The sequence below is a fragment of the Rattus norvegicus genome, chromosome 7 (genome assembly GCF_021556685.1).
Source record: "Rattus norvegicus strain SHRSP/BbbUtx chromosome 7, alternate assembly SHRSP_T2T, whole genome shotgun sequence".
In the NCBI taxonomy this organism is placed as follows: domain Eukaryota; kingdom Metazoa; phylum Chordata; class Mammalia; order Rodentia; family Muridae; genus Rattus; species Rattus norvegicus.
In genome coordinates this window covers 56,901,047-56,973,135 of record NC_141540.1, presented here as the reverse complement: position 1 = coordinate 56,973,135, position 72,089 = coordinate 56,901,047, and the positions used below count along the sequence as shown (strand labels likewise).

General features: G+C 42.4%; 1 long non-coding RNA gene across 1 annotated transcript; it reads right to left on the bottom strand.

Moving 5' to 3' along the window:
- Positions 1-51,570: 51,570 nt before the first annotated feature.
- Positions 51,571-61,150, bottom strand: LOC102548561 (uncharacterized). The gene is made up of 3 exons (XR_015625321.1): positions 60,991-61,150; positions 55,169-55,236; positions 51,571-52,970 (listed from the first exon to the last, which is right to left on the bottom strand). It is a non-coding gene; the product is annotated as an uncharacterized LOC102548561 (long non-coding RNA).
- Between the last annotated feature and the right edge of the window lie 10,939 nt (positions 61,151-72,089).

Genomic DNA, 72,089 nt, shown 5'->3' with positions numbered 1-72,089 from the left:
ACAAAGAATGGTTGGTTTGCCCAGTGAGACTCCATTGGAGAAAACAGAATTTCCATCTGAGTTAAGAATGGTGCATGTGTTCACTCCTCTCTTATCACTGGGTCCTCAACTGGTCCAGACCTGTACAGGCTCTGCATGCTGCCACGGCCTTGTGGGTTCATGCCCTCCCTGCTGTGTTTAGAAAGCCTGGTTCCTTGGTGTTCTTCATTTTCTCTGGCTCTTTTCATCTTTCCTCCTCCTCTTTTTCCTGGTTCCCTGAACCCCACCCGAGAGGGAAGGACATGCTGGAGACATTCAGTTACAACCGAGGGTTCCAAGGGCTCTCATTCCGTGCACATTGCCCAGGCTGTGTGTGTTCCCATCCACTTCAGAAGGAAGCATCTCTGGTGATGCTGGAGCAATACATAGATATTTAAGGGTAGCAGAGTGTCATCGGGAGTCATTTTATTGTTGTATTTCTCTAGCAAATTTGGTGGTATTTGGTTTTTCTCTAGGTCTCTGGCCTATTGAATCTCAGGCCAATTGAGTAGTGTTGAAGATGTGTTCCATTTTATGGAGTAGACCTTAAGTCAAATCAGACATTAGTTTGTTACTTCGACAGGCAGCAGCATCTGTCTGCATATCTAGCTCTACAGAAGGCTCTGGAAGGAAACTTCAGCCTGAAGATATTAACCACACCCAACAAAGCACAAGCAATATATCATCTCAGACCAACTAATCAAAGAAGGGGAAAATCAAAATAACAGGAATCAACGAATACTGCTTATTGATAACTCTTAGCATTGCTGGTCTGATTCCCCCAAATAAAAAAAGACACAAACTAACTGAATGATGTGAAAACAGGATCCATCTTTTTGCTTCATCCAGGAAAAACACCTTGGTATCAAGGAGAGATACCAAGACTAGCAAAAAGAAACTCCAAGCAATGGACCCAAGAAGCAAACACAAATAGCCATTTTAATATCTGATAAAATCGACTTCAGACCAAAACTAATCAGAAACAATAGTGAATGATACTGCATACTCATAAGAGGAAAAATATCTACCAATAAGATATTGCAATTCTAAACATCTATAGAACAAAGACAAGAGAACCCAAGTTCATAAAAAAGTGCAACTAACATTTAAATCACATGTTGACTCTCACACACTGATATTGGGAGATTCAATACTCTACTTCTCTCCAATAGATGGATCATCCATGTCACCCAGACAAAAACTTAACAGAGAAACACTGAAGCTAATTGACATCATAAATCAAATGGACCTACCAGATGTTTACAGAACACATCACCCAAACTCAAAAGAATATATTTTCTCATCATCTCATGGAACTTTCTCCAAAATTAATCACATACTTGAATCATGTCTATTTTTGTCTTGTTTTGGTAAAGAAACTGACAACATAAAGTACAATTGGTCTCTGTAGTTTTAATCATGTTACTACAAGAACAATGAAGAGTTTCAGCTGATTGAAATCATTCCGTAGATCACCGATGCCCTATTTACTCAGGGTTTTATTTATTTATTTACTTATTTTGTCTGTTTCATGTTGAACGTTTTCTATTCTGATGTCTTCCAGTTCTCACTGAGTTGGTTTCTGCCTTGGTGTTAGCTTTTCTGTTTGCACATTATCATACCTGTACATAATGCATTTTAATCACGTTCATATCTCATTACTTCCTCCCTTACTTCCTATCCTCGCTATGACCCTTCCCCTCTGCCAATCACTTCACAACTTTCTTGGTGGTTTTTGTGCTGCTTTATTAGGGTTTCTTATAGCACCCTGGACGAGGATATCTCAGTTAGGGTTAGTTATTGTTATGACGAAGCACCATAAACAAAAAGCATATTGGGGAAGGAAGGGTTATGTCAGCAGAAATTCATCCTTAACATAGAGTTCATCACAGAACAGAGTCAAGGCAGAAACATACGCATGGCAGGAACATGCAGACAGGAGTTGACACCGAAGCCATGGAGGTGTGCTGCTTACTGGCTTGTTCTTTATTGCCTCTTCAGCCAGCCTCCTTATAGGTCCTAGCAACTAAAGGACCACCAACCCAGGGGTGGCACCATCCCCATGGGCTGGGCTCTCCCAAATCAACCACTAATTAAGAATGTACCCTACAGACTTGCCTGTAGCCTGTTCTTACAGAGGCATTTTCTCAGTTGAGGCTCACTCCTCTGATTAGTTTAGCCTATGTCAAGTTGACATAAACCTAGTCAACAGAGAGATTATTTGCAAACACACAGGCTATTTACTAGTGGTTATACAACTAAAGAAAATGCCTTCCCCTGCTCCAGCAACTGTTAACTGCTGATAGAGACTATGGGAGGGGTGATAGATTCTGTGGGAGGCCTGGTGGTTGTGTCCTCTCTGAAAGCAGTATCTGCCTTTAAATAGCAAGACATGGAAGAGGTTTCACACCCCCAGTGCACACACCATAGCAGAATATCGACAATCCTACTATTTTTTTTGTTTGTTCCAACATCACTTACCATGTGTGTGACTTTATGTGTGTGGGCACGAGAGTCCCAACGTCCATTTGTGAAGGCCATAGGACAACTAGGGAAGTCAGTTCTCTCATTCCACATTATGGGTTCCACAGATCAAAACTCAGGTCGTCTGACTTTGCCACAATTGCCTTCACCCAATGGGTCATCTCAGTGGCAGTCTTAGGGTGTTAATTACAACTGCTTTGATAACAAGAATGAACCAGTTATGTCACTTGTCACTCTCAGAAGATAGCATTCTAACTCAACCTTCATATGTGTTCCTCTAACTCTTCATGTATGTGTGTGTGTATGTGTGTGTGTGTGTGTGTGTCTGTGTCTGTGTGTGTGTGTGTGTGTGAATAGTGTGCAGATGTGTATCCATGTGTGTCTGGCGTGGCTGGTATGTGAACATGTGTTTACATAAGCATGTCTGTGCATATGAGTAGAGGCCAAAGAGGACATCAGAATCAGGAGTTAAGCTGATAGCAAGAAAGCCCTTAGTAATATTCCTTTGTCTCCTTCTTAACAGAGGCAGAATCACTGGGGTGGAATGGCCATCTGAACGCAGGTCTTATGCCTTTACAGCAGACGCTTTCATCCTCAGAGCCAGCTTTCTAGCCTTCCACGCTGGCATTCTTTCCATCCCTTCTTCTACATAGTCCCTGAGCCTTAGAGGAGATGATATGGAGGTCCTGTGTATGCCAAGGCATTCCACGGGCCCTCCTTCTCTCTACTTCAACCAGTTATGAGTCTGCAGTTACTAGCGCTCACTTCTATGACCAAGACTGACAGCCGCACTAAACTGTAGTCAAAACACAACTATTCAGGAGTTATTCTGCTGAGTGCATCTTGTCCATTTAGTGAGACAAGAGCAGGAGATTCCCCACTAGAAACTATGACTTCCCCAGCCATGGGCCTTTGACCAGGTTTACAATGGCAGGTATGGATTTCTTCCCATGCAGCAGGCCTGAGATCTTATTAGTAAATAGTGACCAAACCCACCCCACTATTGACTTGCATCATGGCACCAGGAGGGTTCCTCACTTGGCTCATGTGCAACATAGCACACAAAGTCCACAGCTATGCAGATGGTGATTCTGTTCCACTTACCTGTAGAGCATCCTTCAGCTAACATCTTCCTATGTAAGCTGGCCAGCAGGGACCTACAGCCTCCTGTATGCTAGGCAAAGGCTCTACCACTGAGCCATATCTACTAATCTTTTCCTTAACACTGTCTAAGATGATGCTCATCTCTTATATATTTTTTAATCTAAGCTATTGTAATTTTTGGGTCTGAAAGTTCAATGTATCTCTTTTTTTAAAGATTTATTTATTTTATGTATATGAGAACACTGTCACTTGTCTTCAGACACACCAGAAGAGGGCATTCGATTCCATTACAGATGGTTGTGAACCACCATGTGGTTGCTGGGATTTGAACTCAGGACCTCTGGAAGAGCAGTCAGTGCTCTTAACCAATGAGCCATCTCTCCAGCCCCTGTATCTTTTTATAGTTTTTATTCTTCAGTTTTGACTACAGACTGTAAACACAGTAATTATTCAAAGGCATTTGCCTGCCAAGTTTACACTTGGGTTTGGTCATATTTTATTCTTCCTTATGTTTACTATCTTCATATTTCTTGGAATGACTAATAATCCTTCACCCAATGCCAGACATTGAGCCCCGTCATGGATCATGTTGAGTCCTTCTGAAAACCTACAGGTATCTCTCAGTCTTGCCCCAAGACACAGCTACATTGCTTAGAACTAGTCTCTCCCTCTGAGGTTCATTCTGTCATATCAGAGCAACACTGGGCGGAGGTAGCATCGCTCTCCTACACCTAAGTGAAGCCCTCTGGTACCTCTGGAGTACCTGGGGGATAAGGATAAGTTGGTAGTGTGGACCCATGGTACTCTTCCTTTTAATGTTCCCAGATAGTGTTTTAGAAAGGCAAAGGGTTCTTGCAGCCGTGTGCTAGTCAACATGCTCCTTAAGCATGATGAGGTCGTCAGCAGATGTTTCTACTCCTGTCGGCTGCTCCCTCCCCTCCAAAACATTGTCCAGCAAATACAGCTGGTGTCTGGCCCAAGTCAACATTCATCCTCTTCACTCCCTGAGTTCACTGGCCCCATCTGAGCCCCAATCCACCCACACTGCACAGCAACTGGAAACTCACTCAGTTCAAGCATAAGTCAGAGCCACAGTGGAGCTCATCTTGTCTGTTCCTCATCTCTGTATTTAGCCTTCATGGTCTGATCTCAGTGTAATCCCCCTTGGTTCATATGACTTTTTTTATTTTTTTTTTAGTGATTCCATTGGAAACCTAAACATGGTCTCAATCATTCCATCTTGCCCCAGGAAATCAATCCGTTCTTTTCAAAGTGTTTAGTTCAATGGTACATCCCATATCTAAAGAAGATAGATAAGGAAAAATAATGTTATTCTCACAGGAGCGTTCATGAACTAGGTGAGATCCACCCAAGCTGCCTCAATAATTCAAAGTATCAGTTGGGAATGTCCCTTGTCAATATTTAGGCCTAGAAATGCAAAGCTTTCTGGCACAGGACCAGTGGAAGAAAAGTCACTTCTTTGAAGATTCATGACCACACAGAGTGTTGACTCCATGGCAGTATGATGCCTTAGAAAGGATTTGCACACACTGTCACTCAAAGCGTTTGGCCTCCCCCTCCTGTGGTGTTGTGAGCCAGCCAGCCTGCTGACAAGCTTTTGCTCCTCTCAGCTCCCTCCCTTCCTTTCTCCCAGCCAATTCTCCCATCTCTTGCTACATTTCTCTTAGTTAAGGGGTTGACAGGAGTTGACCCAGCAAAGTTATCCTCCATCAGTCTAAGGACATTGACCTTAAGAGAGAAAACCAGGATGTGTGAATTGTTCCATGTTAGAGGTGAATGTGATCACTGAGGACGTTGTGAATAAATATTCTTAGCATTACTTTCCTATCAAAATGGATAGGAACACAGTTTAAACCTAAAAACAGCCATATATACGTTATTAATATGTGTAGAAAGAATCTGTTATAAGCATCACCTGTCAATAAAAAAGCCAAAGGCCAGTGATCTGAGGCAGGAAATAGGAAGTGGGACAGTGGCAGGAAGATAGAGGATTCTGGGAAGTAGGAGAGAATTCAAGAAAGAGTCATAAGAGACTGACGTAAACCAGCAGAGAGATGCTGGGGGAGACGTTGAGGAGATGTGAAGAAAGAAGCAGACCGGAAATGAAGAGAGGTAACTAACCACATGGTAGACATGGAATAGTTTAAATAGTTAAACAACAGCCTGTCAGGGAATGAGCCAAAGCTTATGGCCTAGGCATGTATTTATTAATAATTAGTCTCAGAGTCATCATTCTGGGAGCCATGGCTGGGAAAGGGAAAACGGATTTAAAATTTATATTAACAAATATTTTTTTTCATGATAGCAGTGGTTTCGGGAGGCCGTACATCTTGGCAGCACATCTTTGTATCACAACTGTGTGAGAATTGCCGCAGAGAGTTAAAAGAACTACAGGTAAAGAAACAAAACTAGATATTTTCAATGACTAATAAAGCAAACATTAGCTGTGACCCCCCCCATTTGGAACTATAAAAGAATACATCTTAGATCATAAAGAATCCAGTAACACAGGGACAAAGGGTCATCTCCTACTACAACTACCACAAGTTTATTCCTAAATGGGTCTGTCTAGCCTTTGAGTTAAACTGATTTACGTAGGAAAATAGAATAAATGTGATAAAATACAAAGATAGGTAATGGTAGTGATATGGATGATAGAATGATAGATAGGAATTAGTGATATAGACAGATGATAGATAGATAGATAGATAGATAGATAGATAGATAGATAGATAGATAGATAGATAGATAGATAGATAGATAGATGTATAGATTGGTAGATATGTAGATTGATAGATCACAGAGGATCAATAGAGAGAACACTCCAGAAAGCCATTGTTTCACATCATTTTCTTTGGCTTTAGTAGGACAGGCAGATTTCAATAGCCGTAAATGAACTTAATGACTCAGTATCTCTCAAAGGATGATCTAACATACCCACAGCACAAGGCTATGGGACAGTCATTAAGCCAGAGCCCTTGAGGGTGTGGCCTAGGATTTTGCTCCTTTATTTATGGCCTCGGTGCTCTTACTTCTCACTAAAGCTTACAAGTGAAAACTGTGGAGTCAAGCTCCCTGGGTTCACAACAACTCCATAAAATAGCTCTGTTCCCCCATCCCTCTGCATCTGGCTCTTCATCTCTAAACCAATAATGATGATAGCTACAGTTTGTGCCTTGTAGAATTATAGAACTAGTCAATGACTTCGGGAACTCTTTCTAGGAGGGAACCAAGTAGATGGCTCAGTGGGTTAAAGCACTGGCTACCAAGTCCAATGACCTGAGGCTTGATCTCCAGAACCCGCAAAGTGGAAAGGGAGAAATAAATAACTTTCGTGAGTTATCCTCTAATGGACACATGCGTCCCAAGGTGTGCATTGCAAGTCTCATTTGTTTGTTTCCCCTCTAGAGCTGTGATGTTCTTAAAGACTGTGTTTTGTTCATTCTTCTACCTAGTAGAATCCCGGCACTGCTCCCATATGTGATGCCCATTAGCGAGATGAACCGGTCAGCCTCTGACCTTGTGCCACATCTGTGTGGTTCAGAACAAAGTACAATCTTGGAATCAGGCAGATCTTGTCTTTAGACATAATTTTGTTACTTCTGGTCTCTGGTGTGTAGGTGACAGATTATATAACCTAATTTGACTATGCAGACTGGATATCTGCAAGTCATGATAATAATCTTTACCCTACAGAGATAGTCTCAGATTTATATAATAATAACTATCAAGAATTTTTATTATTGCATTAGGAGTGAGAGGTAAGATTTATTCCTATGCAATAAGATCAGAATCAATAACGGTTTCGTCAGTGTGATTCTGCAGTGTCTGTCAAATATCTGAAGAGAACTGAATGCATCTAAAAATGACTCTAAGGTCTCCAATTCCCTATGAAGGTGTTGCAAAAAAAAATATTTATAGAGGTCTCTTCAATATCAGGACCAATTTCTTCCTTCAGTCTAGCTTCCCAGTCTATGCCTTGGGGAAAATTCACAAATATGCTGAGAGCAGTATTATGGTCAGTACCACATGGACTCGATTTAATAATTAAAATTCACATTGATTGGGGGTAGTAAATGCTACCCACGCAGTTCTTACTTAATCATTAAAACCAACTGAGACAAGACTCACTGGGCTGGAACCAGGAGAGGCGAGGCAACTTTCCAAGGTAACACACCAACTAGTAGAACCTGCTCTTTCGTTTCAGAAGATGCAGATTCACTGTCGCCTTTTGATCTGGGTGAGAACGCCTGGTGAAAACCGGTGAACAACTTGGATTTCTCAGAAGGTTCTCATGTGGAAGTTTCAAATGTGGATACTTCTGTGATTCAAATAGACCACCTACTGCAGCTGTTAGTGCCCAGCTCTGGGATCTGCTGCTGATGGTGACTCTGGCCACAAGTCCCATTAGTGCCAGACTAGTCATCAGACAGCATCTCCAGATGGTACTTGAGAACCATGATGAAAGACATGAGCTGCAGGACCCTGTCTACTCTCATGACAGTAGTAAGATACTCTTTGTTAAGTTAGACTTTTTCTACTTCGGAATCAGCCTTGTTCTTTGGGGGGAAAAATCATCTGGTGCTCCCACATCAACCACCTCACTATTTTCTGATAGGAAACAAAGGCTTGAACTTTTATCTTTTGTTCATTAAGATTTTTATTTACTGACAGGGTTATTCTGTGTCTGGGCTGGCTTGGAACTCTCTATACAAGTCAAAGATGGCCTTGAACTCATGATCTTCCTGTGTCTATCCTCCAAGTGCTAGGCTTAAAGGTATTTGCCACCATACCTGGTTCAATGTGGTAATAGGGCTGGAACCCATAGCTTTGTGCTTGCTAAGCAGGATCCTACTAATTGAGCCACAACCCTATCCTAAGAATAGCTTATTCTTAATCATTAGCTCTGTAACTCACTAGTTATTTCATTAATTCATTGACAATTTCATTTGCTTATTTAAAAATTCGTTCAGCACTTGCTATGTAGATGCATACTGATACCACCCAATATTGTGGTGAAAATGTGATTTTTTTTGGGGGGGTCAAGTATACACAGCTTTTCTTCCTGCTTTTGCAATGTATTTGTTCATGGCAAGACTGACATAACGAAATGCTGCACGCATCAGAGGGACTTGGCTTTTAAAAGTCTTGCCCTGCCCCTCATTCAATCTGTGATGAAGACAAATTTCTTTGAATTTCTTTTGAATTAAAATAAGGTACGCTCTAAGGCACACGTCACGATAGCTGAGGGATAACAGCAACTCAAGAGATGTATAGCTCATGCCTGCATCCAGAGCCTGGGCACTCTTCAAGTAGATATATTTGGCACTTACAAAATAATCTAACTTCAAAAACCCGCTTTATTTCAACCCAGTTTTAGGCATGTGTATGCTAGCACTTAAATTTAAGTAATAGATACCTTCATCCATCCACTCACTCATTTACTCCATAAATGTTGATTTATCACCTCTGCACTAACAGCTGCTCTAGGCACTGGAGATTCAGCATCAACTAAGACGGACCAAACTCCAGACAGACTGGAGACAGTCACATGCTCCAACATTCTAGAGACAGAGTCACATGCTCTCTCTGCTCCTTGTCACACAAATATGAAGCTGTGCAATCTGTGACCTTGACTCAGAGGACTTCAGGGCCCAGAGCTTTCAGGAAGAGTTGAGGTGGCTAAAACAGGCTGACCCTGTTGCAGGATAGAAGAGCGTCAGGGAAGAAGCAGTGAGTTCGGTTTGGTCGTTGGGTCTGGTGGGCAAACGTAAGCAATGGAAGCCTCTTGGAAACATGTCTGAAAGTTGGGTGGTGGTGCTTGGGGGTGCAAAAGCAGGCTGATGCGTGTGAGCTTCCCTGCAGACCATTGAGAAACATTTGAGTGTTTTAAGTGGGAGTGGGAATAGTTTTATGGGTTTGCTTCACAAATATTAATTGGGCAACAGTGTAGAGAATGGACGGAAAGGAGACCAAGGAATTTGTGCACACCAAACATTCCACACATGTGTTAATGCAGAAATGTCCCTACAATGTTCGTCTTCAAAGCCTGGTGTCTTCTGAGCAAAACAATCAGACAGCAATGAAGTCAAAGCAGCTCACCCCAGAGGCCCAGGTCCTGGTGTTTCCTTAAAATCTGCAACCACAGAGTTTCAAAGTGGCTAGCCCCAGGTGGTCCAGCCTCCTAGACTGCCTCAGCCACTGGGTTCCTCAAAATCTGCAGCCATATTAACTGGGTGACAACATGTACAATGGATGAGAAGGAAAGACTAGTGGAGAAGATGGAGAAGTTGGCTGGTTAAACGTCACTGCTGTGATCAGGGCTCATTTCAGTCAAGGAGAGACTGCCTTCTAACAAATACAGGTGAGTTCTCTTTCTTCTGAGTTTGCAGTTAAAAATGCACTTAAGGAGAGAAAGGAAAACTCACTTCATCTGAGAAAGTTTTAATCTCATAAAAAGAGCAGATACTTTGCTATGTAAAAAAAATCCTTGGTGTTCTCAGCAGAATAAATTAAACAAATGTGTGAAGAAGCCCTTGAGAAGACACATGGCAGAACATTCAGTATAAGTTGACCCACAAGCATGAGACTTAAAATGGATTTGTGTAATGAATAATAGAGTGAGCGTTTGCACAAGAACATTTGAAAGGACTCTACCTGTGGAAGGGGCTCTTCCTATGGAAGGGGCGCTTATCTATGGAAGAGTGCTGCTGGGCCACCTGAGTCATGACAAGCAGATTCCCACACCTGGAACTCTTCCTCCCAGCTGGCAGTGCTGCTGACTCAAGTCTCCTTCTCTGTTGGTGACTCTTAGCCAAAAAGCCCTAAAGTTCACGTGTCTCTTACCTTCTCTTGGATTATACTGAATCAAACTCAAAATACCACAGATTAAGGTCATGATTGTCTCCCTTTTTATCTCCTTCCAGCCCAACTTCTCTTTCCTGATTTTCTATTTATTCAGCAAATGCCTCTTCAGCACCTCTGCATAGATCGCTAGGACCACTGTTAAAGACATTACTGACCAGCAAAGCCTTCTCCCTCATAGCCCTCATCTCCTTACAGCAACTAAGATCTGCTGTTGTGATTTGAACAAGAAACAGCCCCTACAGGCTCATGTATTTGAATACTTGGTCCCAAGATAATGAAATTGTCTAGAAACATCTGTTGGACATTTATGAGGTAGGATCTAGCTTGAAGATGTAGGTCACTAGGAGCAAGTTCTGGTGGAGAAAGGGGTGCAACTGTATTATTCCTGTCACCTTCATGTCACCCTCTCTGCTTCCTGGCCTCCAGCCATGACACAGAACAAGCCTACCTCCAGCCAGCCATGACACAGATAAGACTTCAATATAAGTGCTTGAGATCATTCTTTCCCTGTTACGGTAAACTGGAATATTTGAAACTAAAAGTAAACCCTTTCTTCCTTAAATTTCATTTGTCAAATATTACCACAGTGGTAAGAAAAAGTCACCACCCTGCTAAGCCCATATCCCCAAGTCTTCTGCAACCAACCTCTCCAAGCTTGACTTAGAAAGGCCTGCGTCAGTCTACTCCCGGATTGTCACAAAGCCTCTCTCCAAACTTAGCTATGGCACAGTTCTCCATTTCAGCCCAGTCCCTCTCAAATCCAGGATCTTCGTTGTGGATGAACCTGTGTGATGTTTGTAAACCTTGCTGCTCAAGGTGCGATGTGCAGGTCTCCAGCGGCTGTATCATCTGGTAACTTGCTAGACGTCTATGCACAATAGAATCTCCTTTCTGCCAAACCCAGGATCATTTACATATGCTTATGACTTGTGGTCTGAAAGTACCAGTCCAATGTATGGCTTCCCACTTAACATTCTACTGTGAAGGCTAGCAAAACTACATCCTGCTAGAGTATCTGGTTGGTTATCCATTTTAAAGTAGTCTATGAAATAAGAATAATGACACTGGTGGAGGAATCAAAAGTAGGGTCATTATTTCATAACACATGAAATTGCATGAAGTCTAGGAGGAGATATGGAGACAAAGTTTGGAGCAGAGACTGAAGGCATGACTATTCAGAGCCTGCCCCACCTGGGGATCCAGTGTATGTATATATATATATATATATATATGTGTGTGTGTGTGTGTGTGTGTGTGTGTGTGTGTGTATGTATGTATGTATGTATGTATATGTATATGTATATGTATATCCACCAAACTTAGACAGTATTGACGAAGTCAAGAAGTACATGCTGACAGGAGCCTGATATAGCTGTCTCTCCTGAGAGACTCAGCCAGAGCATGGCAAATACAGAGGTGAATGCTAGCAGCAGACCATGGAACTAAGAACAGGGTCCCAATTGGAGGGGTTAGAGAAAGGTTTGAAGGAGCTGAAGGGGCTTGCAACCCCATAAGAACAACAATACCAACCAACCAGAGCGCCCAGGAACTAAACCACTACCCAAAGAGTACACATGGACAGACCCATGGCTCCAGCTGCATAGGTAGCAGAGGATGGTCTTGTTGGGCACCAATGGGAGGAGAAGCCCTTGGTCCTGCCAAGGCTGGACCTCCCAGTGTAGGGGAATGTCAGGGTGGGAAGGGGAGTGGTTAGGTAGGGGGAATACCCTCATAGAAGAAGGAGGAGGGGGCGTGGTATAGGAGGCTTATGGATGAAACTGGGAAAGGGAATAACATTTGAAATGTAAATAAAAATATCCAATTTAAAAAAAAAGAAATTGCATGAAGTCCAATTAGTGTCTACACGTGTAGCTTTGATGGCGCACACGTCGATTCATTAACATTTGCTTATGCCGACTCCTACATACAGCGGCAGAGTTGAGCATTTATAGCAAAGCCTGTCTGATAAATACTAAAACATTTTATATCTGGCCCTTTATAGGCCCTTGTCCTTGGGGGTGGAAAATTCATGATCAAATGGAAAAGATGAGCTAGAAAGATAGTTTGGTAGCTAGGTGGTCAAGGCTTGCTAGTAAGCCTGATGAACTGAGTTCAATCTCAGAAACTCACATAAGAGGAAAGAGCCAACTCCCTCCTCTGTCCTCTGTCCTCTGTCCTCTGACCTCAGGCCGCCACACATGTGCACACACACACACACACACACACACAATAAATAAATAAATAAATAAATAAATAAATAAATAAATAAATAAATAAATAAATGTAAAACAGTGAAATAATAGAACTGCACATTATGAGGTAGGAAGGGGGAAAGTAAATGCCTGAACAAATTAAGTTTTCTCCTGAACGTCCCTTGCAGGTGCTAAGCCCTCTATTGACACAGTTGCCGCAGAGTGGAGACACGAATCTGTTCCACTCATTACTTCCCGGCTGAGGCTGAATATTGCTCCCCTTGGAAGTGCAGAGGTGGGCTTTAGACATGACAAGAGTAGGGGATTGTCCCATATGTTCAGAGATGAGGAGGGACACATGGAGGATTTGAGGTTCGCTTGCTCATGACATGGTCTTCACTTAGGTTTGTACCCCTAAAATAAAATCGGTGGCGGGGGAGAGGGCTATCTCTAGCACTGGAGAGCCAAATGACTCACTTCTGGGCCTCACTACTTCACCGTGGCTAATAATTCTTCTATTGAAAGGAATGCCTAACAATGAAAGAATTCTATCTTAAACATCACAGCCACTCTGCCTGAAGACCTTTCCTTTTCCACATTTCTTAATTTCATGGCTCCAGGAGACATTAAAGAAACCAGTTGAGACTTTATTCATGGTCTAAACACACAGAGAGCTACACTTCTGAGAACGGTAGTTATTATTTACTGAGAAATGTTCTGCGGCTTACTTTTTCTTTCATTCCCACTCTCCCAAACATTATGGCCCCTGTCTTTTTCTTCTTTATTGCCAGCATGAGAACAACAGTCAATAGTTTTAAAACTGTTTTCATAGTTTCAAAAAACTTCTACCTAAAGAACACTTCAGGCGTGAGGAAGCAGCTTAGTTAATAAGAATGCTTGTCAGGCAAGCATGAAGCTCTTGGGTTCAGTCCCTAGTGCCGTATACACTCGGCTGGTGGCAGAGTCTGTAACTCCACACTCGGTAGAGTCAGGAGATTCAGAAGTTTAGTTATCCTTGACTAAACACTGACTTGGAGGCCAGCCTGTGCTACTGAGGGCCCTGACTTTAAAAATAAAGAAGCAGGGCTAGCAAAAGTTTCCTCAGGTAAACGTGTTTCATGGCCACCTGAGTTCTATCTCTAGAACCTCTGTAAAGATGTTAGGAGAGAACTAATTCCACAAAGTTATCCTCTGACCTCCACATATACCGTGCTACACATTCTCACACATATACACTGCGCGCATGCACGCACACACACACACACACACACACACACACACACACAAACATACACATACAAATTAATAATACTAATATATCTTGAATGATGACAAGAAACTTCTCAAAAGTGTGTGTTCAACTCAAAACATAAAGGATTATTCTAAAAGCACACACAACATACAACTTCTTCAAATGGCGAAAGGATCTGAAATTGAGAATTAACGTGGCCATACTTACTTGAGAAAGTTTCCTGAAATTTATCAGAAAATGAAGGAAGGCAAAAGAGGAAGAATGGCCATCTTCACCACCGTGTAGCCCACATGTCTTTTCAAGAGATGTCATAGGACTTAACACAACTTTTACTTAGAGACTTTGTGGGTGGCACTATGTCGCGTAAATTCTAGACATCTTGAAGAAGACATAACAAGCCCATTTTTTTTTTCTGGCAAAGCAGCTTCATTTTCTATTTTCAGCTGGAAATTTTGGAAATCAATTCAGTGAGACTGTGTTTACTGAAACATTTAGGTAGGAGGCAAGATCTCAGTCAAGAATTTTTAATCTCCCACAGCCTGTACACACACACAAAAAGATATTGCTGGAAACGCTTTCAGATTTGTTTATCCCCAAATAATGTGCTCTATGTTCATTCTTAGAAAAAAAAGGAAGAATTCCACAGAAAGAAATGCTTCCATGATTGGCTGAGTCATTCTGGGGAGACGTTTCCAGTAAACCACGTTCTGCTGGATGCTGTTCAAAGAGAAAATGTCAAGCCCACCGAGGTTCAGTGTGCTGTGTGGGTGGGTTTACTCAAGTACAGAAATCAAATATAGGCATTGGAACCAATATCCTGGGAAACAACAGAATGGCTCAAAATCACAGCTGGGGATTTTACAAGTTCTATTTCAGCCAAATAATAAAAAGTGAATAAAAAAAGTGGGGGTAATTTAAGAATACACTAGTGACATTCACTATATTTTTTTTTCCCGCAGATCCTGAAGTTGAAATTGGATGTTATAAAATTCTAGCTTTCTCCTTTGCAAAACGTTGGTGTCTCTGGTAGACTTCCACATTTCTATTTAAACCTGCCTAGGAGGACTCCATCTGCAGCATGCTCTCCTTTCCTTCATTAGATAAATAGTCACCCATGAAGTCTATGACTATGAGATTTCTTTTGTAATTCACTTGAATTCTGTACCTTTTCTGTCAATGGTTTACAGTTGTAAGGAAAACTACATGAAAGCCATAAACAATTCAAGTACTAAATTTTACTCTAACAATCAAGACTGTACACAGTCAGTCAGCTGAAAACTGGACACTAAAATTTCCAATGTTCCAAAACACATTGCTAAGGAAACCCATCTACCATTTCCAGAAAGGCAATCCTACTGAAGAGTCTGTCGTTCTCACTCTGTTGATAAAAGATAAACAGGGATTTGGAGAATTTCCGTAATACACTTGGCAGCTAGTCAGCAGGTTAATATTTGTACCTGCATCTGATGGATCTTACTGTTACTGTTGCCTTTGAGGATTGTGGGTATCTAATGGCTTTGGCTGCCTGCCTTTAACCTTGTCTCTCTGGTCTCAGAGAGACCTTCTCTTGTATATATTCTGATCTTTGACACCAACTTGGAAACCCAGTTCTTCCTTTGCAGAGGTCATGATCATGCTGGATTTCGTGCTTCTTCTCGATCTAGTTCTGGTTGTGCAATACATGGATTATCTTTAAGATCTTTAGGCATTTACATTTACCCATGGATGTTTTCTTCTAAGCTACTGATAAAATTTGAAAAATACTAAAAACAAAACAAAACACTTTTTTCAGAATGATTAATCTCTGGGACGGCCTGCATGTACAAAACAACCCACAATTCACCCTCTTGTCTATAGGCCTATAATATCAGTATTGTTTATTATCTTGCTGAAAAATGTCATATACCCTTCTCCCTGGTATATGACATCATCATAGAAATGTAATTGCTGAACAGTGGACTATACTGGTTTGTTAACCTGAAATGTTCAAATCTAGAACTAGGCGGTTAAGACACTCAAATGATAGCACCAAGAACTAGTCTGTCCTCTTCCTGGTTCAGTGTTTCTCAGTCTCAGACTCTACATGAAACGAGTTATCTGTCAGCAACTGCAGGACTCCATTCCATAAAAACCCACATGCAAATTATGGTCGATGTTTTAGGACGTATAGAAACCATTAATATCAGAGAGCCCTTGATCACACAAAGGCAGGATGGTCTAATGCAGCACTTCTCAACCTTCCTGATGTTACAGCCCTTTAATATAGTTCCTCGTGTTGTGGCAGCCCTCAACCATAAAGTTATTTGCATTAATACTTCATAACTGTAAATGTTCTGCTCTTATGAATCACAATATAAATATCTGTGTCTTCTGATCCTATGAAGGGACTGTTTGATCCCCCGACAAGGGTCATGGCCCACATGTTGAGAACCAGTGCTCTAGTGAAAAAGGATGTATTTTGGTACAAAGTGGACCTGGATTTGATGTACTGTTGGTCCTGAGACAAGTTATTCAGTATTGTTTTCCTTGATTGTGAAGTGGCTATTATATATTAGAGTTGACTTGATGTCCTAAAATTTAAATAAAATAATAAAAATGAAGTGCTTAACTCAGGGCAGGGTGTTTCACTGGCATACACCAGATCAGCAAATCATGGACCAAAGTAGCAGGAATATTAGCAGGGTCATGCATGTTGTAATGATAACGTAATGTATAATACTAGGGTATCGGAAGCTTCATAGTTGAGTGAAATAGCAGAGCAAAATGGAAGACTGTATGAAGACGGTGGGGTTGGAGCTGGGACTGAGAAGAAGGAAAGAAGTCGGTAAGTAGCATCTTCAATGTATGAATGGCATACAGTTCATGTAGGAGATGAATATAGGTGATCAGGTAGGCTGGATTTGGCTTGTGGTGGTTTAGATGAGGCTACAAAGCTTGAAGTCAATTCACTGAATGAAACTCCCAGAAGCTGGCAAGGAATAGAGAGGCACGACAAGGAGACATGTGCGTGAGTCTCCATCACTGACGTTGGTGTACAGATGAACAGCAGAGTTGAGAGACAGATGTCAGAGGCCAATTTGGAAACTTATTTGCAAAATCATAAGCAAGTGGAAATGAGGGATTCGTATCAAGCAATGCCATGGTAACGGAGTAAAGAGAGGCGTGAAATAAAATTCCAGGGATTAATGAGACTCATCAGCTGATTGGATGTTGGGACTGAAAGGGAAGAATCAACGTGTATTCATTTTTAACCCCAGATGGCTTGAAGAATAAAGATGCCATTGACATAAGAAAAGAACAAAATAAAAACAACTTAGGGTGCCTAGAGGAAGAAGAGAATGGATTTAGCTGTGAATTGGTGACTTTGAGGTGTTTTCAAAACATTTGATGGGAGAGTTTCAGACATGGTTTAATTTTTTATTCTTTTCATATCTCTCCCTCTCCTCCTCCCTCTCCTTCTCCCTCTTCCTCTCCCCCTCCCATGTCTGTCTGACTGTCTGTCTGCCTGTCTATGTGTGTATGTGTATGTGTGTGTACATGTACATGAGTGTGCAATTCTCTTTACTCTCCTCATATAATTGTCAGTTTTAGCCATAACCTAAAGCGCCTATACCATTTTTACCTCAGATTTATGATTTTAAAAATGTAGTTTTCCCAGGTCTTTGCCAATTCTTTAACCTGAGAAACTCTCTCTTTCCTTTGTCTCTACTCCTATCAAGAATATTATTCTAGAAACTCCTCTCCACAACAAATGGCTGTCACCTGATACTCCTGCCAGGCGTATGGTGAGGTCCTCATGTATCACAGTTTGGGTCACCATGAAAACCAGGGAACAAATCTTTTTCTTTTTCATTTCTCTGTGCAGAAGTATTCGTAAATGGGTCTGCACGGGCCGCAGTGTTTGGGGAATGCTCATTCCATTTCTATTAGAGTTCCTGTGTGGATCAAATACCACCGGAATGAAACACCGGAAAGTCTGAACAGAAGCTGAGCAGAATTTGCAACCTGAAGCCATGTCCAGATGCTCCTAGCTCTTTACACGGAAATTGTAATTCAATCACTTTGAATGAATGATTGCATATCAATATGGTAGTTTGGATTTAAATGGTCCCTATGAGCTCATATATTTGAATGTTCAGCCCCTGGTGGATACAAGTGTTTGGGAAGGACTAGGAGGTGTGCCCTTGTTGCAGGAGGTGTGTTACTAGGGTGAGCTTTGAAGTTTCAAAAGCAAACGCCATTCTTAGTTTTCTGACTCATGCTTGTGGATCGTCTGTGAGCTCTCAGTTACAGCTCCAGCACCATGTGTGTCTGCTGATGGCCATGCTCGTGACATCATGGTCATGGTGGATGGACTCTCACCTACTGAGTCCCTAAACTGCCTCTTCTGTAAGTTGCCTTCATCGTAGGGTCTCTTTACAACAAAAGAAAAGGAACTCACACTCTAACATAATCAGTTTTAAATAACAGTCCAAAAATCTTTGAATCATAACAATTTCATAAGAATTACTTTAAGTTTGGCACCTCAATTTGTTTCATTTTCAACATTTTACATCTCAAATCTCGAAATATCTAAAGTGCTTGAATAATTTCTTTTGCTTAGCCATAAAATCCTACAACAAAAGTCAAAAGGTCTACCAGTGATTTATAATGAATGTCTTAGTTTGGGTTTCTACTGCTGCAATGAAGCACCATGACCAAAGCAACTTGGAAAGTAGTTATTTGGTTTGCGATTCCAAATCAACTGTTCATCACTGAAGAAGTCAGGACAGGAACCCAAACAGGGCAGGAACCTGAGGCAGGAACTGGTGCAAAGGCCTTGGAGGATGCTGCTTACTGGATTGCTCCTCAAAGCTTGCTCGGCCTGCTTTCTTACAGAACCTAGGGCCCTAGTCCAGGGTTGGTACCACTCACAATGGGCTAGTTCTCCCCCATCAATTACTAATTAAGAAAATGCCTTACAGCTGGATCTTAGGGAGGCCTTTTCTAAATTGAGGTCCCCTCCTTTTATGCGACTCTATAGCTTGAGTTAAGCTGACATAAAACTATCCAGAAGAGTGAATGAATAAAAGCTGGATTGTGGAATAATGATGTAAGGAAGCTAAGACATGTAGAACAAATGCTTGCCCCCTTCTTCTACACATCATCGCTTCATCTCAGCTGGAGAAGTAATTTTACCCCTCAGATCTGTGAACTCTAAGCCAGGGCATGGGTGAAATGAAAACAGAATTTTTGTACAATCAGAAAGGAGGGTCCAATTGGAGGCAGCGAGAATGCAAAGGAACCAGATACCAAAAACTTTAAAAAGAAATGCATATGTTCTCAACTAGGCATGACTGTCAAGATAGAGCTTAAAGAGGGGAAAACAGATTGAATTTTTGAAACACCAGCCCCACCACCTCTTGGTCAAGTTGTCGGCTGATTTAACTTACCCAATTAATCAAGGATTATTCTAATATGTGCATAGAACTTTGCCTTGAAATAAAATGAAATTCCCCTTCTCTTCATTATCTCATTTCATCTAGCTAAAACCAGCACAGAAGACATGAGAGCAGGAAGGTTAGGCATGCGGTCAGTGCCTCCTAACAATAATTGTATGGAGCTGTAGCATCGTTACCCACTCGCATCCGTTTGCACTGAGATGAAATCACTGTGCATATGACACTGGTGCTTTGAAGAGGCTGAACTTGGCAGATGTGTAATCAAGATCAACTCCATCGAGGGCTGTGTGAAAAAAGCCTGCTGAAGTAATTTGCAAGCATTCTTTGGGGTGGGTGGGTCGAGGAAGCACCAGCCCTGTCCGTCCCCCCCCCACACATCCTAGGGTGCTGGAGCTGTCTGCCTTCTCACATCCATGAAGGTCTTCTTCATGGTGATGCTCTTGGCCTCATTTAGTTCTTGCAGATTTTGTCCTCTGGTTCAGAATCAGGAGAGAACACCTAAATTCTAAAAGGCCGCTGCTCAGTGGGTGAAAGCCAATGTCAAAACTATATGCCACCTGACACCTGAAGCAGGCTGACAGCTTCAAGAGTGATAAACAAACACAGCCTTCTCGTGTGAATGAAATACCAAAGCAAGTCAGAACTCTTTGATGGACTTGGGACTTTCACACATACACACACGCACACACACACACACACACACACACACACACACACACACATACACACACACCATCCTACCTCTACCTAGCCCTACTCATTCCTTGCCCACAGAACCATTCAGTAGCAGACCACTGCCACTGTCTTACCAGAACTGGATACTAAGGGAAAGTAAATAAAAAAGCACAGTGGTGTGTACACATGCCTTCTGTTCAACAGCTAATTGGTCGCTCTTCACTACACTCAGCTGTAATATGATTAGTGTCTCTATAAAGCCAGTTGGCTTACAGGTGATCCACAGTTCAGTAACTTAGAAATTCTGGGAATGGGGAACAGCACCTCAGTGCAGTGGGTCACCTCTGGGTTGTGACCTGTTGGGGTCCGAAGGACCCTTTCATGGGGATCACATATCAGATATCCTACGTATCAGATATTTACATTATGATTCATGGCAGTAGCAAGATTACACTGATGAAGTAGCAACAAAAATAATTTTATGGTTGGGGGATCACCGAAACATGAGAAACTATATTAAAGGATTGCAGCATTGGGAAGTTTGAGAACCGCTGCCTCGGTGGGAGGACACGTGCATGCGTGCATGTGTAGCAATTGGCACTGGATCAATCCTCAGCACTGAGAAGAAAGTAGGGAAAGGAAGGAGAAAAACAGATTTTTAAAAAGAAAAGGAATAGCAGGGAGAGAGAGGACAGACGAGGGAGGCTAAAGCAAAGATGCCAACATTTCCATTTACAAAGAAGGAAAGAAAGACTCCTGTAAGGTAGACTGTCCAAGGTCAAGTGGCTTGAGAGATGTAGATGTCAGCTTTGAGTCGAGCATTTCTGATTTCAAAATTGACATGCTCATAATTGACACCATTATGAAGCTTCATTATTTTTCTGGTATCCATGGATACAAACACCATTCACCCTGATGCTTTAGCAGCAAAGTCCTGCCCAGGACTCTGTAGCTGAAGTAAAATTGCAGTCAGGAAGAGCAGTAAACAGAAGAGCAAGCAGACAGAATTTCCATCACCCAACTCAATGATTCACATGCATAGGCCTGATTTTCATTTCTCCTCTGCAGAGAAGAGATGAATGGATGCTCCCATCCCCAGCTCCAGGCCGTTTTCTATTGAGTATTTATGTCCTTGGCTGTAATTCCTACTGAAAGGAAAACACAATTGTCGCTTGCTCTGAAACAACGATGTATTTATCTGCACACACTCCTAAAACATCGCTTGCAGTTAAACATGGAGACCTAACAAGCAAGCTGCCCATTATTTCAAGTCCAGTTCTGGAAGCCTTCCTTTTGGAACTGCGTCTGATAATATTATTACGATCTGGCTCTATATACATAACAAGAAGCCAACTGCTCGCCAGGTTATGATTTACTGACTTGGAAGGCACGCAAGCTAGAAATGAACAAATGAGCCACTGGGGGTGGGGGGGGGGAAGACTCTTTCCTTCCTTTCTTTTTTCTTTTCATTTCTCTTTTCCCCTCTTATTTTTTCTTCCTTTTATTTTTTAAAATTTTCATTGTGAACATTAATTTTACACGATACTGTGCTATATAAGGACACTTTCATACACACACACACACACACACACACACACACACACACACACACACACTGCGTGGTGAACACATCCCCCTCCACACTGCCTACCCCTCCCACTAATCTCTTTGTTCTCCTAGACAGGTTTTCTTCTTTCCTCATGTGTATATGTCCACATGATTTCATGTACCTATCCAAAGTTTGGGCACCTCAGAAGAAAGAATGCATACGATATGTGTCTTTCTGAAATAGTTTGTTTAATTTGATTGTCTCCAGTTGCATCTTTTTTTTGTAAATGATATCATTTTGTTCTTTATGGCTGAGAAGGCTTTGGGTATTAACAGAGGAACAGAGAAATTTATTTTCTTAACTATCATGCTCAGTTGAATCATAACTGGAAAATGCCACTGTTGGGCATACTGAGAACCCCCAAAAGTCCTTTGTCCACATTCTGGAAACAGTCCCTCTCCACCTTCAATGACAAGGTACCAATGCCCTGTAATTGCCAAGGACCAATGAAATATGTTTCCACTATTGCCACGGTTACAGTATTTTCCCTATTCGCTTGCTCCAAACCTTCTATAAACCCTGCCATCATGACTTGGTCCACAGATGCCTCTAGGTCAGAGGCAGCCATTTTGTGCATGTGTGCACGTGCTCTCTCTCTCTCTCTCTCTCTCTCTCTCTCTCTCTCTCACACACACACACACACACACACACCCCTCTCCCATAAATCTCTTGCATGAGGTCTGCTGCATGATATGACTTTTGTGGCATTCCTTGGCCCCCTAATCACTGTAGTACTTTTCCACAGCAAAACCGTTTCAGCCACCACTAAGGAAGCAAGAAATGAAACTAAGTCCATTAAGGAAAGTGAAAGGTGCTGTTTAAAGTTGAACACAAAAGATGCAGAAGAAACCTAATAATTCTTCCCTATTGTCAGAAAGAAAAATCTGAAGTTGAGCTGCGATTTACAGAAATGACAGACTTGCAGTGCTGGAGTGCACCGGTCATGTAAACAGAGCCGGGTGGAGGGCAAACATGGTCACTAAATAGCTTCACATCTGTAGCACGTGGCCTCTATTTCCTTGTCCAAAATGGCTGCTCAGGCCCCAGATATAACCAAAGACAAGGAGGGAGTAGAAAAGAAACCATGTCCCTTTCCTTTATGAATGTATTTTAAGAACTGCGCTAGGTACTCCAGCTAACTGGGCAGTCACGTGCTTACCCCTGGCTGAAAGGGAGGCTGGGAAATGTAGTCCTAGTTCCAGAGATCCGAATGCCAAGCTACAAACTTGGTTGTGTTACTAAAGAAGAGAAGGTAGACATTGCCAGGCAGGCAGTGAGGAGTGTGCCCTCAGGAAACCATGGAAATGCCCTAGGAATCAATGACGTCCCTGTATAGGACTTTCTCAAATGAAGGCTAAACATATTTAGAGGATGTAGTTTCTAGCTTTGAATCTAAGATAATATGAAAATCTATTTTACTTAGTATTTTGGAGGAGTCAGAAGGCGTGCATTTGAAGAGTTTGAAAGCCCCCAGCCAGACCTCAAGACCCTAAGGTGACAGTTTTTTTCTAGTATTCTCATCCTTTTGCTTTGAAAAGAAAGACAGATGTCCACACAGTGATGTCTGAGGTCATTCCTGCACGGCTTGGTCCCATGTCACTCACTTGCTCAAAACTTTTATTTCCAGAAGACCAAACGATTTCCCTGTTCCTAAAATTATTGTGATGCTTCTTGTTTCCATTCTCCCTTTGGTCCTCGGTGGGAGCCTTCAGGCTTTAGTTCTCACACCGAGCGGTGCGCGGCTGGGCAGGGTGTTGAGTGACCCTGCCTCTGCGAAGAATAACATTGGGAGAAAATACTGCGCGCTTGTCTAGTCAGTGTTGAGTACTACGCTATGGTATTTATTATCTCACTAGGGCATGCACTGAGCCTGTGGAATAGACGACCTGTTCTCATTTTAGAGACAAACAAACTCACAATTAAGGTTGAACAAAACAAGAAAGTTAAGTTGTGAGAAACCAGAAAGCAGCAAGTGGAAAGCCTGAAATGGTGATTCCAGAGCCCAGGATTAGAGCCACAGATGACCTAACACACTCAGTCTCAACTGTCCAGAATAATCATCCTCTCTAGGTTCATTCTGTGGCAGGTGCCCATTCAACCTACCAAACAAAACCAAAACCCAATTATCCCTTTGGGACCCTAACTGATTTAAGGGATTCTTTCTTCCCTCCCTCTCCACCACCCCCCCCCTCTCTCTCTCACACACACACACACACACACACACACACACACACGTACTTATGCATACCATACACTCACACACATGCACACTGTGCTTTCATGTATGCATCACACACTCTCTCACACCATGCCTGCCTCTGCCTCATCCCCTCTACACAAAGAAGAGCAGGGTAAGTAAATATGGGAAAGGATGAATTAATAATTAACTAACTATTTGGAAAGAAAATCAATCTAAATGTCAAATCAGAACATAAACCAAAATAAATACAGATGGATTAGAGCACTAAAGGTTTTCTTTTAAAATAAGAAAAAGGAAGAAAGAAAGAAAGAAAAAGGAAAGAACAAGAAGGAAAGAGTCCAAAGCATGACAGAGCTCAAGTGCAGGCAAACGTCCACCCCAGAGGAGGAGGGCCTTCTACATTCACAAGGAATGAATGAGATTATAAAGGCAGAGCTCGGTACGTGTTACTAAATTCAGACCATTGTCCTTTTATCAAATTATAACTAAAATTAGAGGGGATTTCAAAGAAAGCAGAATATATTTGTCTCAAATACTACAGGAAAGAACACTCTACTGCGTGTTAAATTCTTGAAACGAATGGGTGTACTATTCTGACCCACTAAAGGCTTCCGTCACCAGCATGGATGACGCCTACAAACAAAATGCTGGGCAGAGTAAATTGGGCATCAAAAGGAAGTGCAAGCAAACCTATGAATGCCTGAAAAAGCCATACAAATGAAAGAAATGGGAAGAAAATGATCCTCAGAACGAGGGGGAGGAGGCAGATGTTTCTCAGTATGAGCCACGGTTGCAGAGTTTTCTGTCTATATAGCGTTCACATTGAACGCATATTTTGTATGTGCTCTTCCTCATACACAGCGGTCCCTCCGTATCTTTGGCTTTGCCATGGATTCAGTTACCAGAGTTTCAACTAACTGCAAACATTACATTTTTTAAACAAAGCAAGGAAGTGTAAGGTGTGTCCTGATTTAAATGGTGATGAGATCTCCTCTTCATCCTAACCTTTAGGGTATTATTCCTTTCTCTGTGTGTCCACCTTGACTGCACTACCCATGCATTAGGAACTCAGTACCTTTTACTGGACAACTGCAGTGCCCTAAGCACGTGGCCCTTATAAACGCATTTGTTATTGTATCTGATAACGATCCAGGAGCCCAAGTGTCGGGATGCTGGCTCTATGCTTAAGGAAAGCCGTAAGTGCCTCATTTCATTGAGAAGGTGAACATCTCAATAAGGGAAGGAAGACCGAATGCCGAGGTTGCTGAAACTGATGCTAAGAATGAATTGTCTGTCTGTAGAAATGGGGAAGAAGGCAGGTTGGAAACATGTGCTAGTATCACTGGGACACCGGAATATGAAAAGAAAAACACATTTTCACACAGTCCACGACAAAAACGTTTAAGATGAATAAGCATTAAACATATGGCTATATTAGGACGGGGGTGTTGGGCGTGGGGAACAGCACATACCACTTGGAGCAGCTGTGTACACAAATCTTTTCCCCAGAGTGGAAAAAGACTAAAGGGAACCATTACTGCATGATTAATCATGCATTTCTAAGGAAGGTGGAAGCTATGATAACATTTTATTCTTTTATTCAATCTCTCTCCCTGGGGTTACGGATGCTGGTTCAATACAATACCTTAGCTAGAATTCCAATTGTACCGTTCTCTTTCCAAATCGGCCTTTTATCATTCCGTCTACCGCCATCTGAAGTTTTACCTCCTCTCCAGCTCCACGCCATGGTTTTAATTCCCAGGCCACCACTTACCTTACGTCCACGCCAGCGCTGACATGGGCGCGGCACACTTTTCTTTCCTTTCTCACCACAACCTTGCCAATAGCCAATCTCACCGACAGCCCTTCTGTGTGTTCCAGGGCCGCATACCAATTCAAGGATTCAGTGACGTGAATATATCCCAAGTTTTGAGTCTATCATGAGTGTTATATGTCCATTAAAGGAATTGCTATCCAGGACTACGTACTTAAGCCATAGAGGTCTCAGCATAGTGGACCAGCGTAGGACACGGCACATGGATTCCATTCACTGAAGTTCAAGTTCCAATATTGATACTTAGTTGTTGCATGACTTTCAGTGAGTTTTTCTTTCCGCCCCCATCTGGAAACTACAGTTAATATTAACGCCTACCTTAAACCTTGTAAGGATGAAATTAAATGATCCGTGCAAAAGCTCCTTGCATTTAAAAAGGAGATGTTCCTGCTATCACCGACCTAATAGCTACCTCACTTACCATTGTTTCTCCCATCCAAGCATATATTTGAATTTTATAGAAGACACCCAGAACATTTTACAAGTAATTAATTTTTCTAAAGGTTTGTGGTCCGTGCCTGTCACCTGCCAAAACAGCAGCTTTGTGTAAGAGTAGTCCTGAAGAAATGCCACTCTCAATTCATCTGTGCAATAAACGCCTTTACAGTCTCGGACCATAAGCCTCTTTTAAATGAAGTTACGGTATACCCAGAGTGACGTCCTTGGAGAAAGGACAGAAGCGATAGGCAATGCTTTTGAGAGTCATTGGAACTGGTGAACAACTACAAGGAAAGCCCCCATTCAGCTTGTTCCTGTGACAAACCTAGGACTTGGTGAGGGAAGTGAAAGTCCTGAGGCGTGAGTAGAAGCAGTTCCGAGACTGATGAACTGACTTTGCCTAATGGGTTGACTCCATTGTTTTGAGAACAGAATAGCTAACTAATTATCATCGTTGTATGTTCGGCCACCCCAAGAATACATGTATCTTCTTGATCATACCAGACGCCTGAGTTATGTGGCAAAACGCGTGTGCACTCAGCCGCCATTCCTTTCACAAAGGAATGTGTCCCATCCAGGACCTCCACAGGAGGACTAAACAAGCTGGCTGGGGGAAAAAAAAAAAAAAAAGTTTCCCTGAGGGATAAATGTTCTCTGCAAACTGAAAAGCGTTTCTATCCCAGGGACTTGTTATCCAGGTCAACCCCAAGCTCAGCTCCCTACAGGGGTATCTACAAAATATAAAGCAATGGCCATCTTTCTTGAGTAGACTCTATGGTTTCTCATAAAGTAGGGTGTGTAACAAGCCCACAAAATGCAACTGCATTGTGGATCAGGTTGAGCAGTAACAGTACCCGGGTAGAACAAGGTTACCAGCATTTACCTCCTTAAATTCCTATGCAAGCACAGGGGTTTGCTGGTTTCTCATTATATCTTACCTGGTTATATACAAGAAAATGGATATGACTTTTACTCTGCATCTGGCTTTGGAGGGAGACCATGTACATGGGCTTAGAAAGAGGCAATGTTTCTCTCTTCTAACTTGAATGTATTATCCAGAAAAGCCACAGAGACCCTGGTTGACATAGTCCATGGTTAACTATGTGCTTAACATTTATAGGCTATTGAGTCCTCGTCTGCATTATAAATTTGCTATGTGCCATAAATGTAAAATGAACCTCAGTGCATTCTGATATATGACCTCAGTTTATTATATTTCCATAAAGCTGTCCAATATTTACTATGGTTTTATAACGTTGTTAAACGATTGTCTTCAGCTGCCAATGAGAAGCCATTACCACAGTAACAGTGTAATTTTCTGTATCCCATTTGTGGGTTTCTTCGGTATCACCGATGTGGTACATTTACCATTAAACCTTACGGTACATAAAATTCTAAAGGTGACAGCCGATCACTGTTGTCACTGCAGTGAGAACGCAGTCCAGAACTTTACCCTTGGGCCAGTGAAAACAATTACTGGGGAGAGCTTCGAAGGATAGTGAACGGCTGGGAAAATTTAAATTTGCTTCCGTAAGCTAAGGACAAAGAAGAATGTCATGAAAGGTGAACCTGTCTCCTAGACATCTTTAAGGGTATCCCATCAAGATGTATGGTCAAGACAGGGCAGCTGCTGCTTCCTTGCCAGCAACCTGAGGTGTAGTAAATGGGTACTCAGATTCTGACCTCCCTGTGATGCTCAGAGAGACTTGTTCTATCATAAAAGTGGGTCATAGATCTTGCTGTTGGATTGTATTGTTTTTTTTTTTTTATTAACTTGAGTATTTCTTATATACATTTCTAGTGTTATTCCCTTTCCCGGTTTCCGGGCAAACATCCCCCTAATCCCTCCCCCTCCCCTTCTTTATGGGTGTTCCCCTCCCCATCCTCCCCCCATTGCCGCCCTCCCCCCAACAATCTAGTTCACTGGGGGTTCAGTCTTAGCAGGACCCAGGGCTTCCCCTTCCACTGGTGCTCTTACTAGGATATTCATTGCTACCTATGAGGTCAGAGTCCAGGGTCAGTCCATGTATAGTCTTTAGGTAGTGGCTTAGTCCCTGGAAGCTCTGATTGCTTGGCATTGTTGTACATATGGGGTCTCGAGCCCCTTCAAGCTCTTCCAGTTCTTTTTCTGGTTCCTTCAACGGGGGTCCTATTCTCAGTTCAGTGGTTTGCTGCTGGCATTCGCCTCTGTATTTGCTGTATTCTGGCTGTGTCTCTCAGGAGCGATCTACATCCGGCTCCTGTCGGCCTGCACTTCTTTGCTTCATCTATCTTGTCTAATTGGATGGCTGTATATGTGTGGGCCACATGTAGGGCAGGCTCTGAATGGGTATTCCTTCAGTCTCTGTTTTAATCTTTGCCTCTCTATTCCCTGCCAAGGGTATTCTTGTTCCCCTTTTAAAGAAGGAGTGAAGCATTCACATTTTGATCATCAGTCTTGAGTTTCATTTGTTCTAGGCATCTAGGGTAATTCAAGCATTTGGGCTAATAGCCACTTATCAATGAGTGCATACCATGTGTGTTTTTCTGTGATTGGGTTACCTCACTTAGGATGATATTTTCCAGTTCCAACCATTTGCCTACGAATTTCATAAAGTCATTGTTTTTGATAGCTGAGTAATATTCCATTGTGTAGATGTACCACATTTTCTGTATCCATTCCTCTGTTGAAGGGCATCTGGGTTCTTTCCAGCTTCTGGCTATTATAAATAAGGCTTCGATGAACATAGTGGAGCACGTGTCTTTTTTATATGTTGGGGCATCTTTTGGGTATATGCCCAAGAGAGGTATAGCTGGATCCTCAGGCAGTTCAATGTCCAATTTTCTGAGGAACCTCCAGACTGATTTCCAGAATGGTTGTACCAGTCTGCAATCCCACCAACAATGGAGGAGTGTTCCTCTTTCTCCGCATCCTCGCCAGCATCTGCTGTCATCTGAGTTTTTGATCTTAGCCATTCTCACTGGTGTGAGGTGAAATCTCAGGGTTGTTTTGGTTTGCATTTTATTGTCTTTATAAACCGTGGCTACAGGGAAAAAAAATAATTGCATGTTTCCCTTTTTTTCCTTTGACTTTCACATTCAAGCCAGAGGAATAAATTTCCTGGAACTAGGGGTCTTCTTTGCCCTATTGTCTTATTTTGGGGGATTTTTTTTTAGTTGGTTGGTTGGTTGATTTTTTTCTGACAGGGTTTCTCTAGGTAACCTTGGCTGTCCTAGAGTTCTATCTGTAGACCAAGCAAGCCTTGAACTCACAGAAATCCACCTGCCTCTGCCTCCCAAGTGCTGGTATCAAAGGCATGTGCCACCACTGCCTGTCGCGTCCTGAGTATTAAGCGCAATGTTGAGCACACAAGACACATTAGATGATTCAACGGGAATTTTTTAAAAATGACGTCATTTTCTCTCATCTGTAGGGCCTTGAATTCCGTAGACCTCCAATGACCAAAGCCATGGGGTAAAACAAAAACTATACTAGTATTTCAGGAAAAGCAAAAACAGAGGAAGCTTAACATGGTCACCTTTTCTGTTCTTTAGGTTAGGGTGGCGGGATTGATAGAGCATCTCCTTGACCCTGAACTCAAGATTCTCCTGCCTCTGCTGTCCATCCAAGTGCTAACAGGCATACACTAGCATGCCTGGCTGAGATAGCTCCCTTCAGATTTCAATACACAGACCTGTTTGAAGCAGCTGCAATTCCAAATATACCTTGAACTAGTGTGCTTGTCAGTATCTCCCTGGTGGCATGCTAGACTGACAAATGTTTATGACTACGTCTGAGTCTGCTGCTCTCGATTCAGCTTTCCCTTCAACCCACCTCGCACCCCGGCTGCTTGACACATCAGGTCATCTCTGTATTGAAAACTTCGTCTGCTGCCCAGGGGACTGTCCTCATCAGCCCTGCATGCTGTGTAGGTGAGGACAACAGGTATCCTGTATGTAAGATGTGATCGGTTGAACTCTTCAGAGAAAGCAAAAAACCTTGCTCTTACAACTTCGGAATTAGTTTTAATATATAGGTTAGCATTAAACTAAAATGTTATCATACTTTTAAATTTTGTTTGTGTGTGTGTGTGTGTATGTGGTATGTTTGCACATACAGGTCCATGTGTGTATCTATGTGCATTCAGGTGTGCACGTTTACTAGATTCTTGGCAGCGTGCTTCAAGGATCTGACTTTTTCTGGTTCTGCCAGCCCTGGAGTTAGGGACCGGTGCCTCAATGCCTTGCTTTTTTGATGGTGGATTCCAGCTCAGGTCTTCAACCTTACAGGGCAAGCAATGTATTGATTGAGCCATCACTTCGGCCCCTCATTATGGAATTTTCGTACTTATGTGTCATTATATTTTGTTCCAGTTGATCCCTTCTTCCTCTGTCCTCCTTTAACCCTTTCCCCTCCCCAAGGCAGCCCCATTACATGAACTCCATTGCCCTCTCTTCCCTACTCCCTGAAGATGTCTTCCTTCCCTCTCGCGGACACACATAGAATCAAATACACGTTCTTATGTAATAACTTTAAACCCAGATTCTGCAATGATATCAAATGGGGTTCTTGAATCTCCACATCTGGTTTATTTCACTTAACATAATGATTTCCAGATTCCACTCATTTTTCTGGCAAATGTCATGATTTCATTTTTCTTCATCTAATCATCTGTTGATGGACATAAAGACTGGGCTCCATTTCCTGGATACTGTGAAAAATGTAGCAATAATTATACACACACACACACACACACACACACACACACACACATATATATGCATGTATGTATGTATCTTGGGTATTATCATTGCTGAGTCATTGTAGTGCTTCTATTTCAGATGTCCAGAGACCTCCATGTTGGTTTCTACAGTGGCTGTACATGTTTGTGCTCCACCAGAAATCTTTAAAAGTTTAGAGCAGTGGTTCTCAACCTTCCTAAGGCTGTGACCCTTTAGCCCAGTTCTTTATGTTGTGCTAACTCCAATCATAAAATTACTTTCATTGTTACTTCATAGCCTCAGTTTTGCTACTATTGTGAACATAATGTAAATATTTGTGAGGGTTTTTGGTGGTCTTAGGTGACCCTGTAAAAAGGTCATTCAACAATCCCTCCCCAAACAGGGTCATAGCCCACCATGGAGAACTGCTGGTCTCAAGGGTCCTCTTCTCCCTCATCCTCACCAATATGGTCATCATTTATTTTCTTGACAGTGGGCACTGATCTGACTAAGGTGGTCTGGGCTCTCCAAACAGATGTATTTCCCTCATAGTGAAGACGTTAAACATGTTTTGAGTGTGTATTGACCACTTGTACTACTTTTTGGGGACTATTCACTTATTGGTTGATTGATTGATGATTGACTGATTGAGGGAATAGAGTTTTTTCAGTTCGTTACATAATCTACCTATTAATTCCCTAGCTGAAGTACAGACGGCAAATATTTTTTTCCGTTCTGGAAGCTGTCTCTTCTGTCTTGTAATTGTTGTCTTTGCTGTGTAGAAGCCTTTTAACTTCTTGCAACCTCATTTATTCTCTGTGAGACTGAAGCCTTTTCTAGAAAGCCCTTTGCGCTTGCCTTTGCCTTGGAGTGTTCTTGTGTTTTCCTGCAGCCGTTAAGTTCCACGTACTTGGTTAAGATCGCCAATCCAATCTGAATTGCTTTCTGTGTGCCGTGAGAGATATGGATCTGGCTTCACTCTTTTGCAGGTGGAAACTCAATTTCCCAGCGCCACTCTAAAGAGTCCGTCTTTCCTCCTAAGTCTGTGTTTCAGTCCTTTGTCCTTTGTACAGCACACACTGTAGCTGTAGCTCTATGGTGATTTCTCTTTCCTTCTTTTTTTCCTTCCTTCCTGCCTCCTTCCATTCTTTCTTCCTTCCTTTTTCTCTTTTCTGCTGTCCGGCATATCTGTTTTTGTGCCTATAGCATGACGGGGCTCTGTTGTTACTATGACTCTGAGATATACTTGTGTCAGATATTTGTGACACCTCTACTGTTGCTCAGGGTTGCTTTGATGATTTGGGTTCTTTTGCGTGTCCATAAGAACTTTAGGGATTTCCGTATTTTTTATTAGTTCTATGAAGAGTATTGAGATAGATAGGGATTATGTGAAATCTGTAAAGAGCTTTCAGAAATGCAGCCATTTTCATACTCTTAACTCCGCTGTCATGAGCTTGGGAGGTCATGGCTATTTCTTCTTCAGTGGTTCTCAACCCTCCTAAGGCTGAGACTCTTTAATACAGTTTTTCTTGAGGTAGTGGCACCCAACCATAAAATTATTTTTCTTGCTACTTCACTACTGTTAGGAAATTATAACGTAAATATCTGATATACAGGGTATCTGTCACGACCCATAGGTTGAGAGCTACTGTACTACAGCTCCCTCCAATTTCTCTATTTTGTTGTCTGAGAAGTTTTGATTGGATAGGTTTTCTGCCTACTTGTTTAAGCTGATTCCTAGGTGGAATCTTTCTTTCTCTCTCTCTCTTTCTTTTATTTTTCAGTCTACTGTGAATGGATTTTTCCCCCATTCTCAGCAAGTTCAGAATTTGGTATGTAGAGAAGCTACTAATTTTTTATTATGCTATTTGTACGTTAATTTTGTATTATGCTACTTGCATATTGATCTTTTATTATACGACTCTGCCGAAGCTGTTATTGTGTTGAGTTTTCTGATGGGGTCTTCAGAATCTTTTAAGTATAAAGTCATGTCCACACGGATGCCCTCTTCTGCTGTATCTGAAGACAAGAGACAGTGTACTCACATACATTAAATAAATAAATAAAATTTTGCATCTGGGTTCCTTTGTGATATATATATATATATATATGTATATATATGTATATATATATACATATATATATATATATATATATATGTCTTTTTCTGTTGGTTGTAGCCTTATTCGCTTTGGGTGATAAAGTAATGGTCCCTTCATAAAGTAGATGTGGTATGGCCCTCTCCCTTTGTAGTTTACACAATGGTTTGAGGCACTTTGGAGTTTACACTTTCTAAAGGTTTCGTAGACTCTGATATCGAATCTGCCAGTCTTGGGCTTTTCCTTGTTGGAGAGAACTCTTTTCCTAATCAAAAGAAAGGTTGAAAACCACATTGAGTCAATATATTTTAAAAAAGTATTTAAAAGCAAAGAAGTTTCTTTCCTGCACCATGTGTCCTCCTGAGAAAGACCCACTGTTTGTAAAACACCCAGTCTGCTGCACCTGAGGCTTTCGCTAGAAGAGTACAGACATCTCATCTGAGTCTGAGCTTGGGCCATGTGCACAAGGCCCAGGCAGCTTGCTCTGCTTCCCAACCTTTGTTGTAGCACCATTCAGTAGCCATATTTCAATGGCCATGGAGCAAACCTGCTACAGGAAGGAAGGAAGGAAGGAAAGAAGGAAGGAAGGAAGGAAGGAAGGAAGGAAGGAAGGAAGGAAGGAAGGAAGGAAGGAAGATGGCTCATGGAAAGCTCCCAGTCCTCATGTTTCATTCACACAGAAGCAGAATGGTTGTGTTCGTTTATGAAGAGCAGCACTGACTGACAGATTAACAGTATCATCTGCAGGATGAAACATGAATAAACATTCCCAACTTCATTCTTGTAGCATCGCAGGAGGGTAAATCCAAGAATTGTAGAGGTCCTATTCCTTTTTTTTTTTTTTGTTCTTTTTTTTTTTTTTCGGAGCTGGGGACCGAACCCAGGGCCTTGCGCTTCCTAGGTAAGCGCTCTACCACTGAGCTAAATCCCCAGCCCCGAGGTCCTATTCCTGAGAAGAATCTCTTATCATGGTCTCTAAAATTCAAATTTATAAAAGAATATTATTATGAAGACATTATGATAAGTTATAATGAGCACATGCTATTAGCACTTATTGACGTTTAATAAAAAGACAAATAATAGTTACATAATTTCAAATACAGGAGAACTAGCAAAGTTGTTCCTGATTCCTTTGATGTCTTTTCCAAAGTAGAGAGTATTTCAATTTCTTTATAGCTATTATTTTTTGTTAGTTCAGAAATAAGACAGAAATGTTATGGTATTCAAGATTATTTTTTATTTCATAGATTAATTTTTAAAAGTTCCTTTGGTCAAACTGATCCACCAAAGCTTTGTGATATGCTTCCATTCAAGAAAAATGCAACGCACCACAAACAGTTAATCTCCTTGTATAATCCAGAAGTTATCTCTCAAAGATCAATATTAATTAAGTATTCTACAACAAATGCACTCACAATGAAGGGGTAATCAAACCTGCAACTGTTTATGGCCAACTCTGCAGGGCTTAATTACAGACATGTGTAACCACTTTATTGGCAATTCAGCATAAACACCCAGGCAGAAACCTCTAGGGTGTAATGGTATACTTCTTATAATGAGTTCTATTTTCCCTTTCCCATAAATGTATGTGGAACAAATCTTCATTCATTCATTTATTTATCCATGCATCCCACAAATAACCACCACCTCATCCCTTTGTGACAAGTTCCATCATCATTGGTATAAGATATATAAAGTGGATGATGAAGTTTCTAATCCAAGAATGATGACAGATAAATACTTTTAAAAAATGAGATAAATGCTACTAGACTTAACACAGTACAAAGTATATGCTAACTTAAGTCAGGAGAGGGTCTCTGGGAAGAACCCTGGGGAAGTAAATATCAGAGATCCTATGTTTTTGTTCCTCTCTGGAAAGACACAAAATGGTCTCCAAAGAGAGGACAGTGGGGCCATGGTGAGTTCCGTTTCTTTGAGTAATAATATATTCTTTTTACTTTTTATTGATTCTTTGTGAGTTTCACATCCTGCACCCTAGTCCCACTTATCTCTCATTCCTTCATAGCCACTTTTCACACTGCAACCAATCCCTAAATATAAAAACTACACAACAACAGTAACAACAAAAACAAGGGGAAAAAAAGCATAGAAATCATCTCATCACTGGAGCTGTAGTGTGTCACAACATGTCCCACAGTATATCTCTGTGTCCGCACATCTTCATTTGCAGTGTTCTTTGTAATGAGTCGTTGGTCTGGTTTGAGGTCTCTGGCTTCTGTGACACCATCAATATTGAATTCTCACTGGGCCTCCTGGTCATTGCCTTGTGTCATGGAGATTGTGCAGCTTTGGAACAGCAGGGGGACCGGCTCTTTCGTGCATCCCTACCATTTGCAAGATTTTGTAGGTTTTGAGGTAGGCCAATTCAGAGCCCTTGATCTGGGCTTGGGTGGTAGCTGAGGTGGTCAGCCCGAGAATTCTTTCTTATCCACACCATCAGGGTGAGCTCTCTAGCCCTACTCTGGCTAGGCCACCCAGTGCCGCCATCAGCAGGAAGCAGGATCAGTTCTCCTGCTCTCAGGCCCTTGTGGCAGGTTCATCCCCACACCACGCCTCCAGATCCACCTCCATTGTGCTGCCCAGCCAAGGAGTGTGAGCCACTCCAAGTGCTGCAGCCTGTGAGGGGCTGGGACCCTCCTTCTGCTCTCACGGCCTCAGGGCTGCCTCAGCTGTGCCTTTACCATCAGTTTCCTCCACTCTGTTTCCCAAGCTAGGTGCAGAGCTCACTCCCCCGAGTACTGCATCTGCGAGGAACAGTGCCAGCTCACCCAGTCTCATGATCCTGGGTCAAGCTCTCTGCCTCAGGTGACAATGAACAAAGTGGAGGAGGGCATCGCTCCCACACCCATGCCACCTCACAGCAGACGAGTGAGGGAGCCAACTTGGCTATGCTCTCACCCTTGGGGCTAGCTCTCCTATGCCCCCCGGTTAACAGGGCCAGCCCTACTGTGCTGTCTAAGCACAGTAAAGGAGAGGTTCAGGGCCTGCTCTCTCAAGTGCTGCATCTGATGAGGGGCAGGGCTAGCTCTCCCATGCTCATGACTCTGCGGGCAGCTTTTCTGACTCCCAGAGGTAGGGAGGGGTGGCGTGGGGATCCCCTCTGTACCTGTGCCACCCCATGACAAACAAGAAGCAGGGTCAGTTTTCCCACTCTCATGCCCTCAGGCTGGCTCACCCCTACCCCCTCCCCTACCACCAGAGCCATTCCACTGTGCTATCTGGGCAAGGTGCAGGGCCTTCTCTCCTGAGCACCATCAAAGGTGAGAATTGGGGGCCAGCTGTCCAAAATGCACCATCCAGTGAGGGGGAGCCAATTATACATTGTCCCTGGACAGTCTCCAGTGGCTGCCCTGACCAGGGACATTCTCTAGTGGTAATATGAGTCACTGGCATTAACACCAACCTATGCTGATGCATAGCCACAGTCCCAGACATGACCCTCAACAAACAGCTCAAACTGGGACCTAACCCAGCTCCAGGTGGCAGGGATGGCCACTAACAACAGGCTCCTCCTTCTCTCCACCCTTGAATCTCCAGATCTATCTCTTCACAGTGCTCAAGCTGCCCCACTTCTCTCCCATCTGACCACCACATATACACACATTGTGTTGGCTCCTGCCGCAGGCTGACCACATGGCTGGCGGGCCCCTGGTAACATCTTCTGTCCACACTGCATGACTTGATGGCAAGGGGGTATCTGTGACTCACCTGTGCCTTGCACCAGTTTTATGGTCCACAAGTCTCTGCCTATCTTCCTCCTCTTGCCCTGCATGGTGGTAGGTGGGGCTCTGTGTGTCTATGACCTGGCCTGGCCTGGCATGGGGACAGAGGACAGATCTGTGGGTATCTTTCAAGCTTGCTCCACATGGCATGGTGGACCACTGATCTCTGTCTGTCTTCTTCCCCCATGCTGCACTGCATACCAGATATTTATATTAAAATTTATAACAGTAGCAAATTTCATAACCATGAAGCAACAGCAAAAATGATTTTATGGTTGGGGGTCACCACAACATGAACTGTATTAAAGGGTTGCAGCGTTAGGGAGGTTGGGAACCACTGATGTAGTGAATAGTAGGCTCTTTGCATTTTCTCTGTAAAAGCCAGAAGAGTGAGCTCTTTGGATTTAGATCAACTCTGTTATGAAGAAAAAGAATGAGAAGCCAAACAGTGGGCAGCTTCATATTCAGCGTGACTTAGAGGAGCAGTGTCTAAAAACTCACCAAAAGCAAAATGTAACCCAGGGTCTGTATTTTGACCCCATCACGTTTTCTGTTAAAACTTCTCTTTGTCTGTGCCAGTCTACACGGCGAACCTTTGACCACAGATTTGCCAACTTGAGTTTCAAACAATCCTTCCCCGGTGTCATCTTGGTTAGCTTTTTCAGCAAAAATCTCTTTCCTATAGCCCAAACTGACACGAAATTCACTTTGTAACCCCCAGACTGGCCTTGCACTCACAGCAGTCCCTATACCGCAGCCTCAAAAGTGCCAGGCTTACCAGTGTGAACCACCAAGCCACCCCACTGCTGTAAGTGGTATACGACTTAAAAGGAGGTGCTCATCAAGTGAGGCGACCACAAACTCAATCCAGAATTGCAGTTTACGGCCTACTCTTACACATCATCTGACAGGCGATCTCACAGAGCTTACACTTGTCCTCTAAAAGGCCCCATGTTAGTTTCATAAAACAGTTCTCTTATGCCCTGGTAGTTCATCAGTTTTATACTGTATATATAATTAAAATTATGAGCAAGTAAACAATTTGAAGAACAAATCTGTCATCAGCTATGCCTACAGTTTAAGAGGTAGTGGTAGGGAAAATGGACCTAAACCGGGGCTTATTTCACAACTTAACTGTGTGCATCTTAGAACCCTATTACATGAGGGTCTGATTTAGAGATGAGACAAAGCTTGATGCCTGTCTGTCTGTCCGTCTGTCTGTCTGCTTGCTTCCTCAAAAGATAAGAAAGGTCTTCCAGTATTACCCAAACTAGATGCAAAGTTCTAGGCTGCAGAGACTGGCCTCAGTCTTCCCAGCACTTAGAATCTTAATGTCCAAGGAGTGCACTTAGTGATGCTTTTACATCTGTCTCGCAGACCACACTCTTGAGTTTCAAGACACTGAAACAGTGTTTTCCATCTTGTCTATATGTGGGCCACGTCACCTGAGTCCCACCCGATGGGGGCAGAGCAATACCCTGGCATCGTTATATTACAAGCTGGACAAATGACAACAATGTAGCTTACAGCTTGACTGTTCCAAGCTGATGCTCACGCTGTCATTTTGCAGAGGAATGCTTTGCAGAGGGATGAGCAGTGTTCACTACTCAGTGAGTGGGTGCTTTAATTGAGCTTAGTGAAGGGAGCGAACTGACTTCCCTTGAGGTCAACAAAGTGATGCATTGTTGTATTTTTTTTAAACTGACTTTGCTCTAAGACCTGTGATTTCCTCTATACAAAACCCCATTAATTTTTTGATGCAGTGTGCAGTATTAAACCACCCATGAGGTCATGGTTTATCCTTGCAAACATGTCCCTGAGCTGTTACACAATTTTTGTGTGATTAATTCCATTGTGACTTTGGTCCCTTAATATACAGTTGGGGCAGCCGCCATTTTTGTCAGTGTTCTTTTATTGGAACATGATCACACTCATTTATGACACATTACCTTTTGTCTATGGCTGTTTGGAGAATGTCACAACAATGTATATGGCCCACGGAGACTAAAATATTTACTATCTAGACCATAACTGAAAATGTACGCCACCCGCTGATGTGTGGGGCCATCCATCACAGCTCACAGTAAAACACAGGCCTGTCTGACAGCTCCACACAATAGGAACAAGGCTAGTTTTGAGAATCAATGGTAACTCTTTTAAGGATCTCTCTTAAGATCGCTTAAAACATCTGATGGTAGGTAGGAGCCTTAAATGTGAGCTAGAATATGGTTCTAAATTCAAATCGAAACGTAGCCTAAAATCAGGTAGAAAGTAGGCTGGGATGAAACCCAGCTCTGGGAGGTGATAGCGGTCCAGAAATGGATTCCCTGCCTTTACTCCCCTTCGTATTGTGGTGCTGCTGAACCACAGATCTCCCGCGCACAGGAGCAGTTACCACAGCCTGGGCTGCAAGCTTTCGGCAGGGGAGCTGTTAGGCACAGCCTCTCTCACATTATTCAAACAGGTTCCACTAATTGATTGCCTTTTATTTAGAGTCCAAAGTCGAACATTATCCTTTCCATCAATTTTCTCAGCAGTCTGCAAATGTACTATTTACTGTGTGTAAAGTTCTCCTTAAGTAACATTCAATCATCTTTCGGAGCAATTTCAGGGAGCAGTGCTCCTGGAGATACTTAACAGCCTGTTTTGCCTCGCCCCTGCGTGCAGCGTAGCCACGGCGTCCAGGACTGTGCGCGACAGACATTTAATGGTAGTGCTCCTTAAGCTTATAATTTCTCTAGATTTCCTTGACAGCGTTGAAAAATGAACACCACTGTTTGCATTTCCACGAGCTATTCTTAAAGTTTCCTTTGTTCGGCCTGCATGAAACGGGGAAGATAAATCAAATGCGACGCAAGGTTATTCAGGGAGGAGAGGTAATGCTCGCTCTGTAAGCCTGTATTTCAGCTTTATACTTTACATATCTAGGTTTTTGTTTTCGAACGCGCTTCACCAAAACCTCTGGCTTCATTACGGCTAGTATTAATCATTTAGATTCGGGTTCTCCAAGTTATTAGGCTCTAAGAATTGAAACAGTTATTACTTAGAAACTGATTATTTACAAAGTGAGATCAGGGGCGAGAGACAGGTAAGTGGTTAGGAGAAGTGACCGCTCTTCTAGAGGACCCAGGTTGAATTCTCAGCACCCACACAGTAGCTCACAACCATCTATGACTCCAGTTCCGGGGGATCCAATGCCTTCCTTTGGCCTCCACGCGCATCAGGCACACAAATGGCACACAGACATATATGCAGGCACACAAAATAAAGTAACAAAAATATTTAATGAGATAATCTAGGCATTAAAAGAAACAGGTATTGCCTATTCCTCCTCACCTTTAAAATGTCAATTTTATGAATGTAGAAAATAGGACAGTGGGCACTACAAGCGAGGAACGGCAGAGAGGGCAGAAATGGGGAGTAGGGAATACAAGTGGAAACAGCCCACTCTCGTCCACAGCAAGGTAGCTACCATCTATTTTTACTGTGACCATTGTTATTGTTACTATAACTTTAATGAGCTGAAAGAGAGGAGTTAGAAGGCCACCAACACAGAGAGATTTTAAAAACACAGAAGACTATGGAAATGACCATGACTTGACTATTACACATTGTACAAATTGTATCAAATTATCGAACTCTCTTATTAATATGTATAAATGCTGTACATAAATGAAACAAAACTGACTGTTACCACCATGTTTAAGTGAAAATCCTTATGCAGATCATTCTATGAGACAGTTAAAGAGATTTGTTTTGTTTTTTTCTTTTTTTGTTTTTTGTTTTTTTTTTTTTGGTTTTTTGGTTTTGTTTTTTGTCCATTTTATAGTTCTAAGTGAAAGACAACAAAAGGACCTTTCCTTGAGCAACCACTATTAGAAAAAGTATCAGTTATCCAAAGATGAACACAAAGACTGCCTCAAGACAATTCAGACACCCGTAGGTATGAGGGAAACTATTGAACCTTTAGACTGAGATCAATGAAAGGTATTGGCGCCCATCACACAACTGTCTATTATCACAGAAGCAATCATTAGACCAAACGCAGCCTAGCAAGTATTGAGACCATGGATACAAGTCACTTTGCATGCACACTGCCACAGAGCCTCAAGCTCAGGAAGGTTCTCCTTCTCTGTCCTTTGTGCAGAAGGACATGAACATTTCCCTGTGGCAAATGGGACTGTGTTCCCAGAAGCAAGTTTCGGCTCGCTGTCTAATCTAGGTGCCTCGTAAGTGAGCACTTACGAAGCTAAAGGAAGGCTTGGCCTTGGGTCACATTCCCAATGGTTCTGGGATGCTGCCAAGAGACATTCTCATGTCCCACTCCTAGAAAAGTGGGATGTGTTGCCCCAGCTTCTAAACAATTTACTTATCTCAAATACCTCTCACTTCATCTGTGGAAAAAATATCACTACTATCCCTTGATCTCAAGTTAGATATTAATTTCTAAGTGATTTGACTGTAATAATTCCAGGAGATTGAGTTGAGGTCTTTGGCATGTCACCCAAGCGCTCCTTAAGATTGCTCCTGACGGGAACACTCGCCTAATGGTTCTTTGGCATAGAGTTTATGTCTACACAACACATGTTCCCACCACATCGTCTTTGAGGGAGGATTTTAAAGAAATTGCAGGCAATTGAGCCTCTCTCTCTCTCTCTCTCTCTCTCTCTCTCTCTCTCTCTCTCTCTCGGCAGTACAATGCTTACATAAGCAAAAGTTTAATTGGATATTGAGTGCAGAGGGGACCTAGGGTGCTAGGGAGACTTTGCAAAAGGAGGTGAGATTTGAATAGACTCTTGCAGTTCACCGGTCAAAAGAAAGAATTTGACACACGCACAAAAATTTACCCCAAGCCAAAAGAACAAGAGTGCGCACAGGCAAACAGGCAACCATGCTCAGGCAGTAAGATACGCACAACAACTGACTGTGGAGGAGGAGAAACCGGGTAAGAGAAAGAGGGGGTCCCACAATGGTCAGTAGCAGATGACCTTGGCTTCCTTCCTGTCCTCTCCATTTACCTCCATCCTCCCCAGGACGGGAGACAGAAGAGGGACATCCTGAATTTGCTACTTCATCTTCCAACTGTTAGAAGATGCTGTGACACTAGAATCCAGAAGATTCCTGAGCACCTGATTTGTAATCACACTAGAATGCGACAGGATAGACAGGACGTTGCCTTTGTACATGGATGTGACTTCTTTAGATGAGAGAGAGAGAGAGAGAGAGAGAGAGAGAGAGAGAGAGGGAGAGGGAGAGAGAGGGAGAGAGAGAGAGAGAGAGGGAGAGAGAGAGAGGGAGAGAGAGAGAGAGGTGAATTAAAGTATAAAACCATTAAAGTCCTGTCATGCTCTGTGTGTGTGTGTGTGTGTGTGTGTGTGTGTGTGTGTGTGTGTGTGTGTGAGTGAAAGACAGAGAGAGGGTTAGGGATTTAGCTCAGTGGTAGAGCACTTGCCTAGCAAGCGCAAGGCCCTGGGTTCGGTCCCCAGCTCCAAAAAACAAAAAAAAAAAAAAAAAAAAAAAACAAACAAAAAAGAAAAAGAAAAAGAAAGACAGAGAGAGAGGAGAGAGAGTCTGAAACAGTTAAAATACAAAATCTTTGAAGTCCTTCTGCCAGGCTGTGGCATTTGCAAGAGGAAGAAGTGATTATGCAAAGGTAAGAGACTTTAAAGCAATATTGGTGTGATGTGAATCAAACCATTCATGCAGAGAACAAAAGCACTTTGACTCCAGGAGGGTAACTTACACAAACAGAGAGGAAAAGAGACGTGACAAAGGTCGCTGAGTCAGAGTCTTTGGAGCTCCGGCCGAGGCAGTGCCGAAGGCTGAACAGCTGAACTGGGCATGTGATTACAGGGGATCACAGCATAAAGTCACCAGATCGGTGACATCAGCTCAGAGGGCAGTCTGGAAGGCCCTTTGAATATTTCCAACTCTCTAGTGGAGTACTTCTCCAAGTAAAGTTCAAAGAACAGAGAGACCTGGCCCACCTAGAGATGAGGACAGTTCACGCTATAAAAAACGTTCAGGCAGCATGCCCCAAGGGGTTACGTTTAGGATGTCAGGCCCAAGCACCTGTGTTTCCTTTAACAAAATAATGTTGCGAGAATATTCCTAAGTAGCAATCCAATTTCTCTGCTTTGGCTGAAATGGCCAAGTGTGACAGGTAATAAAAGACTAATAAAAGTGGAGAGACAAGTTATTGCGTAATGACCATTTACTCAGTAAAGTCAAACCCATCAAAACACAATTCCACAGAGACACTTTCTCTTAAAGTGATCATAGTAAAACTTTGAGATTAATTACCTTTAACTGGTGTTCTCTTCCACTCTCTGCTGAATAACTTTGTCTAGAAACTTCTGAATGAAATGAATCCTAGTAGAAGTAAGTTTCTCCTCTCGTTCTCCCTCACTCTTGTCTTCAACGTGAACTACTATTGTACTCATTTCTGAATGGAGATGTGGAGATGTCGGTGCTGGTCAGGTACCTTGTTCTTTGTAACATAGCCTGGGATTCTGAAACTTCTCGAGGGAACAAAACATCAATGGCACAATGGCACGATTCACACACAGGGACCCCAGAGCCTGTCTGGCTTAGGATTTGCCATGTGGCGCACATTTTCTTCTAATACCTGTTATCAGTAAAATGGCTAAGTTCTGAAGACTCAGGAGAACTAAAATTTAATCCAGTGCATTTTAACAAATAGAGGATAATATGAATCTAAGAACGTACAAGATTTTCATGCTAGACAAGGAGTCTACCAAACTCAATGGGAGCTAAAATGTAATGGAAAAGTTATAGGTATACATCGGGGCCGTGGAAGAACATTTAGTGAAATCAACTGGAGGTTGTAGACTTCCCTACATAGATGGTTAAAGATCCTGACCAAGAAACCATCACTCCTCTCTGTGGTTATAAATTTACTGTTGTCCTGGGTAGTTTTATGACAACTTGACCCAAGCTAGAATCATCTGAGAGGAAGGAATCCCAGTTTAGAAAATGCCTCCCTAAGATTGGACTGTAGATAAGCTTGTAAGGCATTTTCTTAGTCAGTGATTGATGGGGGGAAGGGCCATTCCATTGTGGGTGGGGCTATCCCTGGGCTGGTGGTCCTGGGGTCTATAAGGAAGCAGACTGAGCAAGTCTTAAGGAGCAAGCCAGTAAGCAGCACCGCTCCATGGCCTCTTCATCAGCTCCTGTCTTCAGGTGCCTGCCCTGTTTGAGTTCCTGTTCTGACCTTGTTCAGTGATTATGATATGGAAGAATAATCCAAATAAACCCTTTCCTTTGCAAGTTGCTTTTTGGTTATGATGTTTCATCATAGCTATAGAAACCCTGACTAAAACAACTGTCGTAGCAGTTGCAACCGGGTTCTAGCAGTATCACCAAGAGACATCTTCTCATGGTACCATATTAACTTACAGGCAAAAGTATGTGGAAAGATACATCTGACTAATTAAGAATGCCTGCCAAGTCCTTTTAATTTTTCAAAAACAGTAAGTTAATTAATTAATTAATCAAACAGTAGCAGTCGGCTACTGCCCACATCACCATTGAGTTAACAGGAAGACTCAAACCAAATTCTGCCACACATTCAGAATCGATGTAGAGAATAAAATGAACAGCTAGCAAGACCCTTATTCTCTTCACTGAAGATAGGGATCATCTAAAGTGTTTCAGCCAAACTTTATGTTTTTAATAGGAATGTCAAGAGCTTATTCCTGACACCTATTTTGCTAACATGCTACTATTTCCAAATATTTCTATTGTCATTACACTCATTAAACAAAATATCTGGTGTTAAGCCGACATAAAGATAGCTAGCTGTTCACAAAAGCTGCCTGTGGAATGTGACCCCGCTGGTCAAACATGAACTGACAACACTTGGAGTATGAATTCTTGATCTGGACTACTGAAGTCCTAAGTAATCAGCCTAAATTCATATGCACGCACACACACACACACACATGCATACATACATACACACATACATAGTCACATACACATATACATAAACATATACACACTTATACATACACACATAGACACAAACATACACACTTATACATACACACATGCACACATACAATTACACATACATAAACATATACATACATATACACACATAGACACAAACATACACACTTATAATACACACATATGCACACATACATTTACACATACATACACATATACATACACACATATACATACACAAACACACACACAAACACACATACACACATATACATACACACATATACACACATACACAAACATACACACACTTAAACATACACACACATACATATGTTTTCTTCTTGCTAATAAGTATTTTTTAACAACAGGAAGATGTCAAACTAAGTATAAAATTATACACTAGGACAAAAATATATTCTAATGTGAAGAAAGATAGGTATATTTGATAACACTAGCTCTTATAATAGTTAATAAAATTTATTCTATTATAATAATGATCAGCTTATTGATTTGAATTTAAAATACATGTTTGGGATCTGGAGAAACTCAGCAGTTCAGTAGCACAGGTTATTCTTCTAGAAGATATGAATTCAAATCTTAGCACTCACATAGCAGCAGTTGTCTGTAACTCCTGTTCCAGGGGATGCAATGTCCCCTTCTGGCCTCCAAGAATACAAGATACATATATGAGGCACAGACACACATGTAGACAAAAGACGCATACAAATGAAATAAAATAATGTTTTAATGAAATAAATGATATGCTTGAAAAGTTAATTTAAAGTTTTAATCCAAATCAGAGTCTTATTCTTATACAGCATTCTAACTTTTAAAAAGCTTTAAGTTTTGATATATTTATGAATATACTTTTAAGGAATTTACCCAGAAGTTCTGATAGTCAATGTCTTTCAGAAGTTTTCACATCTATAAAATTTCTGGGGTTAAAATGGCTCTTAAAAGACTAGATTTTAAATGAGAACAAGTACTATTCAAAGACTCTATTAAACGTGGTCTTTACACCTCTACACCAATAAAACCTAATTTTTCAAATTGGACTAAAACCCAGCAAAACTAAATTTTAACTATGATTTTATTCAATTGAGTATTAATATTTTACCAGGGAAATCCTCTGTGTGATGTTTTCCGCAGTTTACCTAAGGGCCCCAAGTTCAGCACTAACATCCCAGAACAAAGATTCCTTCTCACAGGCTTGCAAGGAAGGTTGCTATAGTCACAATAAAGATCCTATAAGTTTACACTATTAGAATACCTCCCTAGGGCGTGACCCAAAGAAGTGCAAAGGACATCCATCCCAGACTCCAGAACAGTGGTTCTCAACCTGTGGGTCAGATCCCTTTGGCAAACCTCTATCTCTAAAAGTATTTACATTATGATTCAAAACAGAAGCAAAATTACAGTTATGAAGTAGCAATGAAAATTATTTTATGGCTGGGGGCCACTACATTATGAGGAACTGTATTACAGGGTTGCAGCATTAGGAAGGTTGAGAAACACTGCTCTAGAAAAACATGGTGGTACCAAACCAGTATTTGAAGTTTAGACTAAAGTTGTAGAAATAACCCTAATCTACAGAGGAAAAGATAAACTGAAGCCAAGAAATTTGACTGGTCTCACACACTGCAGAACCCAGAAATAGAGCCATGATTAGGTCTCTGTGCCCTAATCCAGTGTTCTCTTTGATATTAACAAGCATTTTCGAAGTGCTTCCTACTAAGCAGACAGTTTGTGTCCTGTCTCAGCAGGCTCTGAGACTGTAGCAGACACACACACACACACACACACACACACACACACACACACACACACACACACAGTTAACCCTTTAGAGAGCAAGAGTCAATGGAAAACACACAGATAACAGTGCAAGCTGGTGCTAAATGCTTTGAATTGAAAGGCAACCTAAAGGAGACACGAGTATGACAGGTAGGCACTGCTTGGCTGTCACACCTCTAACATTGTTTGGCCAAGAAGAAAGCCATCCTTCCCCTATGACATGTGAACCAGGCCCTGCATGCTCTGAGATAGCAGCCTGTCTGGGTTGAAAGGAGAAAAACAATCTTTTCCTCTACCCCACAAGATTCTCAGCTAAGGCCTTTAATTGGTTTTTTTTTTAAAGCATGTTTGCTACAAGAGGAAAACGAACCTGTTGATTAATATGCACCTTATGCATGTGACACAAGAAAGTGCCCAGAGACCAAAACTTTAAGAGGTGTCCCAGGACTTCGTCTAGATAGAACTTTAAACAATGGATAAGAAATGTATTGAGAAATGATAGACCGAATGGCTGGATTTCAGGTTTTCAGGATTTCAGGGATGATGGGAACATATCTACAGAGACTTAAGACATGTTACATCCTCACAAGTATATCATGACTTGAAAACACTGTAAGTCAATATGCATTGATAACCTATCACTGACAGGGACTGGCTGTTTACTCAGGATCCCGCTCATGACTGGAGGCTGCCGCTCCCTGCCACTGTCTAATATTGCAAGAGATGGTCATCTGTGTGTCTCTTAGCCCAAGCTCAAGTCACAAAAATTTGAAGTATATTTTCCACTTATCTGTATACTACTTCTTGTAACATGGTAAAATTAAAACCATCACATGCTGGCCCATACTAAGATATGGGCCATCTGCAAAGGGGCGTGTTGGGAGTGATGGAATAGGTCTGTTTGCTGCCATCTCTAATGCAGTCTCTGCTAATGAGTCTATAGTCATCTCCAGAATTCAGTTTCTATCCTTATTCAAAAAGACAGGTAGAGAACATTGCTTATGGCTTCTGCTTATTAATTATCATGGATTTGTTTGTCAATCAGTTATATTCTGAGTTGTCATGTGCTCGTCTCCTCTGCCAGTAAAGGATTATGGGAATAACATTCCAGAGCATCACAAAGTACTGGGCAAAGAACCTGGGAGAGAGAAGAGCTGAGAAAATGGGAAGAGTGAACATTTAAAGAAGAATGCTTGACTTGCATTCCAAAACACTGGAGGGTCATTGGAAGATGCTAAACAAGGAGGGACATAATCTGATTCACCCTGTAAGGAGAGCATATAACTATGCAAGAGTGCAAACAGGAAACCAGCTTCAAGCAGCTACAGTCCCCCGGTGAGATGGACAGATGAATCCCATGCTAGTATAGCCATGGGCAGAAGAAGGCAGACTCTGAATGGTTTTGGCAGAGTCAAAACACAGAAGAGCTCTATTCTATAAAGAAAATAGTTTGTGCATCCCTCTAGTGGGCTTTGTGGTATGTCCACTGACAAGGCAGGATTGATATTTTGAGATCTTTGCGATGCCTGTGTTTGAAAACTGCATATATAGCAGAGGATGGGAGCCTTGTTGGGAACCAATGGGAGAAGAAGCCCTTAATCCTGCCAAAGCTTAAACCCCCAGTGTTAGGGGAATGTCAAGGAAGGGAGCCAGGAAGGGGTTGGGGGATGGGTGGGGGAACACCCTCATAGAAGCAAGGGGAGGAGGGATGGGATAGGGGGTTTATGGATGGGAAACCAGGAAAGGGGATAACATTTGAAGTGTAAATAAAAATATCCAATAAAAAAGGAAAGCATGATATGAATCAGGGTTTCAGGCTACCATTATCAATGACTGAAGGGTTTCTGACATAGGGTGGTGGAGGATGGGACTTTAGGGACGCTGTAAGGCTGGAATGAAAGGTTAACGTTTCCTAGTGACTCAAAGGAGAGACAGACTGAATGTGGACACACACACACACATCCTCAGGAAGCTTGGATTCTGTCTTTAGTAGTCCTCATCACCTGAGGTTTCTAATGTCAAATAAGTTGATAAGTTGAGACCGAAACAACTGATGTGTCGGCTAGAATCAATGTGGGCTGGGCTGACAATCAGATGGGAGCGCCCATATTGGAGCTAGGTGGGAGCCCTGGACCTCTGCAGGAGGAACATCAAGAAGGCATAAATAACACTTACTGTCTTCTCAGGGATCAATCTGCAGTCAGAATGGTTGATCAAATGAGAATGAACACAGACAATGCATAATCTTTTACCTACTCAAATGATGGGAGGCTATGCCTTAAAGGTGTACAACCGTATTTCTTGAGGAAAGCCTTGTTCTTCCTCTGTGCATCCCAGGTCTGTTCTGACAATACTCAGAGCCTGAGCTACATTCTAGGAAATTGCGAAGAGTGTGTCGAATTACATGGTCCCAGGCTTAGATTCCTGCCTGTGGTAGGGCAAGCACCAGGGCAGGCTCAGGCAGGGCACCGAGAACTCTTCAGGTAGGCCTCACCCTATGGGGACAGTGTAAAGCTACAGCAAGCTAGCCTTTACTAACCGGAGCCCCTACCATGTGAGCAGAAGCTTCTTTCCTGTTGAAGTCCAATAGATTGTGTTCTTTACAGAGAGGCAAGGACCAAGGCTACTGCCACTTGTCTCCAGCAGTTACATCTCCGAAAATGGGAACTTGTGTTTGACTCTTAGGCCAACTTCACAGTTGCTGTCAATCATGGAAAGAGGAACACGTCTAAAACTACCTACCAGCTCAGCCTGTGAAGTTCCGTGGGGCACATCGCGGCATGGAGGCCATCTTAAGTCAGCCTCTGTGGTTCTGGAAGCTCAGCTGTGGTATCGCTGCCAGACTGCCCTACGACCACATTATTCTTAGTGCTTCTCAGGGCATTCTTTGCCCACTCTCACTGCCTGTGAGTTATTGAGGTCACCCAAGGATAGCGGCTTTAGGGAAAGCAGTAAGGATGAAGTATACTGTAGTGCACTCACTCCTGTCTCTTTGTGGTCATACTTCCTCATGCCTCCCGTCTTCCCAGCACGCCTTTCCATGGCTGCCTCAGCATCCTGACATCTTCTTAGAAGGTCAGTGTTTCCCTAGGCCTGCCTTTGCTCATGGTCCCCTTTCCTAAACCTTACTTCCTCTTCCCTGTGAAGACTGATAACTTTGCCCTTCAGAGAATGGAGCCAATTTGACAAATGAATTCATCATAAGATATAAGGAAGGCTGTTTTATAATTGCCTGCCACATGGACTATGGTTTATGCTTTGCGTGTATGAGAAAGAGAAGGAGAGGGAAGGAGATGGGGGGGTATGGTGTATGTGTTGGATGATTTTTGTGTGGACAGGCGAGAGAGAGAGAGAGATTGAGAGAGAGATTGAGAGAGAGATTGAGAGAGAGGTTGAGAGAGAGAGGTGAGAGAGAGGGATATGGCATATGCGTTTGGTGTGTGATGTTTGTGTGGACAGGTTTGTAGAAAAGGTTGTCTGGTGTTCTGCTCTCTCGTTATCCATATACTTCCTTGAGACAGAGTTTTTCTCTGGACCTACAACCAGGCTTGTGGGGCACAAGCCTCTGTTTTCCAGTTCTCCAGCCTTGGGGTTGCCAGTGCACATGGCCATGCCTGGCTTTTTACATGGGTACTGGGGATTTAGACTCAAATTCTCATGCTTGCATAGTTAAATGCTTGTACCCTTCACTTGTCTTTCCATCACTGTGGTTGCATTTTTATTTTGATAATATATATTATCAAATATATAGATATATAAAACATATATATATATGATTTATCATAAGAATAATTTTAAGTCCAGTATATAGAATATATTAACACTCAGGTAAACACCAATCCTGGGAATGTTTTCATCTTGTAGAACTCAAGTTCTTTGTTCATTAAACATTAACTCCTTATATCTTCCTTCTCCCAAATCAGTGTATATGCCATTTTATTTTCAATAGCTACAAACTGTTCACTTTAGATGCCTCATATAAATAAAATACAGTATCTATTCTCTTTTGCTTGGCTATCTAGCTAATATAATTTCCTCAGACTTTAAGCAAACCATTTCCTATAAAACTTCCTTTTCAAGGCAGTACATGATTTCATTGTATGGCTTTACCATGTTTTGTGTGTGACTTCTGATCCCACTCCTTGCCTATCATGAGTAGTGCTGCACTAAACATGGATGTTAGAATACTGTATCTCTTTGAGATTCTTTCAATTACTTTGAATATGTACAAAGAATTATAATTGTTGCATCCCGCAGTAGTTCTGTATCAGTATTTTTGTGGACAGCTACACCATTTTCCATAGCAAGTACCCCATTTTAAGGCTCCCCATCAGTGACTAAGAGATAGTTTCTTTCCACCTTCGCCTCTGTCTTATTATTCTCATTGATAGAAGCCATACTAAGGGTGTTGTGAGCGAATGCTCTTAGCAGACTTTCATGTGTCCTAAAGTGGGCAGTGTTGACCTCAGGCTTGACACAAACCAAAATTGGTAGTAGGCTTTGGTTTGAACCATCTTGTGGCATCTTTCAGTCCACACATAGGCCCCAGCAGAGTAGTGAATCACCTGAGGGATGCTGAGTTGGTTGCTCTTGGGGGCAGAGTTATGGTACCTCCTCCTGATCCTGCTCCAAGACTAAGATGAGCCAGACTCATGATGCAGGAGTTTGCAGATTCCATGCTTATGTCTCTGGGCTCTGTCTCTGGATCATGGTCTTGCTTAGGCTTCAGACTTCTTTTTTCCTACTGAGCATGTCTATTATTTTTGTCTCTCTCAAATGCAAACATAGAGCTTGGCTGTTCACCTTAATTTTCCAGAAGGAGCCTTGACTCACAGTTCTGACACCTTGTAACACAGAATCTTAGCAGTCACTTTTCAAATGGTCCTTGGGTTGTTCCACCTCTGTGCTATTCTTATCCTTGCTTGTGGATCTCTCTACAGCTAAATTCATCATTTTTACAGCTCCCTCCCCACCCCCATTGCTTTATTGTTCTGCCTTCTTCCTCCCTCTCTCTCCTTCCCCCTCTCTGTGCCCCTCCTTTCTCTCTTCTGTGTGTCCATGTACAGAAAGGTGAGAGGACAATCTTTTCCACCACCCATGGGAAAACCATCTACCACCTTTGAGATCACATTTTTTTTTATTAGTGTAAAGGTCATTAATCAGGTCAGACTTGTAGGCCAGAGAGCTTCAGTGATCTTTTATTTCTGCCTTCTCAGTCCTGGGTTTACAAGAACATGCTATCACACCTCCTACTTTGATATGGACTCTGGGGACTGAACTCATGCTTGCAAAAGGGGTAAGTGCTTTACAGTTGAAGTCACCCTCCTAGTCTGCCTTTTCTAACTTCCGTTTCTCCCAGTCTCTCTGCTGGACCATCTGGAACCACAGGGGACTGATTGGCCCCACACTTAGCCCTAGGCTCATGTCCCCATTTCTTCCCCAAGGGTCAGCAGAAAGCCAAAGACCCAGCCCAAGCTTCTGTCCAGATTTAATGGTTCCTAGAAACAGGAGACTGTACCCAGCCTTCTCAGTCCAGTCTTTTTTCCATTCTTCACAGTTCCTCAAATGGTATATTCTGTCATTATTATGCACATTCCATCAAACTCGTCTATCCTTTGCAGATCTAAGTCTCAAAATACTTATATAAGTGTCATACTAACTACCAGTCTATAAAATCTTGACGGGTAGACATAGGTAGAGATCTTAGGTTTTCCTTTAGAAGGCCAGTGTTGGAAGGAAAATGTGCACTTCTGCAGATGCCCTGGAAATGCCAGGATAGGATTGTCAGCAACCATGATAAATGCTTTAGGGGTGGTATCTTGAAGTGATTGAACCTTGAAAGAGCCAGGATTCTGATAAATGCATTCCATTTGTTTTCTCCTGGCAGTTAAAAACAGGGCTAGCTGTGGGCAGAGTCAGACACTCCTGTTTTGATCTGTGGTTCTGCTTACTTCAAGGACTCTTTACCCTACTCACAGAGAACGTACTTCCTGTGTCCCCATGCTACTGACTTTCTAACTTGAACAACTGTTCTGTGCCTTGTTCCCTTGCTATGGTTGTTGTTTGTGGCACGTCTAAAAGGGATATAAAACCCTAAAGCTCTCAGCTGTAACAATATATCCCTTGACCCCACCTACACGGTTGAGACCTCGGCTGTCCCTCTACAGACAGATGTCTGAGTGGGGAATCTGGCCTGAACACCAAAAGTTGTCATAGAAGTCATGGTGAGTTACTTCCTCTGACTATATATGGAAGGCTGGAAGTGGTGTTAAGAAACTAATCCTGTAATCCTTTTCTTCCTAACAGAAGAGCAGTGGAATTCTGTGGGCTGGAGAAATTCGGGCAGCTGGCAGTTGAACTTTAAGCACCAGCATGGTAGACACCAGCCTCTCCTCTCAGTCCCTGTTGGTCTTGAAGTGGTGAGAATAGCACATTCCGAGCAGCTGGAGATTTCTATGGAGCCAGACTACAGAGGAGACCATGATGAAGTGAGTATAGATGATTCAGGAAGAGGTAAAAACCTATAGTTATAAAAGCGACAGAAAATATAATAATCATGATATGTGTTAACAGAAGTTATTGTAGCTATCTGGTCTACCTCAAAAGGAACTGTAGATAAAGCAGTGGGGATGAATATCATCTTGTCCTATTGTAACAGACTTGTGAGTTTGGGAATGCACCACACTAGTCCTCTGTGTGACATGTCTTGTCATTCTGTATTTGCCATGCCCAACTCCACCCTTTCCCCTGGATTGCTTTTTCCACTAACCCACAGGCGATGTGTCACTAACTCTGTCCTTACTGAAAATTTCTGTTGTATTCAAGACTAGGAACTATGTTTTGTTCATCAGACTGGCTGCAATACCTAGCACAGAAAGTAGGAAGTAAATACCTGTGAAGGAAAAAATTCATGAAATAGCATAAAGTAACTATTTTATATCATTATTAGCCTAAAACTGAATTATGTATTGGTAAAAGTGCTTCACTGGGGATAGGGACTTGGCTCATTCAGTAAAGTGTTTTTATTGCAGGCACCAGCAGTGTGAGTTCAATATTCAGAACCCATTGGTTAAAAAGAAAGAAGCCCTTCATAAGAAGGGCTAGTGAAGCCATGGATCTTAGAAGAGACCTTGCAGCTGCCACTTTACTGAACCAGCAGGATCCTTAGCTACATTCTAAATATTTGTCCTTATACCCACAGATGAGTGTAGTTCTTAGCTCTCATCAAGGAAACTTCTCTTAGCAAAAGACAGAGACCATTATAGAAAACTACAAACAATCAAGACACACAGTTATTGAGCACAGTCCCAGTGGATACTTCTGCACAAGGCTGGGGGAACATTGCAGAAGAGAGGTCAGGAAGACTGTAAAAGCTAGAGGATCAGGCAGTTTGCTGTGAGATTGTATCCCTTAATCATGCCGGAACATCACCCATAAGGTCACAACAAACAAATAATATGTATGCCAAAGTGGATGGGGAAAGACCATGAGGCCTCAACCCTACATAAAAAACTATAAATTAAGGAATGCTGAGAGTGGGAGAGTCTTCATCACACCAATTATTATTCAAAACAAAACTATACATATAAGTATATTGTACAGATTGAGGAAGTTGTATTTATGTATTTAGGATATATATGTAATATATATTTATATTATATATACTAATATATATATATATATATATTCCTAGGCACATAAGTAGAATATGTATGTATTAATGATAAAAGAGGCCATGGGTTTGAAAAAGAGAAAAAGGGGTGTAAAGAAGGGTTTAGAGTGAGGAACGGGAAGGGGGAATTAAGAAATTATATTATAATTCCATAAGTAAATAATTACAAATAATCTGGTTGTGCTGATGTGTGCTTGTAATCTCAGCTTTAGAAAGGTCAAACAGGTATAGCCCTCAGGTTCACTTGCTAGTCAGCCTGGGCTAGTGGGTGAACTCCTGATAGGTGAAAGATGAGGTCTCAAAAACAAAACAAAACAAAAAATCCCAAAAACAAAAACCAAGGTGAAGTGCTCCTGATGCATGACACCTGAGGTTATCTCTGTCTCTCTGTCTCTGTCTCTCTGTCTCTGTCTCTCTTTCTCTCTCTTACACACACACACACACACACACACACACACACACACACACATTAACCTGTACCTATGCATACATGTACACACTCATAGCTCTTACTGAATATTTTCTAGGAAGAAAGTCTGGGGTTAGTGTTTCTTAGACACTTCCAAGAGCTAATTACAGATATGGAGGAATGCACTGTGACAGACTATATTTGGGGAGTAGTATCTAAGTTAAACTTCAATATATTTATTTTGAAGCACCAGACCTGATTATTTTATCAGTGCATAATATATAGAAAAGCTGGCAACATAAAGTCACTTAAGGTTGAATATACATTTACAAGGAAGAGGGATTCTTGGGAGTGAGTTCTGGGTGTTTTCTTTGCTATGGAAACTGAGTGTGCCCCATGTACTCATACCCATGAACAAGTGTGGTTAACATGAGCACTGCCATCTCAAGGCTGCATGCCTGAGACCCATGGGAATGCTGATAGTGTGTGTAGAAAGTCTTAACCACAGCTTTCTCTTCTCTTATGACTGCAGTCAAGATTGCTCCCCAGTTGAGATGAGCTAGCCCATCTCCCCTGTCAGCTGGAATAAGGGACTATTTCCAGGAAGCTGGTACACCACATCAGACCTTATGACTCACCTGATCCCAGTCTGAGTGCCTGTTGCTTCTTCTTTCTCCATTGCTCCAGTCAAGTCAGTCTCCAGTGCCTGCATGTCACGACACAGTTCAGAACTTTAACCCTTATACTCAAAATGTTTATTCGGTGATGGTTAATTTTGGGCTTGATATAGATACTACACCATCTTCTTATGTTACTACCACCAAAAGGAAATGATAAGGGGGGTCATGACAGTAAGGTGTTGAATTTTGAGGCATCTTTTAACTTTTTTACAGATAGTGAACTTTTGGGTTTTGATTTTTTTGTTTGTTTGTTTCAGAGCAGTGGTTCTCAATCTTCCTGGTGCTGAGACCTTTTAATATAGTTCCTCATGTCAGGATAACCGTCTACCCCCAACCATAAAATTATTTTTGTTATTACTTCATAACTAGTTTTGCTATTGTTATGAATCGTAATATAAATATCTGTGTTTTCAGATGGTCTTAGGTGACCCCTGTGAGGTCCTTTGAGCCCTAAAGAGATCACAGCCCACAGGTTGGGAACAGCTGTTTTAGAGGTATGGTCTCATTTTGTAGCCCAGGCTGGCCTTATATTCACTATGTAGCCCAGGATAGCCTTAATTAATTTCAACTCACTATCACAGTTCTTTGAGTACTAGAATTATAGCGGTTCTTTTTTCTTTCTGTGAACTGTTCAGATACATGGAAAGGACAGAAGAATGATACTTTATTTGAATGTGATTAAACCTTTACATTCACTTGATATTTTTCCTCATCTAGAACATGTTTTCCTTTTTTGATGTTTGACAAAATTATCAGAAAATACTATTTCATCTGATAAAAACATGATATCTGAGATGGTTACCAAAGATTTTAACATTTTGTAAAATGGTCCAAAGTAAGACTGTAGTTAAATATGGTCTCTCAAAAATATATTCCCTGATTACATGGATCAGGATTAGAAAATGAAGCTCGTGCATCCCAGAATTACCAGAGTAAAGCCACGGCGAATGTTTTATTTTTAAAACTCTTTCATCGTGTGAACGTTATTTTTAAAAAGCAGGTGATGGGTAATCTAGACCAATTAGAAATTCATGCGATAATTTAGCTTTTAGTGTTTTTGAAACAGATATTAAGTATGTTCTAGTGTCTCTAACCCCTCCTCCACTTATTTAAATAGAAATATTGGTTTTATTTTATTTATTAAGACAGAGTCTTACTATGTAGTCCTGGCTGGTCCGGAACTTATGCATACTAGGCTGGCCTTGGATTCACAGAGAGATGCTCACCTCTGCTTCCCAAGTGCTTGGATAAAAGGGTATCCAGTACCACACCCTGCCCATTTTATTTTGTAGTTATGTGTTTTTGTGTTGGTCTCTGTATATGTGCATGTGAGTATAGTCACTAATAGAGGCCAGAAGAGGGCACTAGAATCACAGTCAGAGGGCACTGGGTGAGTGCTGGAAGCAAATACTCTTAACTGCTGAGCCATATCTCTGCCCCTCTCATCCTTCATAATAGACTTTATAAGGACGATACTAGGTTTATTCTTTCATTTGTATAGTTGATTCACTTTGATCCCTGTGTGGGCCGGGACCTGTGGTAAGATCCTAGAGGGATCATTTGAGTGGCTATGGATGCACGATTATAGTGTTCAGCTGAGTCTCCTCTTGCTTCAGTTATGGCCTCTGGAAGACAGTAGTCTGAACTGAACTGTAGAATTGTTCTTCATCTGTAGCACGGTGACTATAGTGACTTTCCTACAGAGATTGCTGTAACGTTCATGTGTGATAACGCAGGAAAAGCATTGAGATGGCATGTAATAAAGAGCTCGGAAGTCCCTGCTAACAAACAAATGGAAGGAAACAGAACCATCGGGCCGTGGGAGACCTTTCAATCTGTGTAGCCAGCCAGGGTCCTCACTGTGTGGTTGAACACCGAGTCTCATGGTGGGTAAGTGCCTAGCAGAAGTAAGGGCCCTGATTTCTCTGTGTGGTGATTTGAATGAGAATGGGCCCCATCGGTTTATGTATTTGAGGATTAGGCGGTGTGGCCTTGTTGGAGGAGATGTGTCACTAGGGTGGGTAGGTTTTATGGTTTCAAACACCCATGCTATTCCTCTCGCTTTCTGTCTTGTGTTCACAGATCAAATCTAGTACTATGCCTGCGGCCATGCTCCCAGCCATGAAGGTCGTGGACTCACCCTCTGAAACTTGCAGTAAGCCCCCAATTAGATGCTTCCTTTTACAAGTTGCACTGGTCATGGTGTTTTGTTGCAGCAATGGAAGAATAACAAACATACCGTCTCACTGACATTTTTATTGCTATAGCTGACCGAGAGGCTGTGGGTGGGAGGGAGAGAGAGCAAGGTAGCTCAGAGCCCATGGGCAAGTACAGCAGGTATGGTGGCAGTGTTAACAAAACCATTACCAGAGACGTGGCAACAGCATGAGAAATTTGAAAAGCCTGCTGCACTGTGCTGGTTCTTTTTATTCCAGGCGAGCAGACTCTGAATCCTTAAAGATGTCACTTTGCCTGTGGTCTGTGGATATGTGACTCGCTGAGGTTGAGTCCATGCTGAGTTCCACACAGTCACTTCCCTAGCTGCGTATTGGTCGGGTGTGATTTCCTACCCACACAGAAGACGCTGGGCGTGAGGCCTGTTCGCCCTGACAGGAGTTTTAAGAGGAACCCTCTTAGGGAGGGAGAGTTGGGAAGCTGAGAAAAATCACCCCGATGATCAAACTGTCCCCTTTAGTCCAAGAAAATGTGGAAGATCTCTGCAAGTGTGTCAGACTCCCAGTGCTTTCCTGTCTGCAAGATCTTGGCACACTGGATAGCAGCACGCAAGCCCAGGAACTCTTTAGAGTTCCATGAATGACACGGTTTTCTTAACCCACAGTTAGGACCAAAGGCAGAAACGTCTGACTGGAAGCAGACTGATCAACTGACATTCCACTCGTTTGCCTTTCTTTCTTCACACTTTCGAGGTGATTAAAGGAATTTGAAGTACCCTGTAGCATGCTTTGAGATCAAGCTGTTACTGCCTAAGAAAGTGTGCATCAGTGATTGACCTATGACCTGTGACCTGTGACTTGTGGCCTCTGGCCTTATGTGAACCTTCTTTCATCTTAGGAAGGGAAAAAGGAAGAGGAAACATAGGAAGCATAGATGATGTGAGGGAAATTCTGTTCTGAGTGAGGACTCATTTAATGATGATCTTAATCTTTGGATTTGAGCAAAGAGTTTAACTACTCTATAGCTGTAAAGATGGCTGCCATGTGCTTTTGAGAAAGGCATGGTGTCATGTGGTTAAGTCTCGGTGGAGCTGACTTTGCCTGAAAGGGGGTATCCAGGAGGTAGAGGCTAGGATGATCTGGACCGTCCTGCAATGCACAGTACAGCCAACCCTCTGATGGTTTATACTGACTGTTAAACTGACAGGATCTGGAATCCTCCAGAAGGCAGACTTTAGGACAGGCCTGTGAGGGATTTTCTAGATTGGCTTAATAGAACAGAGGGTCCACTGTAAATGTGCTTGGCACCATTTCAAGGACTGGGGCCCAGAATGAGTGAAGATGCAAAAGTATTGTGAGTACAGGGGTTCATCCCTTTGAGCCTGTGTACACAGTGTAACCAGTGTGCTCATGTCCCTGTCCCTGTGTCTCCTCCTCTGTGACAGTGTGCTCATGTTCCCGTCCAGTGTCTTCCCCACTGCGACCGTGTGCTTTCAAACTGTGAGACAAAAGAAATCTTCCCTTCTTTGCTATTTTCTTATAACAATGAGAAAAGTAACTAATGCAATCTCCGAAAAGCAAGCATTATCTGATGGAGACTGCCAGCAACACCAGATTGAGAAAGCCTAAAGCAGCAGTTCTCACCCTGTGGGTTACGATCCCTGTGGGGGTTGAATGGCCCTTTCACAAGGGTCACATATCAGACATCCCCAGATATTTATATTATGATTCTCAACAGTAGCAAAGTTACAGTTATGAAGTAACAAATGAAATAATTTCCTCATTGGGGGACTCACCACAATGTGAGGAACTGTATTAAAGGGTCACATCATTAGGAAAGTTGAAAATGACTGGCCTATAGGGTCTTAGTTTCGCGGAGGTGGAACAATTAGGTTTCATTTAGTAACTAGTGATTTTTAGCAAATTTCTGGGGGTTGGGAGATTGTGTGTGTGTGTGTGTGTGTGTGTGTGTGTGTGTGTGTGTGTGTGTATAACTGTGGTGTGTGCTGTAAGTGTGCTGGTATGCATGCCTGTGTACATGTGGAGGCCAGAAGAGGACTCTGGGCACACTACTCTATAATACTCCCTTGAGACAGGATCTCTTACTGAACTTAAAGCTACGTTTGTGGCTAGACCCTACTGTCTCTGTCCCCCTCCCCTAGTGCCGGGGTGGTGTTCATGTGAGCACATCAGGCTTCTTACATGGGTGCTGGGATCTGAAGTAAGGTCCTCATGCTAACTTAGCAAGCACACGAATCTCACCCCCAGAGATTTGCTAAATGTGATCAGTGATCCATCTCTCAAGCTCCTATTTTTGCAAGTTTTGTGATCTCTGTTTTTTCTTCACTCCATCTATAAGGTTGGGGTAGCAATGATACTTTTCATATAGGATTTTATTAGAATTACGTCACTAATCCAGATAAGGTCCTAAGAGCAGTGTCCAGAGTATTAGTTATTTTCATGCCAAATAATACAAGGTATATATGTGAGTAGATACACCTTGAACTGAATCACTGGATATAATTGTTTCAGAGTGGATCTTGACTCAAACAAGACCATGGAAAGAATTCATCATTGTGACCTAGAAGATATTGGAGTTGGCATGACACTGTCATTACTTTAAGGTAGATTCTCGTTAAAACCCTTGTGCCAAGCTGTAGGAGGGGAATAGACGATAGTGTGTAGCCCTGGCATATTGTGTGTGCTTAGATGGTGCTGGAAAATGGTTAGTGATTGTTTTTTTTCCCCAAGATTCCTTGAAGATCAGAGATGTGGGAATTCCTAAGCTGCTGTGGGAGTAAAGTATCAATAAGTAAAAATGTATTTGACGATTACTCCCAGTGTAGATGGGCTGTTCAAAGCTTAGAAGCACTTGACCTTTAAGATAACAGAGATAAAACTGAAAGCCAGAATCTGGTGGGGACCTTCACGATGAAAGGTGGTGATATTTGCAGTCAGACTAACAAATTATCACACGATTTATTCTCCAATTAATTGTAGAGTTACAGCGGCCAAAAAAAAGGGGGGGGGGGCTCCCTTAAGTACATGTGACAAATTATAGGTATTTAGCAAGGAAATGGGGCTGGAATGGGCTGAATTGACCTAAACTGAGTACAGTGCTCAGAATTATATTTAATCTAATGGTTTTCAGATTTTTGAGAGTCTGAAAATATCTTTACTGAGCTCGGTTAAATGGTCCTTGACCTTGAGGCTCTTATTTTATGCCGTGGGTAATTTCAGCAGCCAGGGGACCCACTCTGGTTCTTTCTTATTCCTAGATTCTTTCTCTGGGAATGAAAGTTTTAATTAAAAGGAGGTTGAACATTAGCAGCTGTGACACTTAAGCAGATGATTCCATAAGACCCCAGGAGACAAGCTTCGAAATCTCATTTTTAGGTCAGCCCGTGTCAAGTGCCTGTCTACTCCAAATATTTGTACACACAGCACATGCGTACTTCTTAACTGAGATGCCGTATGTCTTCAGGGCAGGCGTACTGTGCACATTCCCTTCCGATCTTAAAGTAGAGGTTATCTTAGTTCTGGACGGTCTCCTTAGGAAAGTAAAAGTGGTCATGGAGATAAAAGTAAGTAAAAATGTCAACTAACCTTTCTGAACGCCCACCAGACGCACAATCCAGTGCAAGCCACATTAAGTACTAGAATCAGTGGAGGTGACAAACAGCCAAGGGTCAAAGACGTCAGGTCACCTATTCAAACTCACATGGGTGGCAAGTTGGGAACCAATATCCAGGCCTAGGCCTGCCTCTTCTTAAATTGGTCTTTGCTTTATCTAATTGTTTCTCTAATAATAGGCACCTGCCGCTGTCCAAAGGCTACATTGACACCGTTTGCAAGCGTGGGGAGGTGTTGCTCAGAGCATTAGCAGTTTAAACGAATGTAACTGTGTGGCCAATGTGTGCTATTCTTTGTTTAAAGAGACTGTAACACATTCAACTGAAAAGAAACATAAAAATCAATGGCTATCCAGTGAGTCTCTGAATGACATGGAATGGGAGTTGAAGTGGGCCATATCGTTGTCTGAGTATACTCATTTGGAAATGTGTAAAATTCTTCCTATTTTCTGATATTTTCTTTTTTTATTGGATTTTTTATTTACATTTCAAATGTTATGCCCTTTCCTGGTTTCCTGAACATAAGCCCCCTATCCCGTCCCCCTCCCCTTCTTTTATAAGGGTGTTCCCCTCCTCATCCACCCCCCTTTCCTACTTCCCCTCGACATTCCCCTACACTGGGGGTCCAACCTTGGCAGGACCAAGGGCTTTTCCTTCCATTGGTGCCCAACAAGGCCATCCTCTGCTACATATGCAGCTGGAGTCATGGGTCTGTCCATGTGTACTCTTTGGATGGTGGTTTAGTCCCTGGGAGCTCTGGTTGATTGGTATTGTTGTTCTTATGAGGTTGCAAACCCCTTCAACTCCTTCAATTCTTTCTCTAACTCCTCCAGTGAGGACCCCATTCTCAGTTCAATGGTTGGCTGCAAGCATTCACCTCTGTATTTGTCATGCTCTGGCAGAGCCTCTCAGGAGACAGCTATATCAGGCTCCTGTCAATATACACTTCTTGGCATCAGCCAGGTGTATACATATACACCTGGATCCCCAGGTGGAGCAGTCTCTGAATGGCCTTTCCTTCAGTCTCTGCTCCAAACATTGTCTCTGTATCTCCTTCTATGAATATTTTTGTTCCCCTTTCCAAAAAGGACTGAAGCATCCGCACTTTGGTCATCCTTATTCTTGAGCTTCATGTGGCCTGTGGATTGTATCTTGGGTAACCTGGGCTTTGGAACTAATATCCACTTATCAGTGAGTGCGTACCATCCACATATCAGTGTGTTCTTTTGTGACTGCGTTACCTCACTTGGGATGTTATTTTCTAGTTCCATCCATTCGGCTATGAATTTCGTGAAGTCATTGTTTTTAATAGCTGAGTAGTACCCCATTGTCATGCTTTCAACCCTGATAAAATTATAGAATTTAATCCAGCTTGGCTAACATTAGGAGACAAGGTCTCCATTTGCCCATTGTAGGCAAATTCCTTTTCCATGGTAACCCTATAAGGCAAGATGGAGAGAGTGCATCAGATGCTGGCATTGGATTCATAGGCAAGAAACTGAAGGCTCACCTGTGTTTTGTTATCAACAATGGAAAAACTGAATCAAACTAGTTAGCAGTGGGCAGGGAGCCAGCCAGCGCAGACTCAATTAGATCGTCATTCTTGTGGTTTTCCATTCAGGGAGAAGCTTGAATGTGGAAGAGAAGCAGAGCTGGCAAGGTGGTCAGCACCTGTGTGTGCCTGTTTCCAGCATCTCTTCAAGTGAGCAAGCAGGGACTAGACTTCAGTCACTGGAGGAAAGCAGGAAGTAAGAAAAACTCAGCTAGGCTTGCACTCAGGCCAAGTTTAACAGAGCACACATAGGCTTCATCGAGCATCTGAAGGCAGACATACCTCCTACTCTCAGCAGATGCTCTATTCAAAGCTGTCCTATTTGGAGACAAAGCTAAGGAGCAGGTCGTCATTTCTGTGCATATTTTCCTGAAGTGAGTTTCATACCCTTGAGCCTGGAAGGAATGAAAGGGCTATCCCAAAGGAAGTTTCCTTTGGAAGGATCATGCAAAGAATAAATCAAGAAGGTACCTTCAACAATGTCCTGTGTTGGGATGCCAAGCATCCATATAAAACCTGGGCATGGCATCCGTCACCCAGCACTGAGGCTGAAGGGTGCAGAAATAGGCTAATCCTTGGAGTTCATTGGCCACCCAACCCAGCCAAAACAAGGAGCTCCAGGATCAGGGGAGAGACCCTGTGTCAAAATATAACACAAAGAGTAATCAAATACACCCAACATTGACCTCTGGCCTCCCCACACTCACTCATACATTCATGCACACACACATGTGAACGTGTTTATATGACACACAAAAGACACCCTCAGAGAGACAGACAGAGACAGAGAGACAGAGAAAGGATAGACAGAAATAGACTTCTTTGATCCATTCTTTCTTTCCTTGCAGAGCACCTCAGGACATCTCAACCATCTTGGCCCACCATCACTGTGATGCCTTGTCATCTCCTTTCTCAGCTCACCCCACCTCCAAGCCTGTGTTAGGTAGGGAGTAAGACTCAGCCCTACTGGGCTACTATGTTTCTTCTTCCTTTGCTTGAAACCAAACTTAAAAGCTGAAGGCCTAGCTACTACACCTTATCAGTTTCCCTGGTTTCAGCACTACATTTCATCTTAATATTCAAGTTTGGAAAACCAGGAGGAGCATTCATTCATGTCCACATTCCGAATCAATTGAGACTGAATATAGTGTGTCTGAAGATCCACAAAGTGCTAAAGCCAGGAGTTATTTAAAGCTTTAGCGCGCCTGGCTTGGTGATGCCTCCTTTTCATTCCCAGAATTTGGAGTACAGGTCAGGGGGATCTCTATGAGTTGGAGGTCAACCTGGTCTACATATCTAGTTCTGGGTCAGTTAAGACTGAATAGTGAGAACCTGTTTCAAGAATGAAATAAAATAAAATAAGTGAGCTCTAATGTAACAACGATGTGTTTTGGTTTTGATAAGACACTATGACCAAGGTAATGTATAAAAGAAAGCAGTTAATTTGGGGCTCACTGTTCAGAGGGTAGTAGGGTTCATAACTATCATAGCAGCAGCAGGCAGACAGGTGTGCATGGCACTAGGGCAGTAGCAGAGAGAGCTTATATCTGGTCCACAAGCAGGAGGCAGAAGAAGATAGCTGGAAATGACATGGCTTTTGAAACATCACAACCCACTCCAGGAGCACACGTTCTCCCATGGCCACACCTCCTAATCCTTCCAAACCAGTTCCACCAACAAGCACTCAAACCTACAGGACCGTTCTCTCTCAAACTATCTTAGCTTCCGAATCTGAACAGCAGGATTAAACAGATGTGTGCAGACACACAGCGCTAGAAAGTAAAAGGCTCCAACCTCCTCCCCCTCAAAGGCAACCTGATGAGTGAGTAGTAGGGCCCAACAACACTGACGGACTTGAGGGCGCCACTGAGCTATGCATGTGCACTTAAGAACAGTCAGAGTGCTACAGGAATGGCTGTCTCTCTCTAAAGATTCAGACAGCTGAAGGGAAGGAGCAGCCTCCCCAAAACACTCAGCAACCTGAAGCAAATGTTCTATTCACTACACTTGCTGCACCTGAATGTCTGCATACCTTGGTGGAAAATAAAGTTCTCACACCCAAAGACTCTCTACTATGCACCTAGCTTTTGCGAGATGCTCAGTGAACATATGCCAACAGATAAAATTGGTTAATTGTGCTGTTGAAAATTATGTCAGAGCACCCCAATTCCCACACCATGGTGTCTGGATATTGATGAATATTGAATGATATACATTCAAGCCAGGAGTCAGCAGAATCGCTGTAAGTTTGAGGCAAGCCAAAGCTACATAGCAAGGCCCTGTCTCGGCAGAGATAGGGGGAAAGAGAGGAAGAAGAGGCGAAAGAGGGACAAGATTTGTATACGAGATATAAAATGCAACTAAAAGGTCAGGCTCATCTTGCGGTTATTTAGGAAATAGCTTTTGTTCATCCTTGGTAAAGCAAAGACGAGGTTGCTCTACTCACTGACAAGGAGGTATTGAAAAGGCAAGAAACCCATCCCCATAGGAAAAAGTAACAAGGACACAGTGTATCTCTCCTCAAAAGTCCCCAAAGATGTCAGTCGGCTCTCAGAGGAGAGACTTTATAGCCTCCTCCCCTCCCCTGCTGTGTGAGCAAACTGCAGATCTCACCCTTCATTTGGGAAGAAACATCTGTGATGAGCCCAAGCCTTCCAGGTTTGCAGACTGGAGACGCTGCTGTGGTGAAGAAGCCCACAAGGACCTAATGCTAAAATCCAGGAACCTGTGCATGTGTCCCGAGGCCATGTCTGTGCTTGAAGGAGGTAACAGGTCTCCAGCCACTAAGAGCAACACATGAGAAGGGTAGATACACAGGGACATGAAGAACTTCAATTGTCAAGGAGAATTTGTATTTAAAGACTAATATATTTTAATTACACAAGCCTGTTTAATCTTACATTAGCTCCCCCACCTTCAGACTCACAGTCTATCAGTAATGGTTATTGTTGTAAAAAATCAACTAATTGTAGTCTTACCTTCTCTACAAAAGAAACAATGTTCTCATAATAACACCAGGCACGATTGTTTTTCTAATTACACTCTAATTATATAATTTACATCTATATATTTATCATTATGCATTTATGTTTTAATTATATATTTATGCCTAATATTTATATAATTATATATAAATGTATATTTATATATACTCTAATTATAATGTAATATGTTTGTTGGTTGGTTGGATTTTCAAGACAGGTTTTTCTGTGTAGCCCTGGACATTCTGGAACTCACTTTATAGACCAGGCTGGCCTTGAACTCAGAGATTTGCCTGCCTCTGTCTGCTGAATGCTGGGATTAAAGGTATGCACCACCACCACCCAGCTATATATATTTCTAATTATATAATTGTAATTATATTTCTCATATGAAGAATCAGATCGAATAATAAACTCAACATTTAGGACAGCAGTAGACAGTACAGATGGAAAACCGATTTACACACCATTGCTTTTCATTTTGTAATTCTTCTATTTTCCTGGTGGTGGTTGTTGTTGTTATTTAATAGCTGGCTCTGAGGTTGCAATCTTCCAGTGTCAACCTTCTGAGTATTGAAATGATGGGTGTGTACTATTGTTCTGGACGTAGCAAGAGTTTTTGGTCCTTTGGTTTCTGTTAGCCTAAAGATTTTTAATTTTTAAAAATTACTTACTTTTATGTTTACTGAACTATTTCCACTTTAATCCCAAATAAACTAACGGGATGGAAACAGGTGAGAAAAGACAGGCATAATCTGTGAATCCATAGCTCACGGATAAACTTCAGCCATCCATTCCTGAAACACTTCAAATGCCTACTTCACACAAATCCCTGTCTAAGGAAAGCTCCCGCTACACAGGCTGAACAAGACACAACTCTCTCTTCAGAGAGTTCTGAGTCTAATAATCTAAAAGTTGCACCAGGGAAGGAAGATAGACACACATACAAAGTCGTCTAATAAAACCCTGAATACCAAGTAAATTCAGGACAGCCCAAATGCTCTGAGCCCTCTCTCCTAAATGGCTGCCCTGCAGGATGAGTAAGAGTGACATCGTAAAGCCAACAGCTCTAAAAATTTCTGAAGCAGGACATCCAATTTTGCAGGTATGTCTAGGGTGACAGGGTGCCCCTCTACACTATGCTGTCTATCTTGACAAGGGATGAGTGAAACCTAGAATTTGGAGACATACACTATAGCTTTACATTTTCTGCCAAAAATGCCGGCCGTCTCATTGCAAGGACTTGCTGCCGTGATTTCATCTTGAGAAAATGGCATGCAGCCATTTGAAAACAGGAGTGTTTACCATGCCCTGGCCACCTCATCCACATCAATCGGGAAAGTCAGTTCCTCCTATTTGAACTAGTTTGATTTGGTTTGCTCAGGGGTCTCAGCTCCTTCCCTCCTCCTTCATTCCAAAGGCATTGGGAGCTCAGCCCTCAGCCCTCAGCCCTCAGCCCTCAGCCCTCAGCCCTCAGCCCACAGCCCTCAGCCCTCAGCCCTCAGCCCTCAGCCCTCAGCCCACAGCCCTCAGCCCTCAGCCCTCAGCCCTCAGCCCTCAGCCCACAGCCCTCAGCCCTCAGCCCTCAGCCCTCAGCCCTCAGCCCTCAGCCCTCAGCCCTCAGCCCTCAGCCCACACAGGTTCCAAATCACCTTCCTCCCTGGCAGACCAGTCTCTGGGTCTGTACCACACGGGTCATTTTTATTTGCCAATTACTCTACAACTTCAAGACAAAAAAAAAATGTTACTTCGCATTATAGGGAGAGTCAAGAGCGGTCTGTAATGTGCATTCAAAAGAAATGAAAATGGGTGAATGCTTTTTGGATGGTCAAGGATATGGACCAGAGACACAAACTTTGAGAAGCAGGGTAACAGTGTGGAAAGAAAATGCCATTTCACATTGAAGACACTCCATTTATTTATTTATTTTTGTTGTTATTTTGGTTTTCAAGACAGGGTTTCCTCACCTAACAGCCCTAGATATCCTGGAACTTGCTTTGTAGACTAGATTGACCTAGAACTCTCAAAGATCTGGCTGCCTTTGCTGGGGCCAAAGGTATGTGGCACCACGACGAGCTGAGAACACTTTCTTGAAATTCTACTCCTGTTGGTTAGTCATGTGACCCTGGACAGATTCTTTTTTTTTGTTTTCTTTTTTACTAACTTGAGTGTTTCTTATTTACATTTCGAGTGTTATTCCCTTTCCCGGTTTCCGGGCAAACATCCCCCTAATCCCTCCCCCTCCCCTTCTTTATGGGTGTTCCCCTCCCCACCCTCCTTCCATTGCCGCCCTCCCCCCAACAATCTAGTTCACTGGGGGTTCAGTCTTAGCAGGACCCAGGGCTTCCCCTTCCACTGGTGCTCTTACTAGGATATTCATTGCTACCTATGAGGTCAGAGTCCAGGGTCAGTCCATGTATAGTCTTTAGGTAGTGGCTTAGTCCCTGGAAGCTCTGGTTGCTTGGCATTGTTGTACTTTTGGGGTCTCGAGCCCCTTCAAGCTCTTCCAGTTCTTTCTCTGATTCCTTCAATGGGGGTCCCGTTCTCAGTTCAGTGGTTTGCTGCTGGCATTCGCCTCTGTATTTGCTGTATTCTGGCTGTGTCTGTCAGGAGCGATCTACATCCGGCTCCTGTCAGTCTGCACTTCTTTGCTTCATCCATCTTGTCTAATTGGGTGGCTGTATATGTATGGGCCACATGTGGGGCAGGCTCTGAATGGGTGTTCCTTCAGTCTCTGTTTTAATCTTTGCCTCTCTATTCCCTACCAAGGGTATTCTTGTTCCCCTTTTAAAGAAGGAGTAAAGCATTCACATTTTGATCATCAGTCTTGAGTTTCATTTGTTCTAGGCATTTAGGGTAATTCAAGCATTTCGGCTAATAGCCACTTATCAATGAGTGCATGCCATGTGTGTTTTTCTGTGATTGGGTTAGCTCACTCAGGATGATATTTTCCAGTTCCAACCATTTGCCTACGAATTTCATAAAGTCATTGTTTTTGATAGCTGAGTAATATTCCATTGTGTAGATGTACCACATTTTCTGTATCCATTCCTCTGTTGAAGGGCATCTGGGTTCTTTCCAGCTTCTGGCTATTATAAATAAGGCTGCTATGAACATAGTGGAGCACGTGTCTTTTTTATATGTTGGGGCATCTTTTGGGTATATGCCCAAGAGAGGTATAGCTGGATCCTCAGGCAGTTCAATGTCCAGCTTTCTGAGGAACCTCCAGACTGATTTCCAGAATGGTTGTACCAGTCTGCAATCCCACCAACAATGGAGGAGTGTTCCTCTTTCTCCACATCCTCGCCAGCATTTGCTGTCACCTGAGTTTTTTATCTTAGCCATTCTCACTGGTGTGAGGTGAAATCTCAGGGTTGTTTTGATTTGCATTTCCCTTATGACTAAAGATGTTGAACATTTCTCAGCCATTCGGCATTCCTCAGCTGTGAATTCTTTGTTTAGCTCTGAACCCCATTTTTTAATAGGGTTATTTGTCTCCCTGTGGTCTAACTTCTTGAGTTCTTTGTATATTTTGGATATCTCTATCTGTTGTAGGATTGGTAAAGATCTTTTCCCAATCTGTTGGTTGCCGTTTTGTCCTAACCACAGTGTCCTTTGCCTTACAGAAGCTTTGCAGTTTTATGAGATCCCATTTGTCGATTCTTGATCTTAGAGCATAAGCCATTGGTGTTTTGTTCAGAAAAATTTTTCCAGTGCCCATGTGTTCGAGATGCTGCCCTAGTTTTCCTTCTATTAGTTTGAGTGTATCTGGTTTGATGTGGAGGTCCTTGATCCACTTGGACTTAAGCTTTGTACAGGGTGATAAGCATGGATCGATCTGCATTCTTCTACATGTTGACCCTGGACAGACTCTTCATCTTCAAATGCTGAGCAAAAGTGTCACATCCTGGAGAATTGAGCAGTACCACAAAATCCCCTGAGCCTGTCTACATGTTCTGCTGAGTGTATGTTCCTTTCTGTATTTCCAACAAATTAAAAACTCTAATTCTCAATAATGAGAACATCAATGCTCAATCACTGTTTTTCCTCCTGCCTCCACCCTCCTCCAAGTGCTGGCATTACACCCTCAACCATGCTTGGCATTTTACACGGCTCTTTGGGATTTGAACACAGGCCCTCACAACACCATGACAGGTATTCTTTCCCATGAGCCATCTCTTCAGCTGGAAAACATTCTTAATACCTATAGCAACATGGAGAAGTGACATCATTTTGCTGATGCTGTGTGCATAATACTCTAGAAACGGAAGCCCACAGTTGCTGGGTGAGAGGAGTGGATGTGAATTTAAAAGCGAGGATGTGGGAAGTGGGGTACGGATGGGGGACAGTGTGTGTGAGGGAATTTAAGGAATTGGTGTAACTGTCATTTATCTGTTCTTTATCTCGACTACGTAAAAATTAATGAATCCACATGGTTGTCAACATTTAAGCTTGTATCTCAAAGTATAAATTGTATTACAACTGTTATTTTCAATTTAATAAACAATTCATACAACTCAAAGCTTTAAAGATGCTCTGGTTCACAGCCCAAGTTGTAAAGAGCCTACGCTTCATCAGAGGCATGCTTAGCTCCAGGACTGGAAGACGAACAAGTTAGTCATCATCCTTGGCCTCGGGATCTTCTGGAGAAGAAGAAAGGCTTTGAAGAAGTAATCATAAGAAGAACACACACTCGCAAGTCTGGCTATGTACGGGAAAGGGGGATGGCAACGGACAGCCTGAAGTGCTATTTAGGCTGCAGGGATCTAAGAACATTCATATCAATCCACTTTTCATTGCTGAAGTGAAACACCAGAAGCCGAGTGTGGGGATCTGAATGAGAAAGGTCCCCATAGGCTCGTGTGTTTAGATACATTTGGTCCCCAGTTGGCTGTGCTGTTTGAGGAGGTTGTGTAATCCTCAGGAGATGGAGCCTTGCTGGAGGAAGTGTGTCACTGAGAATGGCTTTAAGGCTTTATAGCTTACCCCATTTCACATTCTGTGTGTGTGTGTGTGTGTGTGTGTGTGTGTGTGTGTGTGTCTGTGTGTCTGTGTGTCTGTGTCTGTGTATGTGAATCTGTGTATGTCTATGTATGTATATCTGTGTGTATCTGTGTGTGTGTGTCTGTGTGTGTGTCTGTGTGTGTGTCTCTGTGTGTGTCTCTGTGTGTGTCTCTGTGTCTGTGTATGTGAATCTGTGTGTGTCTGTGCATGTGTATCTGTGTGTATCTGTGTGTGTGTATCTGTGTGTGTATATCTGTGTGTGTATCTGTGTGTGTATCTGTGTGTCTGTGTGTGTGTATCTGTGTGTATCTGTGTGTGTGTGTCTGTGTGTGTGTCTGTGTGTGTGTCTGTGTGTGTGTCTCTGTGTGTGTCTCTGTGTCTGTGTATGTGAATCTGTGTGTGTCTGTGCATGTGTATCTGTGTGTATCTGTGTGTGTGTATCTGTGTGTGTATATCTGTGTGTGTATCTGTGTGTGTATCTGTGTGTCTGTGTGTGTGTATCTGTGTGTATCTGTGTGTTTATGTGTATCTGTGTGTATCTCTGTGTGTGTGTATCTGTGTGTATCTGTGTGTGTATCTGTGTGTCTGTGTGTATGTAACTGTATCTGTGTGTATCTGTGTGTGTGTATCTGTGTGTGTCTCTTGTGTGTCTGTTTGTGTGTGTGTATGTGTCTGTGTATGTGAATCTGGGTATGTCTGTGTATGTGTATCTGTATGTGTATGTGTATCTGTGTGTATCTCTGTGTGTGTGTATCTGTGTGTCTGTGTCTGTGTATGTGAATCTATTTGTGTCTGTGTTTGTATATCTGTGTGTATCTGTGTATGTGTATCTGTGTGTATCTGTGTGTGTGTATCTGTGTGTGTCTCTTGTGTGTCTGTTTGTGTGTGTGTATGTGTCTGTGTATGTGAATCTGGGTATGTCTGTGTATGTGTATCTGTGTGTGTGTATCTGTGTGTGTGTGTCTCTGTGTGTGTATCTGTGTGTCTGTGTCTGTGTATGTGAATCTATGTGTGTCTGTGTTTGTATATCTGTGTGTATCTGTGTGTGTGTATCTGTGTGTATCTGTGTGTGTATCTGTGTGTGTGTCTCTGTGTGTGCGTCTCTGTGTGTGTCTGTTTGTGTGTACCTATGTGTGTCTGTGTGTGTGTATCTGTGTGTGTATCTGTGTGTGTGTCTGTTTGTGTGTACCTATGTGTGTCTGTGTGTGTGTATCTGTGTGTGTATCTGTGTGTCTGTTTGTGTATGTCTGTGTGTGTCTGTATCTGTGTGTCTGTGTGTGTGTGTATCTGTGTGTGTCTCTGTGTGTGTGTCTCTGTGTGTGTGTCTCTGTGTGTGTCTGTTTGTGTGTACCTATGTGTGTCTGTATGTGTGTGTATCTGTGTGTGTATCTGTGTGTCTCTGAGTGTGTGTCTGTGTGTGTGTTTGTGTATGTCTGTGTGTGTCTCTATCTGTGTGTGTCTCTCTGTGTGTGTCTGTGTGTGTGTATCTGTGGGTGTGTGTGTCTGTGTGTGTGTACCTATGTGTGTCTGTGTGTG